Source organism: Amblyraja radiata, chromosome 5, assembly GCF_010909765.2.
Source record: "Amblyraja radiata isolate CabotCenter1 chromosome 5, sAmbRad1.1.pri, whole genome shotgun sequence".
In the NCBI taxonomy this organism is placed as follows: Eukaryota; Metazoa; Chordata; class Chondrichthyes; order Rajiformes; family Rajidae; genus Amblyraja; species Amblyraja radiata.
In genome coordinates, this window is record NC_045960.1 from 76,329,703 (window position 1) to 76,401,791 (window position 72,089).

Below are 72,089 nucleotides of genomic sequence, written 5' to 3' on the forward strand. Positions count from 1 at the left end.
ATTGAAAAGACCTGTAAAATCTCAGGTGGTTTTATAAATGAATGATTATTTCATCAATCTCAAGCACTTTTGTTCAGACTTAATCATTTCTACTAATTCATTTCATTTCAATGAATTATTTTTCCCAGTTAAAAGGAATATTTAAAATAAGAGCAGAATAATTGAAGTACTTTATGGATAAGTACTGCAGTGTTTTAAAAATGTATACATTATGTGAAATGTCTTTAAAATTTAATTGACTCCCAAAGCCTCTAGTAATTCATCTTCATGCAACGAGACCAAGAATGTACTGTCTCTTTTTGGTAGTTAAGACCTGTTTAGGATATATCTGACAGGTCCAGGTAATATAATGTGACAGTAATATCTTTAAATGGCTATATTGATTATCCAGATACCTGGATTTCCAAAACAAGAAATGTAAGTTCAAATTCCATCACGGCTGTTTGAAATATTTGGAGTAAAAACTTGGTGACTAAGGTTAGTAGGGGAAAAAAACTGCTGTCCTCACTCTATCAGGACAATGTTAGACTCATGGAAAGAAGTTTAAAGTGGACCAGGGGTGGATGACATCCAAGACATTCCCCAAGAGAAAGGCACTGTTTAACCTATGTCGACATGAGTGGATTTTTTTTTAACATGCGCATTCATTCTTGGTGGTCATGTCACTGGTAATTGGTAGGTCCCATGAGAAATGTAGGTAATTAACACCACTGGAGAACACTACTGCTCCATTGAGTAAACCATTTCTAAAAAACCTCTCCAGCCCAGTCGCACCTCCCAACACTAGGTCCATAACTCCTCAGATGCATATCCAAATACATGTTAAATGCAATGAGGGTTTCTATTTTTACCACCAATCCAGATGGTGTGTTTCAGGCCCTCATCACCTTCAGGATAAGAAATCTCTTCCATATCTTCCTAATTAATTCTACATTAACTTCAAATTTATGCTTCTTGGTTTTTGGCATGTCCACCTGAAGAAATAGAGTAAGCCAGAAGGATCTAAAAAAGCTTTTCATCATCTCATATAATCAATGATAAAGATGTACAGCTTCCTTATTCTCCTCTGATATAAACAACCCAACCCTAGTTGGATCTGTCTTTCCTCATTGGATGATGTTCCTCGTTAAATGTTTTGTAGGGATTGCTCCTTTTGTAACGACCTTGTCTACTCTGCAATCCTACCAACTACTTCCCGTCTCATGGCACTTCCTAATGCAACTGCAGGAGATGCAGCACCTGTCAATTTACCTTTTCCCTTCTACCATCCAGGGATACTAACAGTCTCTCACAGTGAAGTAGTGTTTCACTTGCACTTCTTCCAATGCAGTGCACTACATTTGATGCTCACAACTTGGCTTCTTCAGCACTGGTGAAATCATATACCGATTGTCCGATTGCTATGCTGACCAACTGCACCCAGTCAACAGGAATTGATGCTGAACTTCCAGTTGCCTACTCCCACTCTGACCTTTCTGCCTGTGGTCTTCTACTCTGTTGCAAGGATCCATGTAGGCTTGGGGGAAAACACCGTCTTCTCTCTGGGCTTTTGTTCTCAATATTGAATTCTCCAATTTTAGATAATTAATTTTCTCTCTTTATCAGAATTGGCTCAGTTTTCTTTTTCTGTTGCATTAGTATAGTTGGGTCATAATTGGGCATGTCCCACAACCTTGTTATTACCAACACACGACACAGCCAAACAAACGTAATGGACTTCCAAGTACCACATTATGTAATTTGGTCTCGCCCCATCAGAGATATTCTTTTTGTTTCCACTCATCCCTTCCCACCTTTTCTGCCACTGAAAATGAACTTGTTTTTCTTATTTTCCAGTCTGACAAAGGTTCTTCAGCTGAAAATGTTAACTGTTTCTCTTTCCACAGATGCTACTTACGCTAGACACAAAGTGCTGGGGTAATTCAGCGGGTCGGGCAGCATTTCTGGAGACAAAGGATGGGTGATGTTTCGGGTCGGGACCCTCCTCCAGTCTGAAGAAGGGTCTTGACCGATAAAACATCACCCATCGTTTTTCTTCCAGAGATGCTGCCTGAACCGCTGCATTACTCCATCACTGTGTCTATCTTTGCTATAAACCAGCATCTGTAGTTCCTTGTTTCTACATGCTGCCTAAGCTGCTGAGTGCTTCCAGCATTTTCTGGTCATGCCTTGGGTTTCCAATATCTGCATTTTGTATTGATTTTTGTTTTCTGTAACAGATTATAACAGTGTGAAACACAAATCTCCTCCCTTCACCTGATTCTTTCTCCAGTTATCTTATACCTTCCCCATTAGATTAATGACCCACTTGCTGCTGGAGTGTTTGTCCATACCTATTCTGATAACATCTCTCACTATTTTGGATACCTCCATTAAATTTTCCTCAACCGACTCTCCTATTAACATAACAATGTTAAACTCTCTGGTTTCCTCACATAACATCCCTGCCCTCATTTTCATAAATATTTTCTGCACTCTTTCCAAGGCCTAATTCTGAAGCGTAATGTCTTTACTGGATGCATAATCCATTTTGACCTAAACTATGAATTGCAAATGTTAGCATTTAGCCTATTCTGCACATTGTGCCTCTGTTTATAAAGCAAAGGGCTGCTTATGCTTTTTAACAACCTACTCAGTTGTCCTGACACCTTCAAAAGATTTCTGTAGCTTCACCCTTCACACAATTTAATTTTTATCACCACTTCTCCTTCTACTAAAATATATCACTTCACACTTCACTGCATTCATTTGTATCTGTTGTGCGTCTGCTAGTTCACTAGTCAGTCTATGTCTGAAATCTAGTGTTATCCTTCTTGCTGCCAACATCATAAAGTCAGAGGTGAATCTTTCAGAGGATTGGCACAATGTTTTCTTCAGCAAATGATCCAGTCCTTGCCTGCATGGAGCAAGAGCCAGACAGTAGGATCAGAATTAGCAAGTAATATCTGTGTCCCTAAGGTGCCATGTAATGATTTCCATCTAAAGAAGAGAGTCTGCCCACTTACCTTCAATATTCAATGACATTATCATTCTGACTTCCCTTTCACAAACATCCAGGGGATAAACGTAACTGCAGAGGTGAGTTCCTGGTGATAAATCCTATTGATAGCTAGCTGGTGGGAAGTGACTCCCCTCCTGACTCCCATGTGCCTGAATGAGTGCATCTCCGACAACACTCACAAAACATGACACCATCCAAGACATTCTCTCCACCATTGGGGCACAGTGGCTGCAGTGTATGCAGTTTACAAATACACTTGCTATTAAAGTACAGTAGGCTATTTTCAAGCCACCTGGATTACACTTCTTCCCACCCTGCTTCCTGTAAGGACTCCATCTCCTACTCCCAATTCCTCCATCTACGCCGCATCTTCACCCAGGATGAGGTGTTCCAAACCAGGGCATCGGTGATGGCCTCATTCTTTAGGGAACGGGGGTTCCACTCTTCGACTATAGATGAGGCTCTCACCAGGGTCTCCTCTATATACCGTAGCTCTGCTCTCATTCCCCGTCCCCCCACTTGTAACAAGGACAGAGTCCCCCTTGTCCTCACCTTCCACCCTACCAGCCGTCACATACAACAGATAATCCTCCGACATTTTCGCCACCTCCAACGGGATCCTACCACTGGCCACATCTTCCTCCCCTTTTGGCTTTCCGCGGAGACCACTCCCTCCGCAACTCCCTGGTCAATTCGTCCCTTCCCACCCAAACCACCCCCTCCCCTGGTACTTTCCCTTGCAACCGCAGGAAATGCTACACTTGTCGCTTTACCTACCCCCACAACTCCATCCAAGGACCCAAGTAGTCTTTCCTGGTGAGGCAGAGGTTCACCTGCACCTCCTCCAACCTCATCTATTGCATCCGCTGCTCTAGGTGTCAGCTGCTCTACATTGGTGAGACCAAGCGCAGGCTTGACGATCGTTTCGCCCAACACCTCCGCTCAGTTTGCAATAACCAACTTGATCACCTGGTGGCTCAGCACTTCAACTCCCCCTCCCATTCGGAATCCGACCTTTATGTCCTGGGCCTCCTCCATGGCCAGAGTGAGTCCCACGGCAAATTGGAGGAGCAGCACCTAATATTTCGCTTGGGTAGTTTACACCCCAGCGGTATCAACATTGACCTCTAATTTCAGGTAGTCCTTGCTTTCTCCCTCCTTTCCCTCCAATTCTCAGCTCTCCCACAGCCTACTGTCTCCACCTCTTCCTTTCTTCTTCCCACCCCCCACACCCCCCCACCCCCACATCAGTCTGAAGAAGTGTCTCGACCCGAAACGTCACCTATTCCTTCGCTCCATAGATGCTGCCTCACCCACTGAGTTTCTCCAGCATTTTTGTCTACCTTCATCCTTAGGTCTATGTTCTTAAATTCCTTCCCAAAAGTATACCGGTGGTACCTTCATCAGAAGAATGGCAGTGGTTCAAGAAGGAATCTTTGAATCATAGATTCACACGGCACAACAACAGGCCCTTCAGCCAACCTGAGCTGGTACATTTGCCCATATTGAACTGATATTCCTTTACACTTTTCTTATCCATATACCTGTCCAAATATATATTTTTTATGTTGTTATTGCACCTGCCTCAACTACTTCCTCTGGCCACTCATTCCATATACCCACCGCCCTCCATGAGAAAACGTTGCACCTCAGTTTCTGATTAAATCTTTCCCCTCTCACCTTAAGCCTATGACCTCTAGTACTTGATTCCCCAACACTGGGGAAAAACTGTGCACTCACCCAGTCTATAAACATACACCTCAATAGGACCACCCCTCAATCTCCTATACTCCTAGGAATAAAGTTCTAGCCTGCCCAACCCGTCCCTGTAGCTAAGCCCCTTGAATCTCTAGGCAACATTCTCGTACTGTAAATCTTTTATGCACTCTTTCCAGCGTAATGGCATAAACCATTACCATAGCTTCTCAAGGGAAATTCTAAGGGAAAGCATTTCACTGTACCTCACTCAGTACACATGACAATAAACTAAACTGACCTGAAACTGAACTGAAATTAGAGATGTGCAATAAATGCCTCACCAACAACACTCAGATCTTGAAATATGAATATAAAAGTAAATTTCTGAGTTTCTTGTGGGGGAAACACTGTGAGCATGTTGTCTATACACAATCTTAGTGTATCCTCAATTGAGCATAAAATCCTAGCATACTTTGCTCGCCTCTGCTTTTCATGTCTGAGCAAGATTTGAACCTGAGGTGCTAGTAGGTCTCTAATGCCATAAAACTCCTTCACTAAGCACAGAGTCTCTTGTGCCTGGTGAAGTGGTCCAGAGACCTAATGGTGGTATCACCATCTCGGTGGGTCAGAAAAGAATAGACAACAAAATTAATACAAATCTGCAAGGCTGTTTTTGTCTCCTGCAGATTTGACAGATTAATGATTTGAAATCTGATCTAGCTGTTGCTGTAGATTTCTGGGTCATGCTACCTTCTGCTGTGCACAATTGATGCTTGATATATTCCACACTAATGACTCCCCTTCTTTAAGTTGCTGCAAGTTCCCTACAAACAGCTGGAATAAAGTCATAGTGAGACACAACATGGAAACAGGTCCCTTGGGCCAGCGAGTCCACGCTGACCACTAATACCCATTTGCACTAATCCTACACTAAACTAATCCAACTTCATTCACTCCATATTGTCATCAATTCCCACTGATTCTACCACTCACTTACACACAATGGACATTCACCTACTCACTTAGAGTCCACCTACTTCACCTAATTAGTCCAATTACCCTACCAACTGACACGTCTTTGGGATGTGTGGGAAATCCGAGCACCCAGAGGAAATCCACGCAGTCACAGACAAATCTTGCGAACTCCACACAGATAGGACCTGAAGTTGGGATTTAACCCAGGTCTCTGGCATTACAAGGCAGTGACTCAACAAACTGTGCCACTGTGCTGCCCTATGCTATACACTATATATGCTATCCGCCAAGGCTATATTTTCACCATATAGATCTTCATTTAGACTTCCAATTTTGTCAGTAGCATTTCTCTGGGAATTATCCGTGAAAATGACCTGGATCCCATCCTGAATCCCCCACAGTTACTTCACAAATCTCGCCCACGGTATTCCCTTGCAAAATGTCAATATCCGTGAGATTGACTATAATGAGGGTAGAGGAGGGGAATTGCATGAAAACTGGCAATTTAACGACAAAAGAAAGACCAACAGAATGATAACATTTATGGCAAATCAGATTCAATGCAATTACACGCAGATTGATTAGAGAAAGGTCAAATATTCAACCCTGATGCCACCGTCCAATTACTACTTCAGCCCAACTCCTTTCCTTTAGCTGGTCCTCAGATCACAGTTTGAGAGTTTCCAGGAAGCTTCCTGATATCAAAGAAACTTGTGGATGGTCTTACGTGTACTGCCCGGAGAGTTCCACTGAAAATCTTGTTGTAGCACATGGCACAGGGCAGTTTCAATGAGCCCCCTGGTCCTGTTGAAGAGCCTGACTAAAAAGGGGGAAGGGGCAGATACAAATAAGCCAGTCACCATTTACATTTTAATTTTCTATTTTAGAATCATCACCAGCTATGTTCCAAGTGGTCACAAATGATCTCTTTATATTAACTACACCGTCACATTACAATGGGTTCCCCAAATTATCAAATATCCATCAACTATCAATCTACATTTGATATTTTCAGTAAATTAGAGTTCTTCTTCTTTTATCTTTACCGGCCATCTTTTATATCACGTCTTTCCGGTCGGTCAGTGACGGTTGATTGTCGGTGGTTGCAGAATTGGCTATCTCAGTCAGTCACTGTGGTACAGTTTCTGTCGTCAGCATTGCCCGGGATGAGCCACGTGGAGGCTTCTGCTTGCATCCCGTAAATTAGAGTTACCTCTGTTGCTTGCACAATGTGGCTTTTGTACAATGACAATGGATTGTTCTGGTATCATTCTTTTAACATGATACGATGCTTCAAAGAAGTGAGATTAATGTTATGCAAAGCAATGGACAAGGAAGAATTGCATGAGTAAATATAAAAGTCTTTCTCGGGGGCTTTGAGGAGTGGTGGCATTCAATGTATTTGGAGGAGGGGAACATGTTGGGGGGACATCAGACAAAGTTGTTAAGATGGCCAAAGATGGTTTGACTGAAGCTGAAGAATGCAAAGTAGAATGCATAGGCTGCCTGAGTTGGAGGAATACAAGTAGGAAATCAATCTGAATGAGTGCAGGGAAAGGGGAAGTGATGGCATGAAGAACTGGCAGAGCAGAAAATGGATTCTGACATTAATCCATGGATCTTTTAAAATCATGGAATCGTCTGGCCAAATCAACAGTGTTTAATTGTTATATGTACCTGCAACAGAACAATGACATTCTTACCAGTTGCAGTTTAATGTCCATTAATATAATAATAGAAAATAAAGTTATCAATGATACAATAAATTAATAACAGGAACATTAGATAACTATAATAGTGCAAAAGTGAAGTCCACAGTGCATCCAAAACCACATTCCACTGATGGTAGTAGCAAAATGAGAATGTGATCAAGAAGATATGGGTCTTTGATGATAACGGCTGCCTTTTTGAGGCAGTGTCTCCGATAGATCTCTTCAATATCAATCAATGAATGCGGAATTCTTTATTATCACATGTTTCGAGGTACAGTGAAATTCTTTTTTACCTACAGTTCAGTAAATTATTACTACACATAAGCACATCCCAGATTAAGTACAAAATGTGTAGAAATAGCCCACTGAGAAATATCAAGAGTGGGCAGGTTTAGCCACCATTTTCAATGTCGAAGCTGCAGCTGGCCATAAAGGCCCATTGCAGTCATTGTTGCAATCTGGATCGTCCAGCGAACCATCGTCCCTCTCCTGGCCCGGCCACCATTCCGCCTTTGTGCCCAATGTTGCCTCCCGCAGCCTACCTTGAAGGTGCAAAAGGTAAAGGGCCTGTCCCACGGGCATGCGACTCCATGCGGCAAGCGTGACCTAAAGGGCCTGTCCCACCAGCATGCGCCTGCATGCGGCAAGCACAACCTAACGTGGTCGCTTGGGTCGTACGGCCTCGCGGGTCCGGTCCCACTTCGATCGCCGGAGCCGTGTGGAGTTGTGCGGAGCTGGTCCCGACATCGAGCGGGGCTCCGAAAAACTGACCGTGTTAAAAAATTCTATGCGGCAACGGCCCGCCGGCCCGCAGCCACCTCAACGTCGTATGTCACGCGCGAGCTTCCCGCGGACTTCGCTCGCACTTCATGTCACTCACTCGACCTCCGCGCGGCCCCCGCTTCTGGTTTGGTCGCGCTTGCTGCATGCAGGCGCGTGCTGGTGGGACCGGCCCTTTAGGTCGCGCTTGCCGCATGGAGTCGCATGCCCGTGGGACAGGCCCTTTAGACCCCAGTTCTTCTTAATGACCCTTTGTTCTTGCGGCCAACATCGCCGACTCCCTCCACCCTCCTCTCCGGTTCTCTGGCCCTCAGGGGTGAGCTCATGAATTCCCTCTTTGGGCTCGGCGGCTACTGTCTTCAGGAAAGTTTCCCAGTTCCACAGCAGGAGAGCGAGGTCCTCGTGTCGTGTATGATGCCTGATGATCCTTGCGATACACCGGGCAATGTGAATCACTCTCTGTAGCCTCGTTCATTACTGGGCAATTGAGTTACTGAACCAGCCTTTGATGCAATCAATCAATATTCTCCCTGTAGACATGTAGAAGCCTGATACAATATTCAGTGAATACAGAATCTCCACAATCTTCTAAAGAAGTAGAGGCACCGATGAGTTTTCTTTGTGATGTGCTGGCCCCAGGACATTCAGAGATTTGCACACCCAAGAACTTGAAGTTGTTAACTCTCTCTCTGCTGTCCAGTCGATGAGGACAGGTTCACGGATAGCTGGTTTTCACTTCCTGAAGTCAACAATCAGCTATTTGGTCTTGGTAACATTTAGAGCAAATTGTTGTTCTGGGATCATTCAATCAGATTATGAATCTCCCTCCCGTACTCTGTCTCATCATTATCCATTATTTCAAATACGCAAAGGGAACATGGAAGAAGGATAATTTTGTAAATCAAATACCTGGACAACAAGAATGCTGTTTTTATGTCGGCGGGTTAAGGTGAGAGGGCAAACTGGGAGAAGGTGAGGGGTTAAGGTGAGAGGGGCAAACTGGGTGAAGGTGAGTAGGCAAAGGTGAGAGGGCAAACTGGGCGAAGGTGAGGGGGCAAAGCTCAGAGGGGAAAACTTGGCGAAGGTGAGGGGCAAACTGGGCGAAGGTGATAGGTCAAAGGTGATATGGGCAAACCGGCAAAGGTGAGGGGTTAAGGTGAGAGAGACAAACAGGGCGAAGGTCAGTGGGCAAAGGTTACAGGAAATGTATGATTTTTACACAGAAAGTGCTGAGTACCTGGAACGCACTGCCGGGGTGGTAGTTGAGGCAGATATGATTGTGGCATTTAAGAGACTTTTGGATAGGCATATGGATATGCAGAGAATGGATGGCTATGGATTATGTGCACGTAGATAAGAGTTTGACTTGGCATTAGGTGCGGCGCAGAAATTGTGGGCTGAAGGGGTGTTCAGCTTTCAGTTTTAGTTTAGTTTATTGTCACATCTACCGAGATACAGTGAAAAGCATGTTCATGTATTGTAGTTTGTATGTTCTATCTAAAAAATGTTCTATTGTGTGATTTTGTCATTTGTTAATACATTACCATAGAATCATCTTTTAATTGACTCCTCAAATTTGTTTCAAAGAGACACAATGAAACAATTTTTCTCCAATTCAATAAGCCACAAGAAAGATAAACTTATCAGAATACATTGGCGCCATACAATGGCTGCCTCGCCAGCAGTCTGTCTCATCCCTTTCTCTCTGTGTTGTTTGTTCGTCTGTAGTTAAATATTGTTTTAGTGTATCTTTAGTTATGTGGGGGGACGGGGGGGAAACTTTTTTAAATCTCTTTCCTCGACGGAGATGCGACGTTTTCCTTATCATATCTCCGTCTGCACTGCAGCTTAACATAGAAACATAGAAACATAGAAATTAGGTGCAGGAGTAGGCCATTCGACCCTTCGAGCCTGCACCGCCATTCAATATGATCATGGCTGATCATCCAACTCAGTATCCCGTACCTGCCTTCGCTCCATACCCTCTGATCCCCTTAGCCACAAGGGCCACATCTAACTCCCTCTTAAATATAGCCAATGAACTGGCCTCGACTACCCTCTGTGGCAGAGAGTTCCAGAGATTCACCACTCTCTGTGTGAAAAAAGTTCTTCTCATCTCGGTTTTAAAGGATTTCCCCCTTATCCTTAAGCATGGTGCTGCGTGCCTCTTGCTGGGGTTCGACCTTGGGTGCTCCAACCACAGGAGCCTGTGGACTTATCATCATGGAGCTTGCGATTGCTTTGCCAGGGATCGACCTCGGAAGCTCCAACCGCGGGAGCCTGCGGACTATAATATTGTGGAGCTCGTGGTCCCTGGTTAGGAACCACCTTCGGGAGCTCCAAGCTGTAGGAGCTTCAACCGCCCGATCATGGGAGCTTCGATTGCCGGCTGCGGGAGCTTCAATCGCCCCAACTGCGGGTGGTTCGACTTCCCTGACCGCGGGAGAAAAAGGAGAGGAAAAGATAAGACTTCATTGCCTTCCATCACAGTGAGGAATGTGGAGGAGCCACTGTGATGGATGTTTATGTTACATTCTTATGTGGTTGCATGATTTGTTGCTTTTTTGGTATGACTGTATGGCAAATTCCTCGTATGATTTACATACTTGTTTTGTTTTCATACTTGGCTAATGAAAATCAATTACAATTACAATTACAATTACCACAGCTCTGAAATTTCCACCTTGCAAAAGCTCTCTGTAGCTGGTTTGCTTGCAACCCCCTTAGCATATCTATTTATTTGTGCTTGTCATAATTCTACTCCCTCCGAGCACGACTAGATCTTTTTTTATTTGCATTTTGACGAATGGAGCCTTTTAGCAATGAGATTTGCACCTGAATTACTGCTGATTGTACTCTGAGCATTGTTGAACTAAGAAAAAAAACTAAAGCTTATAAGCAGGACACAGAGTGTCATCATGCCTTAGTCAACTTTTTGAAAGAGCCAACCATTTAGTCCTACTTTAATAAAAAGGAACTGCAGATGGTGGTTAATGCCAAAGATAGAAGAAAGTTTGAAGATGGATCCTGACCTGAAACATCACCTATCCATTTTCTTCAGAGATACTATCTGACCTGCTGAGTTACTCCAGCATTGTGTGTCTATGTTTAGTCCTACTTTCTTATTCTTTCAATATTGCCTCAAAACTTATCTCCCTTCAAGTTTTGATCCAATTCCCTTCCTTTTGCATAGGCAATCCAGATCGCATAAAGATTCAATAGATTCAAGAGAGTTTATTGTCATGTGTCCCAGATAGGACAATGAAATTCTTGCTTTGCTTCAGCACAACAGAATATAGTAGGCATAAATAAATACATAAATACATACATATATAAATACATAAATAAATACATACATACATAAATAGAGACATAAATACATAAACGCATACATACATACAGAAACACAAAGTGCTGGAGTAACTCAGTGGGTCAGGCAGCATCCCTGGAAAACATGGATAGGCACGTTTCGGATCGGGACCCTTCTTCAGACCCAACCTGAAACATTGTATATTCATGTTATCCTGAAATGCTGCCTGGTCCACTGAGTTACTCCAGTGATCAGAGCATCATGGCTGAACGCTGCAGAAATGTACCAAATGGCTGCAGCATTTGTAATTGGCTAAATGTACCGCACTTTAAATGTGATCAGTACCTATAGTAGAATTTTAACTAAGGCATTGTAAACTATAAATAATACCATTTAAAAAACGGATTTACAGTATCTGATGCTAATTAAAATCTGTAAATCAATATAAATGAAACAAATTAGCTCAATTTACCTTTTACATGAAAGTCAGGGATCCCATTCAAGTGAATGAGGCCACACGGGGTCCATCAACCATGGCCGGTGTTAAGCTGACAGGCCTGTAATGTGCAGACTTAGAAGTCATGAACGTTCTGTGATATGAGAAGAAATTAGCCAGCAATTCTCTTCTGAACTTCTGGGAAAGAGTAAATAGTTCCTGTCCAACATTTTCTGAACATAGAGCATAAAAACATAGAAAAGTACAGCACAGGAACAGGCCGTTCAGCACACAATGTCTGTGTCAAGTATGATGCCAAGATAAACTTATCTCATCTGTCAGCACATGATCTATATCGCTCCATTCCCTGCAGTTCTATTTTTATTTGACATTTGCAATTTTACTGCATAAAGTTAATCAGCTGAAAGGATTAAACACAACATGCTACTTCTTATTTTTCTACCTTTCAATGGGTGGTCTGCAGTTCATTAATGTTAATGAATAAATAATTAGTCCAACTAATAATTATTTCACAGCATGGGGTAAAAGGGAATGCAGTACTAATTTTGTCCACTATTCTAAGAATATCACCTGCAACTTGCCAGGGATTTTGCTCAAACAAACTGCAGAGCCCACCTGTACACCCAGAGCTGAGGAGTATTCAGGCGCATGCAGATGTGATAAGCATCCTGCTGTTTGGCCATCTTGCCCATCAATGTACCAAGTTGTAATAGTACATGAGGAGGAGAGAGGTTCTGTAGATGGAGACTGAAGACCAGAATGGAGAAGAGGATATATTTCTTGAGGCAGAGGGTGCTGAATCTGTGGAATTCATTGTCCCCAGACAGTGGTAGAGGCATTTATAAAGCGGAGGTTGATAGATTCTTCAGGGTCAGGGTATCAAAGGTTATGGGGAGAAGGCACGAGAATGGGGTTGAGAGGGAAAGGTAGATCAGCCATGATCAACCAAAGACAACTTTGAAATTAGTACAACAACTTGGGTGGGGAGGGACAGAGAGAGAGGGGATTCAAGGGTTACTTGAAGTTAGATAAATCAATATTCATACCTGGGTTGGAAGCTGTATCATACCATGTTTGCTAAAGAAGGTTAATTGGTTCCATAGTTCCATGACTGTCTTTTGGGGCCAATTCCATCTGAAGTTCAAAAGGAATGTGGGAGGTTTGTTAAGCCATGTGCTAGTGTAAGACACAGAACCAAAATGTTCTCCAGATTGCAGCCTCCAATTGGGTCATGGCCAAAGACCAAACGCTGTGGCTGTCTTCACTTTCAGAGCTCTTTAACACTTTTAACTAATATGACAGAGACCTTGTAATGCTGCTGCAAGATTCCACGGAATTCCCTCAATTGTAGCAATGTGCGTCCTCGTCATGGTGGAAATTCCTCCACCCTTTCCCTCATTCTATCGGGAATAATGGGATAATCTCAGGTGGAGTGTGAGAGACAGAAGAATCTCTGCCTCATAGAACATAGAACAGCACAGCACCTGATCTGCCCTTCAGCCCACAACGTCCATGCCTAACTTAAATTAAACTAATCTCCTTTGGCTGCACATGATCCATATCCTGTAATTCATTACATATCTATGTGCTTCTGAAATAGCCTCTTAAATGTTTGGTGTGCTGGCCTTTATAAATCAGAGCATTGAGTATAGAAGTTGGGATGTAATGTTAAAATTGTACAAGGCATTGGTGAGGCCAATTCTGGAGTATGGTGTACAATTTTGGTCGCCTAATTATAGGAAGGATGTCAACAAAATAGAGAGAGTACAGAGGAGATTTACTAGAATGTTGCCTGGGTTTCAGCAACTAAGTTACAGAGAAAGGTTGAACAAGTTAGGGCTTTATTCTTTGGAGCGCAGAAGGTTAAGGGGGGACTTGATAGAGGTCTTTAAAATGATGAGAGGGATAGACAGAGTTGACGTGGATAAGCTTTTCCCACTGTACGTTATTGGGGCAAACCCGGACTTGGATAAGGACATGGATATTTTAAAAGACAGATTTGCTGGCTGCAAGGGAAACCCCCCCCCCCCCCCCCCCCAATCCACAGAAAGAATCAATTTCAAGTTTCAAACCCATCTGGCCTGTGGACTTGGACATCACACAACGGTGTGAACAGGAAAGGCTGAGACGGAGATAACGAGATTCTCTTGGATACACAAAGGAAGGAACCAAGCCTCAGCAGACGCTGGTAAACAGGCCAGCAGAAGCACAATCACCATCGGGGATGATAACGATCAGGCTGAGGGATCATGACATCAGCAAACCCCTTATCATCGGAAGCCTATTGTTCATGCCAGATCGAAACTGGGAAACATCAAAAGAACCCCTTTTATCCAGAGGACCACCTGGGGGTTTCAAAGGAAGCTCAGGTATAAAAGCCGAAGTCAAGCCAGAACTCTTTCTCTCTTCCTGCTCTTCCTGCTCTGCTGGACAGCTCGTGGGCCTGCATCGACTTAGCTGTGAGTATCCTGGTGACCTGGTGAACTTCCCGAAATAGGATAGAGGTCGAGGGGGAGTAAAATTGTGTTAAAAGTAAGTTTTACGACGTGCCCGATAGTCTTCTGTCCATAGTCTTAGTTTAAAGCATAAGTTTAGCCACGTATTGTGTAGTGTTGGTGAGATTCGATTTCTCATTGTTTAATAAAGCCTGTAAATTTTAGACTTGCTTTGAGTCCATCTTGGTTTCTGTTTTCTCTCATCGGCACACTCTGGTCAATTCAACCTTTTATCATATCCCACCATAATTCCGAGGTCTAGAACCTAGGGGAATCTCTTTTGTGGAGTAAAGGGAAACGCAAAACCCCTACACCACTGAGAGTAGGGAAGATTCAAACAAGGGGACATGACTTGAGAATTAAGGGACAGAAGTTTAGGGGTAACATGAGGGGGAACTTCTTTACTCAGAGAGTGGTGGCTATGTGGAATGAGCTTCCAGGGAAGGTGGTGGAGGCAGGTTCATTTTTATCATTTAAAAATAAATTGGATAGTTATATGGATGGGAAAGGAATGGAGGGTTATGGTCTGAGCGCAGGTATATGGGACTAGGGGAGAATACGTGTTCGGCACGGACTAGAAGGGTCGAGATGGCCTGTTCCGTGCTGTAATTGTTATATGGTTATATGGTTATATGTCATTATCGCATCAGCCTCAGCCGCCACTCCTGGCAGCATGTTCCTGGCACTCAATGCACTCAGTTTAAAACACTTGCCCCTCCCAGCTTAAAGCTATGCCATCTAGTCTTTGACATTTCCATCATGGGAAAATGGTTCTGACTATCTACCCTATCAACGTCTCTCATTTTATATACTTGTATCAAGACTCCCCTCAACCTCCGACCTTCCAAAGAAAACAATTCAGCTTGCTTCAAAAAAAGACACTAAATGCTGAAATAACTCAGCTAGTCAGGCAGCATCCCTGGAGAATATGGAACGGCGACATTTCTGGTCGGAAACCCTTCTTCAGTCTGATTGCAGAGGTGCAGGAAAGAAAGCTGGGAGTCTTTCTTTGGCAGAAACCAGCATCTGCATTTCCTTGTTATTACATTCAAGTTTGTCCAACTCTCCTTATAGTTAATACCCTCTAATCCAGGCAGCATTCTAGTAAACCTCTTCTGCACCCTGTCGAAAACCTCCACTTCCTTCCTGTAATGGGGACACCAGAACTGTACACGACTCCCAATATTGTGTTGGAAGGAGCTGCAGATGCTGGTTTACTGCAAAGATAGACACAAAATGCTTGAATAACTCAACGGGTCAGCCAGCCTCTTTGGAGAAAAAGAAAAGGTGATTTTTCGGGTCGAGACCCTTCATCAGACGGAGAAGGCCTAAAGTCCCTGTCCCACGATGTGAGTTCACCCAAGAGCTCTCAAGAGTTAAAATAAAAATCAAACTTGTGGTAAGTACGTAGAATGTACGTAGGACCTCGTGGATGTCCCGTAGCGGCTCATAATGCGAACGGCAGATACTCAGGGAAGGCGCTAACTAACGGCAGGTACTCGGGAAACTCGTGGACATTTTTCACAGTGTTGAAAAAACTTCACGAGTTACCGTGTTTCCAGAGTACCTGCCGTTCGCATTACGAGCCGCTACGGGACATCCACGAGGTCCTACATACTTACCACGAGTTTGTTTGTTTTTTTAACTCGGGAGAGTTCTTGGGTGAACTTGAATTGTGGGCCAGCGGCTTAAGTCTGAAAATGGGACTCGACCCAAAACAGCTCCCATTCCTTTTCTTCAGAGCTGCTGCCTGACCCACTGAATTATTCCCAATATTGTGAGCTGGAATCTCTCACGGGGTAGAGAGATGCCTGATCTGCAATTTGTTTCTTCAAATGTGAAACAATGAGGTGCAATGGGTTGTCCAAATGTTTATTAAATGCTGGTTAGATATGAATGATATTGACCTGTTTCTATTATTGTTCATTGAACTTGCAGTTTAGCAAAGAGGGTATATAATCTCTTGACTAATTGAGGACACCATTGTCAAAAAGCAGCCAATTGTATTGTGAAGGAATGGTTCATGTGTTAATATGATTTGTTCTGTGATTGATGGATGGCACTTGTATTTTGAAGATATTTAATTTCAAAATAATTGGCACAGATTGAATCACTTCTCGATACCCTCTGTTCATGTTCATAAGTGATTGGAGCAGATTTAGGCCATTCGGCCCATCAGGTCTACACTGCCATTCAGTCATGGCTGATCTATCTCTCCCTCCTCACCCCATTCTCCTGCCTTCTCCTCGTAACCCCGACACCTGTGTAGTCACCGATCTATACTTTCTTGCTGTACAACAGTGTAGAGATATTTCCTATCAATGTTCGTCTGCTTTTTATTCCTGAGAATAAAAGGCATGGGTTATGCTACGAAAGGTGGTCCCGGTGTGACGGTTCATTTTGTGCCCCAGCTTGGGGGGTCTTTGTAGGTGACTGTGGGTCACTGCAAACCCTAATGAGAAATAGCTCAGGTGTCAGGGTAGGTTTCCTGTTATGATCAGAGTTAGTGATCTTTTTTCCTTTTGTTGCTTTAGTCCCTGAGGAAATACTGTATTCTTTCAGTAAACCTTTTTAGTTTCCAAGTGAACTGAATATCAAAGTCTGCAGGCTCATGATCTCCCAGGGGCTTTTCCCTGCGAGCGGTGATAACCTGCTTGGAATCACGATTAGGAAATGAGCCCTCGTGAGACCTTCCTATTTATTTACCAATTGAGTCGTGGCAGCAGCCGCTGCATTTTGTTCTAATTTGAATGGCTTTATTATTTGACAGTGTGTTCTTCACTGCTTTTACCTGTTGGGCAAATAGGACACAGAACATTACAGCGCAGGAACAGGCCCTCTGGCCTACATGTCTGTGCTGAACATGATGCTGAGATAAACATGGAAATGTAAAAACATAGAAACATAGAAAATAGGTGCAGGAGTAGGCCATTCAGCCCTTCGAGCCTGCACCGCCATTCAGTATGATCATGGCTGATCATCCAACTCAGTATCCTGTACCTGCCTTCTCTCCATACCCCCTGATCCCTTTAGCCACAAGGACAACATCTAACTCCCTCTTAAATATAGCCAATGAACTGGCCTCAACTACCTTCTGTGGCAGAGAATTCCACAGATTCACCACTCTCTGTGTGAAAAATGTTTTTCTCATCTCGGTCCTAAAAGACTTCCCCCTTATCCTTAAACTGTGACCCCTTGTTCTGAACTTCCCCAACATCGGGAACAATCTTCCTGCATCTAGCCTGTCCAACCCCTTATGAATTTTGTACGTTTCTATAAGATCCCCCCTCAATCTTCTAAATTCTAGCGAGTGCAAGCCGACTCATCTACAAGTACAAACTAATCTCATCTGCCTGCACACCACCGTATTCCTAACCAATGAAGGCTAGCCTATCATATGCCTTCTTTACCAATATATCTACCACTTGTGTTGCAACTTTCAGGGAGCTATATACCTGACCTCAAAATCCTTCTGCACATATATTCCGTTAAGAGTCTTGCTTTCAACCGTATGGCTTTGAACCTCCGAGTAAAGCCCCTGTCCCACTTAGGAAACCTGAACGGAGACCTCTGGAGACCTTGCGCCCCACCCAAGGTTTCCGTGAGGTTCCCGGAGGTTTTGGTCACTTTCCCTAATGGTCGAAAGTGGTTTCCGCGTGTTCGAGGCTTCTTCTATGTTCCTGCGATTATTTCAACAAATTCAAAACCGGCCTCAACTAAAAATAGGTTGCCGTTTGGTCGAAGACAGTGGAGTGGGGTTGCTATTTACTCACAGGCAGTCAAAGGCAATCTCCTTCGCTGCCCGGCCATTTTGATTGGCTGATTGGAGTTTTCAGCAAAGATCCTTTTGGTTTTCAGGACCTAGAAGATCTGCCGGAAGGTAAAATGGCCGCTAACTTTATTGAACTTCTTAAAACTGTCTCCACTCCTTCTCCCCCTCCTTCTCTCCCCTTCTCCCCCTTCTCTCCCTTTCTTTCTCCTCTTCTCTCTCCTCCCCCCTTCTCTCTCCCCTTCTCTTCCCCATCTCCCTCCCCTTCTCTCTCCCCTTCTCTGTCCTTCTCTCCCCTTCTTACCACTTCTCTCCCTCCCTCCCGCGCTCTCTAAAGGACTGTGGCAGCCGTTTACCTTCCTCTTCATCGTGCAGACAGCGCTCCTCCGCTGTCCCTGGCCCCCAAATTCGCGATGTGTGTGTGTGTGTGTGTGTGTGTGCGGTCGGTAGCAAAGATCCTGTAGGATCTTTGGTCAGTAGATGCAGCTCACGCTTCGGTCGAGGCTTTCCAGGTGATTGACCAAAACCTCTGGTGACTCATGGAAACCTTGGGTGGGACGCAAGGTCACCAGAGGTTTCCGTTCAGGTTTCCTAAGTGGGACAGGGGCTTAAGAGGCCTTCAGTTTTGCTGTCCTCTACTTGATATTTTACGTAGACCGGTGGTAATAGCATTGAACTTCGCTCTAAATGTTAGATACCTACTCCAACACCTGGGAGGGCTAGAACCCTCTGAGACAGAGAAAGGCTATTATTATGCTCACAAATAGGTTATTACTCACTCTGCAAGCTTAATTATCATTCTACCGTGATGATCTTGCCCTGAGAAGTATGTTTGCCTCCTTTTATTATTTTCCCCTTGCACAGTGGTGTCATTTGTTTTGTTCAGTTTGCTTAAACCACTTTGGTTATTTCCCATTTGTTATGCATGTGTTAATATTAGAATTATTCCCCTCAGACGGACCACTTATGGCTGGTGCTTCCTGTAAATACGCGCAAGTGGGGAATCCTGGTAGGAGAGTGATAATTACTGCTGAATTGCCAGCAGGGGCTTTGGGCCCCAGGCAAGAAGCCTCAGCTCGAGTGTCGAGCTCCTTCTTCTGGGGAGACCAAGTCTTGCATTCATCGTGTGTGGAAGGATTCAACATAAGCTGCCACACCACTTATTTTTGTTTCCAGGCAGTTGTGTCAAGGGCATGACAAGGGACATGACAGCAAGGAAGGCAGAAGCCTCAGTAGTCCATGTGGTACCTTGAGTCTCTGCTGTCCAACAAAAGCACATTGGATCCTGCTATTCAAGTCCATTCGCCCGGCCAATCCTTATTTCCTGACCTTACACTCAGAATCAAAAAAATGCATCTGTATCAATCTCAAATACACTCAATGATTGGGCACCTGTAATTCACTGGAATACAGAATGTTAAAGACTTAGGACCCACTGAATGAAGATGTTTCTCAACTCAGGCTAAATTCACCATAATCAAGGACAAGTCTCACCCCTGTCACTCCTTCTTCTCCCCTCTCCCATCAGGCAAGAGGTATAGAAGTGTGAAAACTGAACCATGCTATCACCAACTAGAGAGAGGTCCTGACTTACTATCTACCTCATTGGAGACCCTCATACTATCTTAGATTTTATCTTGCATTAAACATTATTCCCTTTATCCTGTATCTGTCCACTGTGGATGGCTTGATAGTAATCATGTATTTCCGCTGACTGGATAGCACGTAACACACAGCTTTGCACTGTACCTTGCTACATGTGACAATAAACTAAACTAAACTAAATACACCATTCTCTATATTGATACCATACTCCTAGTTTTCCAGCTTCCTTCCAAAGGAAGCATGTCTCAGAATCTGTCCTGTCGATCATCACACAAAATGTTGCATGGCTCAATGAGACTATTTTTCATTCTTCTAAATACAGTTATTATTCGACCAATCTCACTCCTATAGAAGAGCTCATTCTTCCCAAGAGTCAATACAATGAATCTACATTGAATTGTCTCCATGGCAGTGAACTCTTTGGATTAGGGAGACCAAAACATTGAATCCTCACGCAGGTTTAGCATGCAGGCCCGACCACAAGGAGCTCAAATCCTGGACAGCAGTGGGCAGACTTCAGACTATATCCTTCCTCTGCTCGCTCGTACCTGGAGATCCCTGCCGAATCATTGATCCTCCTAATGTCCTGAGATATAAAGCCAAGAAAGTTTTTAAATTTTATCTCTGCCTTGCCAACAACAAATTGTTAGATGTCTGGAATATTCTTGGGATTAAAAAACAGTAAGTGCTGGAGTAACTCAGCAGGTCAGACAGCATCTCTGGAGGACCTGGATAGGTGACGCTTTGGGTCGGGACTGAAAAAGAGTCCTGACTCACAGTGTCACCAAACCATTCCCTCCAGAGATGCTGCCTGACCCGCTGAGTTCAAAGGGTTCAAAGGGGTTTATTTATTTCTCACATACACCTAGGTGTAGTGAAATGCTTTTTGCCAATGCAGCACATAAAAAAGAATACAAACATAACAATAATAAAGAATTTAACATAAAAATCATCCCCCCACAATGGTTTCCATTATGAGGAAAGGCACAAGGCCCAGTCCCATCCCCATGTCCACCCATAGTCGGGCCTATTGAGGCCGCCGCAGTCGCCGCTAAGGAGGCCCGATGTTCCAGGCCAGTCTCGCCGGGGGATGGTGCTCCGGTGTCGGGAGAACCCTCTCAGCGGCTTGGGACACCTGGAATGGCCGCCTCCTTACTCGAGACCGCGGCTTCCGAAGCCAACAAGGCCGCGCCGGATGGAGCTCCACCACTAGCGATCTCGGCGAGAGATCCCAGGCTCCCGATGTTAAAGTTCAGCGTCGCCGCCCGCAGCTGGCCGCTCCACAGTCCCGCAGCTCCGCAGTCCCGCAGCTCCGCAGTCCCGCAGCTTTGCGATGTTCATCAGCGGTCTTCAGCTCACCGGAGCTCCAGCGCAGCGACCCAGGCAAGGCATCGCCCGCTCCGCGATAGCGCTCCAGCACTGTGCCGCCGCCGAAGCCGAGGTTCTGGCCGGTCCCCTCAAGAAACACCGCTCCAGGCCCGCTGGTAGGCCGCGAGGACGGGTCGACGGTGCAGCCCAGAGAAAAGCTGCCTCTCCGACCAGGTAGGGATCCTGAAAAGTAGTTTCCCCCTTCCCTCCCCCCACCCCCCACATAAAAAAGACTAGAACTCCAGAACAAAAACACTTTAACTAACTAAAAATTAAAAAAAGAGATGAAAAAACGAACAGCTGCAGGCTGGGCAGCCATACCATACAGGACGTTCTCCAGCACTTTGTGTTTTTTGCTCAAGATTCCAGCAGCTGAAGTTCCTTGTGTCTTGGGATTGCCTCCTTCTCCATCACAGGCCTGTTGAGCAGAAGCAGAGTATTCACATTGAATTTAAAGAAGTCCCAAAGACAGATTTGTTTTGGGCATTAGGCCGATACAAACCGCCAAAGTGAAAGCATCAGCTTGTTTGGCGATCACTTTACGGACAACTGTGGGGGTCACAGTTCACTGGAAAGTTTAATGCACAGGCCAGTGTGGGTTCTCCAGCTGTGTTATGTACCAAAAGCTACAGCTGTCTCAGAGTATCCGTGCTATCACCTGTCCCTGTGCTCAAACTTCAACAGAGCAGTCTAGTGACTAATAACCTGCAGAAATGAAGTGGATAAATGAGGTGCCTGAAGAAAGGTCCTTACCTGAAAAGTCACCTATCTGTTCTCCAGATATTCTAACTGACCCGCTGAATTACTCCAGCACTTTGTGTCTTTTTACATGGTGCCACATTACCTTGAGATGCCACAAAGCGCTTTGAAGTACAGAGTTGTACATTTTGTCAGTGGCTAGACATGAATCTGTATTTACACAATCCCATAAGCTGCTCTGCATTGGAAGAACTGTGCCCATGTCAGTCCACTGAATAATAACCTGAGGATCCCTTGCCATCAGCAGGGCAAATGCTCGGAAGTAGATGAATGCAAATATGCCACAGGTTACATTGCAAAATATCAAAAAAGAGCATGCCTACCAAACATACTCTAGCACCGAAGAAAATAGATGTACTTTTAGTTCACCTTGCAGTCTTTCATTCCGTCATTGTGTCAGGATGCTGCACAGGGGAGGGCAAGTGCTGGCTGAGCGGGGAAATTATCCCCCATCTCCCTAGTCATATGCTCGTTAATTATTAGTGAAAGTGTGTTGGCATTTAACATGCTCCTCAAATTTTGCTTGCAACACACACCCCTGCATTGCTGAAGGGAATCTCAGCACAATGGATTGGCATGACAGTAGCGGTCCAAAATGGGGTAGTTGGCGATTGACCATTCTGTCTTGGCGCAATCTGGTGGAAGATATGCAACAATCCCAGAAAAAGCTATTTGAATGGCTAATCCCACAAGGGTTTCTGTTGATCCTCTACTGATAGTCTGGAGATTATAACCCGGGGGGGACATTGCCATCTCTGTTCAAGTCACACATCATTCCAACTGGTAAATATATTGCTTTTCCTTCGAGGGACAAGATGCTGGAATCTTGAGCAAAACGCGAAGTGCTGCAGTAACTTAGCGGCTCAATGGATGACTTGAATGTCAATGGGTCAGTGGAGGGAATGGATAGGGGATGCTCCTGGTCAAGACTCTTCTTCAGACTGAAGTCTACTCTATTGGTTTTCCTTCATTGACCTTGGATCAGGATCTTGGAAATCAGAATTTCCACGTGGATACTCCAGTTCTCCACGTGCGCTAATACTAACCTGGTTGATTTTCGTCAAGTGATGGTGTGGGCTAAGTCATCAATGATGCAGTTGTGATCAGAGGGTCACAGGACGACAGTCCGCAGAGGGAGGCTTGTATCACACTGTGCCTCAGACAGCTCTTGGAAGGAAGCATCCAATTAGTCCCTGTAATCACGCACATTTTACAGTTCAAATATTTAGATAACCTGCTACTAAATCTGCTTTTGCAACTTTTATGTGTCAGCGGTGGCTGTAGATTTGACATTTACAGATAACCCTCGTTGTACCAGACTGTTGGGGGGAGGGGGGTGAAAATGGTGTCCATATTTGCCGATAGAGTCTGCTGCAATAAACTCTATTATAGTCTGTGATATTAAAATGAGGTAAAAAAACAAACTGCTGAAGAACTCAGTGGGGCGACAAGCACAGAGTAGCAAGGAACTGTTAATATTTTGGGTTGAGATCCCATATCAGGATTGAGAGTGGAGAGGGAAGAGAGCCTGTATAAACTAAAGAGGGGAAGGTATAGAAACATAGAAACATAGAAATTAGGTGCAGGAGTAGGCCATTCGGCCCTTCGAGCCTGCACCGCCATTCAATATGATCATGGCTGATTATCAAACTCAGTATCCCGTACCTGCCTTCTCTCCATACCCTCTGATCCCCTTAGCCACAAGGGCCACATCTAACTCCCTCTTAAATATAGCCAATGAACTGGCCTCGACTACCCTCTGTGGCAGGGAGTTCCAGAGATTCACCACTCTCTGTGTGAAAAAAGTTCTTCTCATCTCGGTTTTAAAGGATTTCCCCCTTATCCTTAAGCTGTGACCCCTTGTCCTGGACTTCCCCAACATCGGGAGCAATCTTCCTGCATCTAGCCTGTCCAACCCCTTAAGAATTTTGTAAGTTTCTATAAGATCCCCTCTCAATCTCCTGTATGATACAGGTAATGGGTGGACTGAGAAGTGGTGAAATATGATGGGCAGATTGAGCCAGGTAGGGGAGGGGAAGGGTTGGACTTGAGAGTCAAAGGCAGGTGGGTGACAGGGCAAAGGAGACAAAGAGGTAAAAATGGTAGGGAGCCAGTTTGGGAGGGTTGGGGGAGGTGAAGGTGGAGATGGGGACAGCACCTGGAGGTTGATGTGGGGACACAAAGGCTGCAAGTGTTGGAATCTGATGTAAAGAAAGTGATAACGGGAGCCATTTGGGCAGAGGTGACGGGGCAAACGGAGTCAGGAAGGGGGAGGGGATCCGCTGCAGTAGATGCGTGGATAGTCAGTGAATAGAACCAGGGAGGGGGAGTGCTATGAAGATGGGTAATGGGGGAACTGGAATAGAGAGAGAAAGGGGTACACAGGAGGGGAACACCTGAAATGAGAAAATTCAATGTTCATATCTTGGGTGGTAGACTACCCAGGTAGAATATGGAGGAACAACTAGAGTACTGTAGACATAGAAGCTACTGTACAGATGCTGGAATCTTGCATATACACTGTGCTGGAGTAGCTCAGCAGGTCAGGCAGCATCTCTGGGAGACATGGATAGACAATGTTTCGGGTTGAGACCCTTCTTCAAACAGTATGAAAAAAGTCCGATCTGAAACAACACCTATCCATGTCCTCCATATTCTGGTCAACATTTAATAAAACTGTATGTGTAGAAAGGAACTGCAGATGCTGGTTTAAATCGAAGTTAGACACAAAATGCTGGAGTAACTCAACTGGACAGACAACATCTCTGGAGAAAATGAATGGGTGACGGCAGGGTCTCGACCTGAAACATCACCCATTCCTTCTCTCCAGAGATGCTGCCGGTACCGCTGAGTTACTCCAGCATTTTGTGTCTATCTTCGTAATAAAACAGTAACCTTCTGTCATTTATATTAATCGATTTGCCCTGTTATCTATATTATGTTATCTATATCCACGCACGGGGTCGAGATGGCCTGTTTCCGTGCTGTAATTGTTATATGGTTATATGGTTATATGGTTATGTGGCCTTCTGTGCAATTATAGACAAAACTGTGAAAGAAACCAAGTCATATTCAGAAAGAAAGCAAAATAACAAACTTGCTGGAGTTATTTAGTGGGTCGAGCAGCAACTGTGCAGGGAAAGTAACTGTTGACAATTTAAGTCAAGACTCCTCCACCCCACCCCAATCCCCTCCTGATGCAGCTCGACCCAGGGAGTTCCTCCCGCAATTTGTGATTTACTTCAGAAACAAGCATCTGCAGTCTCACATGTCTCCAATATTCAGAAAAATATCATATTCAGATCAAAATACTGCCTGCCAATCAACATGCCTGCCATTCTTAGGAGCAAAAGCTTCTCCTCAGGATTTCTTAACCAATGTCAAGACATTGCCTCTGGTGGAGATAATTGCAGATCGTGTTATTGTTTTGTATTTTCCTCTGTTGCACCTTCCGTGAAACATTGGCACACACTGCTGTCCAGTTCTGGTATTGCAGTCTATCAGAAAGATCACAGGAGGTAGACACAAAATGCTGGAGTAACTCAGTGGGGACAGGCAGCATCTCTGGAGAGAAGGAATGGGTGACGTCTCGGGTCAAGACCCTTCTTCAGACTGGGATCACAGGTTTTCTTTGGGTGAAACACAAAGGACAACTGATTGCCTTCAAGCGGTAACAGCTGCAGTAAAACTACATTGGGGACGGTGTTTTGTAGTTCATGCTGCAACAGCCTGGAGAGAGGGAATAGAATGAACAAATTAATTCTCACAAGTAGTGAGATTTCAGAAGGCGATAAGCAAGACATTTCTAGTTGTAAAGATAGAGAGGCTATATTAAGGTAGGGTCATGAAACAAAAATGACTGAGGAGAGATTTAATTGGTGTGTCCAAAATTATGAGAGGCCCAGGCAGAATGAGCAGGAAGGACATAATTCGATTTGCACAGAGGTCAATTAATAGAAGTCGTAGATTTATTTTGCAGAAGGTAGTCTGCAACTCCCAGCTTGAAAAGCGAGTGAAAGCAGAACCCTTTGTAACATTGCAGAGAGTAACCACTTGAAGGGGAAAACTAGCGACAGAGAGATAGGAAATGTGAGATCCTTAGCAGCTCTGGTTTTGGCCAACGTTCTGTCATGTTTTTATGGTTGCCATGGTAAGCATTCTAAATTTGTAATGCTGTATTTATGTGCATCTTAGAGCACCGGAGGGGTATAAAGGTCACTAACCTTTACGTCCAAAGGCTTTGCTGTAGGTTTCCATTCATTCAGTGTAATGACAATGATAAATAGGGCCAGATATAAACAAAAATAAAACAGTGTACTTCCATGCTCACTGTATCATCATCTAGAGCAGGCCTCAGATTTGTATCTATAATTGGCTCTATGAGGTAGCACCTCATCTCATCTTTTTAGTTTAGTTTAGTTTAGAGCGGAAACAGGCCCTTCAGCCCACCGGGTCTGCGCCGACCAGCGATCCCCGCATACTAACACTATCCAACACACACGAGGGACATTTTTTTAAAACATTTATACCGTCAATTAACCTCCACTTACATAATCGCCATGAGATTGATTGATTGATCCCTGGGATGGCGGGACTGTCATATGAGGAAAGATTGAAAAGACTAGGCTTGTATTCACTGGAGTTTAGAAGGATGAGGGGATATCTTATAGAAACATCTAAAATTATAAAAGGACTGGACAAGCTAGATGCAGGAAAATTTTTCCCAATGTTGGGCGAGTCCAGAACCAGGGGCCACAATCTTAGACTAAGGTGAGAAAAAACCTTTTCACCCAGAGAGTTGTGAATTTATGGAATTCCCTTCCACAGAGGGCAGTGTAGTCCAAATCACTGGATGGATTTAAGAGAGAGTTAGATAGAGCTCAAGGGGCTAGTGGAGTCAAGGGATATGGGGAGAAGGCAGGCACAGGTTATTGATAGGAGACGATCAGCCATGATCACAATGAATGGCGGTGCTGGCTCGAAGGGCCGAATGGCCTCCTCCTGCACCTATTTTCTATCTTTCTATGAGATTAATTAGATGGGCCATCTCTGTAACCTAGACTTCCATTGTTACTGTTGGTTTGCGACTACGATCAATGAATATAGAAGAATTGTATAGAGTTAACTAAGGCAATCCAGAACTTCAGTTATCTTGAATTACACAAAGCAGATGGGATTGATTTGCAAAACAATGCAAATTGTTGGAGGAGTGTGATGAAAGTGTGATTCTTTTTTACTTTGTTTCTTGTTCACAGGAAATGGAAAGATGGTTTTGTTTCACTTCTGGGAAGATATTGGGAGAACGACACCCTGATCACTGAAGCGAATGATTTCTGCATGTATCTGGGACTGGATATTGCTACCCTATTTGAATAGTGTACTACAATTTAGACTCAATCTACCATGTTATAATGCTATCCCACTAGCTCATCCACTCCCTGCACATTAAGGGCAATTTACAGAGGCTAATTAATCTACAAACCAACACATTTCGGAATGTGAGAGGAAAATGGAGCACCAAATGGAAACGCACACGGTCACAGGCAGAACATGCAAACTCCACGCAGAAAGCACCTAAGGACGGATCAAAATCAGGTCTCTGGTGCTGGGAGGCAGAGAATATTTTGCCGCATTGAGAATATTTAATCATGGGTTTAAAGTAAGCATCTTTGCTTTGATAATGCCAAATATTTCATATAGAATAAAGAATATTTAAAAATCAAAATGTGACAGTGTGATATTTGTTTCATCTTCATCCATATTCAGTGCACAACTTTGTTAGTTGGATGTTAAGATTCAAAGAAAAGCAGTGGAAAGAGTAAAACCATCTTCCAGTATTAATAGGATGGGGCAGGAACGGAAAACTGCTCACATACCTGCCATTTCTTTCAACTACTGACCAGTATCAGCTCCCCTTGACCACAAGTGGTAACCTCTCTGTCAGAGAATTGCTACAAATCCTACGTTCCACAATGAGGAATTCCCACCCTTCCACAATCAGGATCTCAAACAATTATCCAGGACTCCCTTTGAAATGGAGACATGGGCATGATCCAGATTGTCTCAGCTTTCTGTGTGTCAAGATATGATCTCTGTCCTATGGGTTAGACTCCCCTCTCACAAACAAAATTCTCTCAGAGGCTTCAGCCTGAGAGGGTGTGAATCCCACTTACCGATGGTCTGCAGTTAAATTTTACAGGATCTGCAATAGACTCAAGAACTAGTATTTTGGTGATGGCTGGTCGGCATGCACTCAGCGGGCCGAAGAGCCTGTTTCCATGCTGTATCTCTAAACTACACTAAACCCAGTTCTTATGGTTTGGCAGGTACGGGATACTGAGTTGGATGATCAGCCATGATCATATTGAATGGCGGTGCAGGCTCGAAGGGCCGAATGGCCTACTCCTGCACCTAATTTCTATGTTTCTATGTTATGGGTGTAGTATTCCATCATTCCCTTTTCATCAGCACCCACATACCCTACTTCTGCCAATCCCACACACCTCCAGGACTCAGCTGGGCACTTGGCTGGGCATCACACAGATCTGAACCAGGGGCACTTAAACTGAATTGTAAGTAGTCACCATTTGTTTAAACTGTGATTTTCAGATCCTACAACTCTTTGTGTTTGATTCAATATGAAGTTTCCAGCAACCTGTGTACTGTTCTTGTCCATCCACTGCTTGGCATCTTTGGGTGATTGACTTTGTGGATCAGTAACTGGGAATGGATTTAGTTCAGTTTAGTTTAGAGATACAGCGTGGAAACAGGACCTTCGGCTCACTGAGTCTGCACCAACCAGTGACACCCATATGCTAACACTATGCTCCACACACTAGGGGCAATTTACAATTTTATCAAGACAATTAACCTACAAACCTGTACTTCTTTGGAGTGTGGGAGGAAACCAGAGCTCACGGAGAAAACCCGCGCAGGTCATGGGGAGAACGTGCAAACCCTACACCATACAGACAGCACCGGTAGTCAGAATCGAACCAGGGTCTCTGACATCGTAAGGCAGAAACACAACCACTGCACCACAGTGCCAATAGTTTAGTCAAAGGAAAAATCGCCACTTCTACCCCTGCATTTCTGTTACTTCAGCAGAGACACAGTGCTCCCACTGGAGCTACAGCAATGCGGACGGAAAGGTCTGGAACAATTTTACTGCGATGGTTCTCCAGATCGGAGGAAATACACTTCCCCTCTGCAACCACACTGCCCCCACCAGGATGGAACAACAAACTGCAGGTGCTGGAAATCCAAAACAAAAGCAAGTTTTCGTGTTAGTTTTATTAATGTCATGTGTACCAAGGTACAATGAAAAGCTTTGTTTTGCATGCTATCCAAGCAGTTCCGCTATACCATACATAAATACAATCGTCAAACTCAAGTAAAATATAAGGAGGAAAGGGAGAAGATACAGAGTGCAGAATATAGTTCTCCACAGTGTAGCACTTCAGTACCATAAACAAAGTCCAATGTCCACAATGGGGAAGAGGTGAATCGGACGGTATCCTAGCTAATGGAAGGACCGTTCAGAAGCGTGATAACAGAGAGGAAGAAGCTGTTTCTGAGTCTGGTGGTGCGCACTTTCATGCTTCTGTACCTTCTGCCAAACAGGAGCAGGGAGAAGAAGGAATGATCGGGACAAGTCTATGATTATGTTGTCTGCTTTTCCTGAGACAGCATGAGGTGTAGATGGAATGAATGGTGGGCACTCTTGTCTGTGTGATGGACTGGGCTACATCTAGAACTCTCTGCAATTTCTTGTGGTCTTGGGCGGAGTTGTTCCCAGAACATGGTGGAACATCTTAGTAGGTCAGGCAACCTTCATGGAGAAAGAAAGGTGATCAACTTTTTTTTAACATTTCTTACAAAACTCCATCCGACATTCTCGGAGGCTATACACATATTCAATACTGCCTACACAAATGACACAAATTCTTTCCCCACTCTTGCCACATATGTCACCCACTGGCAGGGAATCCCTTCCCTTATTTTTGAGGGGTGTCTCCACCACACCCTGCCCTCCATGTCCAGCAGCAAAAGGACCCTAGACTGTGGTCCTCCCCCAAAGAGCCTTTGACTTGTGGTCAAAAGTGTTGGTCCGGAAGAACCTTTCCATGAACAACAGATGGTGCGGCAATGTCCAGATGACTGGCACATTGCGTGGCATCTGCGCCAGGCCCATCCTTCGCAACACCAGGGACGGGTAGAACCTCAGCAGGTAGTGACACTTGGTGCCCATGTGCCTTGGCTCTACGCTCCTCCTGATGCAGCCACACATGAAGGTGGCCATCACGGTGAGGGCGACGTTGGGCACGCTTTTACCCCCGTTGTCTGCCGACTTGTGCATTGTGTCCCGTTGCACCTGGTCCATCCTCGACCCCCAGATTAAATGGAAAACAGCCCAGGTGATCCCCGTGGCGTAGGAGGAAAGAACAGGCCACACTTGCGCCAAGTACAGCAGCCCAGAGAGCACCTCACACCTGATGACCAAATCTTTCTCCATTATAGAGAGGGAGCGCTGCTTCCACAGCTCCAGTTTCTTCCACACCTTGGCTATCCGCTTCAGCTAATTCCTGTCACATGCCTCAGCCCTCCCCCGAACCAGATCCCCAGCACCTTCAAGAAGTCAGGCTTGATTGCAGGAAGATTGTTCCCGATGTTGGGGAAGTCCAGAACAAGGGGTCACAGTTTAAGGATCAGGGGGAAATCTTTTAGGACCGAGATGAGGAAAACTTTTTTCACACAGAGAGTGGTGAATCTCTGGAATTCTCTCCCGCAGAAGGTAGTTGAGGCCAGTTCATTGGCTATATTTAATAGGGAGTTAGATGTGGCCCTTGTGGCTAAAGGGATCGGGGGTATGGAGAGAAGGCAGGTACATGATACTGAGTTGGATGATCAGCCATGATCATATTGAATGGCGGTGCAGGCTCGAAGGGCCGAATGGCCTACTCCTGCACCTATTTTCTATGTTTCTATGTTGATGGTGAAGGGACGGAATATCGGTCGGGCCAGTTGCCAAAGAGCGTGGCCTCACTCTTCCTGCGGTTCACCCTGGCTCCCGTGGCCGACTCAAACTGGTCGCAGACGCTGATCAATCTGTGGACCGAACCTGGATCCGAGCAGAAGACGGCGACATCGTCCATGTACAGGGAGGTTTTGACATGAGTGCCCCCACTGCCTGGCAATGTCACTCCTCTTATGCTCGCGTCCTTCCCGATGGATTCGGCAAAAGGTTCAATACAACAGATGAACAAGACAGGGAGAGAGGGCAACCCTGCCTGACTCCAGACCTGACAGGGAAGCTGTCTGATTCCCACCCATTGATTTGGACTGCACTACAGATATCGGTGTAGAATTTAGGAGAGCACATCATCCGAGGATGCACACACCTTTGAGGATAAATGGGGATACTGTGAATAGGGTGAGCTGGTTTAAATATCTGGGAGTCCACATCTCTGAGGATATGACGTGGACATCACACGCTGCAGCACTCGTGAGTAAGGCAAGGCAGCGCCTTTACCACCTCAGGCAATTGAGGAAATTCAGAGTGTCTCCGAGGATCCTCCAGTGCTTCTACTCAGCGGCTGTGGAAAGCATCTTGTCCGGAAATATTACAATCTGGTTTGGGAATTGCTCTGCTCAGGACAAGAAGGCTCTGCAGAGAGTAGTGCGTTCGGCCGAACGCACTATGGGAACTTCACTCGCCCCCCTGCAGGAACTATACATCAGGAGGTGCAACTCCAGAGCCAATAAAATCATGGGAGACCCCTTCCACCCCTGCAACGGACTGTTCCAGCTGCTACGGTCAGGCAAACGCCTCAGTTGCCATGCTGTGAGAACGGAGAGGTTGAGAAGGAGTTTCTTCCCAGAGGCCATAAGGACTGTAAACTCCTATCTCACCAGGGACTAACTTTTCCTGTACCACTCTACTGCTTTTTTTTTAATTGCTGTTTTTTTCCCTTTTTCCTTCTGCCCACAATATTTAATATGTAAAATAATGTGTGATTCTGTTCCATTCTGTTTGTAGTTTGTTTGGTTGTTTGTTTGTTTGTCCTTTTGCACAAAGTCCACGAGCATTGCTACTTTTCATTTCACTGCACATCTCGTATGTGTATGTGACGAATAAACTTGACTTGACTTGACTTGAGCAGTTGAATCCAATTTCTGATTCCCTCCCCAAAGCCCATTTTGGAGAGACCTTCTCCTGGTCAAGTTGACTAGGCAGGCATCCATCCGTCTGTCCTGCACGTTAGCAATAGTATCTCTCAGCAGTGCCAGGCTGTCTGAGATTTTGTTGCCAAGTACAGCGTAGGTTTGGTCCGGGTGGATCACCAGTCCCAGAGCAGACTTGACCCGGTTGGCGATGGCCTTAGACAGGATCTTGTAATCAACATTCAACAATGTGCTGGGTCTCCAATTCCTTATATCATTCATCTTCCCCTCCTGCTTGTAGATTAGGGTAATGCTGCACTTCCTCATAGAGTCTGACATGCTGCCAGCTCGCAGCATGTCATTGTTGCCTCATCCTCCGACGAGTCTGTCTGGGAGTCGGCCTGGGAGAGGACTCTTTTCTTGGACTTTCCCGTTCCCTCCAGCCTTGGCTTTTTGGGCAGAGCCCTCTGGTGTTTCCTACTTTTTAACTACCTGCCATACCTCCTCCTGTTCCCCCTCTACCATCGACTCTCCCTCCTGGACAGGGGGCTGCGGTCTCTGTCTGGCGGTCGGGGGCTCGAGGTGGTTGGGATGTCCTCATCCCTGTTTTCTCTTTTTGCAGAGGTCTTGTCAGTCTCGCTCTCCCTGGGGGTGTTGGCCACTGCCCCTCTTATCGCCTGTGCATAGGTGCAGGCTCTTTTAGGGCATGCCCTGTAGAGGTGGCCTGCCTTCCCGCACAGATTGCAGTTCTTGCTCACTCGGCAGTCCTTTGTCTCGTGGCCTTCCAGCTTGCAGTTCTTGCAGACAACTGCACTGCATTGTGCTGCCATGTGCCCAGGTTTGTTGCATTTCCTGCACACCATGGGTTGCCCTGCGTAGGTCATGTAGCCTGGGTTCCCTCCGATAGCGAACACCGAGGGAGGGTGGATGTTGGCTCCCTTCCCGTCCACCCTCAGCTTCATCTTCACTTGCTGCTTGCTCGTTCAGATCCCAAACAAGCCCTTCACATCCGCACAGTTCCCTGCTCCCTCGACATAACGAGCAAGGAAGGTGAGGACATCCACGATGGGCACATGTGGGTTAAACATGTGCACCGTGATCATCCGTTCCGTCTGGGTGAGGAGGGTGAAGAGCGGCTGCACCTTCAGCAGCGACAGCGTAGCCTCGTTCCCCTTCTCCCGGAAGTCTTCCATCAGCTTCTGCCATCCCGTTGGATACTTGAAAGTGACATCAAAATATCCGTTACCAGGTCCTGGAGACAGTAAATCTCCTTGGCCTCAAATTTGCAGGCCTCCAGCAAGACCTTCCTGATGAACAGGTCCCGTGAGAAGGGAGTCGCCTCACTGAGGTCCTTCATGCTCACTCGCAGGGTATTGCGGATACCCTGCCCTCCCGCTCCATTTGCTGCTGCCATTCTGACTGGATGAGGTGTTAGGTTGTTTCACCAACCAGCGTGGATCCACCTCTAAGCCAGCGACTGACAGACTCCTGGCCACCAACGTGACCTCCAATTTCAATCCGTCCGAGATCCGCCAGAACTGTTCTGATAAGAACACGGTCTCTCCCCTTTGCCTTTTTGATCACAGTCTACACTTAATCTTAGCCAAAAGGTATTTTTGATCACGGTCTCACCCCTCCAGCAGCAATTAATGTCAGTCTCTGAATGCATCCCGAAAACCACTGGGGCATTTGTTAAATATCTTTGCAGCTATGTGAGCTTCAGTGTACATTTGTTCCAGGGTGGTCTATGCAAGTCTCAAGGTACCATAAACTAGGATTTGTTTTGGGCTCCTGGGAACCTTGGTCTCCTACAAACTACTTATGCAGTCTGCTTTCTTTTTAAAACAGGATGACATTGCAGCTTAAGCAGAGAGGCACTGATCCGGAAGTGGCGGCGCTGCCTTGCAGCTGCGGCTCGCCTGCAGTCCGTTTGTCTTTTCTGTTTTTTGTTTTCTCGTGTCCCGTTGTTGCAGTTTATTTCAGTTTATTTAGTTGTGTATGTGTGGGGGGGTGGGTGTAACATGTTTTTGACTCTTCCTTCGGGGGGGATGCGACCTTTCCTGCCGTATCCCCCGTCTCCGTGTCCGTCTGCGCTGAGGCCTATCGTGGAGCTGGCGGCCTCCAACTGCGACCGACCTGGAGGCTGTGGAGGCAGAGCCTGGACTTACCAACGCGAGGCTGGCCGACTTCGGGGCTGTGGTTACGGTGCGACCCAACATCCGACCCGACTTTGGAGCCTCGGAGGCTCTGCCGCGGGTCAGTGGACGACATCATCGGGAGCTCGCAGGTCACAGGTGGTGACCTGTTTTCCGGAGCTCCCGAAACTACAGCTGCGTCCGCTGGACTGGAGGGCGGCAGCTTCGGCAGCTTCGACCGCCATGGAAAAAAGCGGAGTTTGAACCGGCCCGTTTGTGGAGCACGGATTCAGCCGCGGGATTTACTTACCATCACCCGGCGGGGTCACAACCTCGGAGGCTTGGATTGCCTCAGCGCAGAGGGAGAGCAAGGAGGGAAGAGACAATGACTTTGGGACTTTAAACTGTGTTGAGTGTTTGTTATTTATTCTATGTATGACTGCAGGCTAAACCATTTTGTTGCACTGAAAAGTGCAATGACAATAAATTGAATAAATAAAAGAAATAAATAAAATCTGCCTCATCACCGGTTACTGGCCAGTGGCCCACCGAGACACTGAGGGAGCAGAACATGTAAATTAATGAGGGAGTTCTGCAACACCCTCTCTCGCTGCTCAATCACTGTGATTTCTCCCGCTCTCTGGCTCTGCAACCATGTTTTAACCTGGATTTGCTGCTACAGCCATGTGAGTTTCTTCTTGGGGCTACGTGAGGATGCTGTTCATAGACTACAGTTCAGCCGTCAACACGATAGTCCCCACCAGACTGGCCGGGAAGCTAATGGAATTGGGGCTCAACACCTCCCTGTGTGCCTGGGTCCTGGACTTTCTCACCGCCAGGCCCCAGGTAGTCAAGATGGGAGGGAATACATCGAAGTCCCTCACCCTGAGCACAGGATCGCCCCAGGGTTGCGTCCTCAGCCCCCTATTGTACTCCCTGTACACACATGACTGTGTGGCTAGGTTCAGCTCCAACTCAATAATTAAGTTTGCTGATGACACTGTGGTGGTGGGCCTGATCTCAGACAACGACGAGAAGGCCTACCGGGAGGAGGTGGTTGATCTAGCACTCTGGTGCCAGGATAACAGCCTCCTCTTGAACATCAAAAAAACGAAGGAGCTGATCATGGACTTTAGGAGGGCACATCATCCGAGGACGTACACTCCATTGAGGATAAATGGGGATCCTGTGGATAGGGTGAACTGTTTTAAATATCTGGGAGTCCACATCTCCGAGGATATGACATGGGCATCACACGCCTCAGCACTCGTGAGTAAGGCAAGGCAGCGCCTTTACCACCTCAGGCAATTGAGGAAATTCAGAGTGTCTCCGAGGATCCTCCAGTGCTTCTACGCAGCGGCGGTGGAAAGCATCTTGTCCGGGAACATTACCATCTGGTTTGGGAATTGCTCTGCCAAGGACAAGAAGGCTCTGCAGAGAGTAGTGCGTTCGGCCGAACGCACTATGGGAACTTCACTTGCCCCCCTGCAGGAACTATACATCAGGAGGTGCAACTCCAGAGCCAACAATATCATGAGAGACCCCTTCCACCCCTGCAACGGACTGTTCCAGCTGCTACGGTCAGGCAAACGCCTCCGTTGCCATGCGGTGAGAACGGAGAGGTTGAGAAGGAGTTTCTTCCCAGAGGCCATTCGGACTGTAAACGCCTATTTCACCAGGGACTAACTCTACTGAACGTTTTTCCTTCCATTATTTATTATGTAAAAGAATATGTGTGTTATGATTGTGTTTATAGTTTGTTTGGTTGTTTGGTTGTTTGTCTTATGCACAAAAGTCCGCGAGCATTGCCACTTTCATTTCACTGCACATCTCGTATGTGTATGTGACAAATAAACTTGACTTGACTTGACTTGCATTGCCTGCTCCTCCATCTTTGTCCCTGAGCTTCCATCTCTGGTTCCAGACCTCCCAATTCAGACCCAACCCGGATTACAGGTACCGACAGACAATCCACCTGTCTGAAGAAGGGTCTCGACCCGAAACGTCACCTATTCCCCTTTCTCCAGAATTGCTGCCTGACCCACTGAGTTACTCCAGCATTTTGTGTCTATCTTCGGTGTAAACCAGCATCTGTAGTTCCTTCCTACACAGTTAATGAAGGATGTTAACCTATGATTAGATGGTCACAGGGATGCCATCAGCAATGCTGAGACCTATGCTATCAGCTGTGTACAAATTAAGAACTGTGGTTTGTACTCACATCAATTTTTGAGGGGGGAAGAGAGAAAATAATGAGAGTTTTCACTGGAAGATAAAATCCTGGTGGCATGTCAATGCAGCTGATTAACTGAAACAAGGTCCAGTCTCCTGTGGTAGCTCATAATGGCTCCTGAAGCGTACATATTCCCTCTGAGAGAATCCGCCCCCAGATGTTACTTACAATACCGTCACACTGTCTCTCTGTAGAAGCAGAGCTGGTGAAGTCTCCTCTTTGAACAGTCCCTTGGTTTTTAGATGCAACAGCATGTCTAAGGAAAGAGATAAGCTTTTACTGCAATTGACCCAGCCTGTAACCCTCCCTTCAAGGTTCTATTTAACTTAGAGATTTTTGGTTCTTTATGAAAAACATTTGACATCTCTATTCCCAAAATGGTCATTTGCCAATCTTCCTCGACATCAACCAGTGTGGGTGGGCAAGTACGGCTGAAGGGCCTGTTTCTACACTGTTTCATTCTATCACTCTAACCAATATCTTGCACATCCAGTATATGCTCCTCACGGTAATCTGTCATTAGAGAAATGGAATCTACATATTTTCTGTTTATTACAACTCAATGTGACATTTTTAAAGTTGTCCGTATATTGCTGTCTGTATTATGTTAGCAATCTTCTGACTATAAACATCAATTTCATTATATGTGACTGTCTTAGTTCCTGCGGTAATACTGTAAAATAGAAAGCAAAATATTGCTGACACTTTAAAACCTGAAATGAAAAATAGAAGACACTCCAAACACACAGCTGGCGAGGAAGCTTCTACAGAGACAGGGTCAAGAAGTGTAAAAACGCACACCTCCAGATTCAGGGACAGTTTCTTCCCAGCTGTTATCAGGCAACTGAACCACTCTACCGCAACCAGAAAGCAGTTCTGAACTGTCACCGGACTATCTTTGATCGGACTTTAGTCAAAGTCAAAGTATCCTTTATTATCCTTTACTGGCTTTACCTCGCAATAAACGTTATTCCCTTATCATGTACCTGTACACTGCGAATGGTTCGATTGTAATCATTGTATCTCCCCAGTCTGGTTAGCACGCAACAAAAGCTTTTCACTCTACCTCAGTACACGTGGCAATAAACTAAACCAAACAATCAACACCTTGGACCAGTTGCCTTTTTTTTTGCCCATATTGTCTACTATTCCTTTTCTGCACTCTTTGTAAGTACATTTGTGTCTGACCAATTGCAAGTTTCCCTCAGCGCACGCTTTCTCATAGTAAAAAATCTCTTTTTGATCCTGAATGTTTCGTTCTTTTCCAGACTCTTGGACACTAGCAGGTTTCTGATGTCTCGCCCAGAGGGACATTCTTACATGAACCGGATTTTAAAAAGGCAAATTGTTTTAAACGCGTTACAGCTTCCATTCTTAACTTTGCTTTCCTGCAGCCAACAGTGAATCCTTATCATTATTTCAATGATTAACTTATGACATCCTCAGGGAATAAATGTAGAATTCCTCTATTTTTCCATCATACTGGCTCAGGCTCTGACCCATCAATTTCCATCATAGATGACAGGATGAGTAAATAATTGACCTGCATATAAATCAGATGCAAGCGCAGAATCACAACATGCTAAACTGATGCATTGCAATCATTTTCCAGCATAATTGTTGTAATCCTAGTGTGGTCATATGTCTGAAAAACAGATCTGCACATATTATTTTTCAATCTACAGCCCACATTTCCTCCAGCAGTGCATTTCGAAAGTCAATTAGTTTAAAGAAGAATGCATGTCATTTTTCACAAGTTAAATTGCCCAATAAATTATTAATTTAACACCAGCAAAAAGACATAAGTAGGATATTTGTATCTTCAGCATGCTTCAATGTTAATCCATATATTAGCATGCTAGCTGAACATAATTATACTGGACGTTAATATAATTGAACAGGATGAGTAGAATTTATATTTTTCAAAAGATAAAAAATGATTGTCTTATAGAGTTACACACTGCAAAGTTGTGTAAATAACAGCTTCCAAAATGAAAGAATAATTATTTTTAAAATACATAATATGCTGGAGTAACTCAGCAGGTCTGGAGAACATGGTTAGGTGATGTTGCGGGTCAGGATCCTACTTCAGACTAATTATGGTGGTGGTGTGGGACAGAAGAAAGCTGGAAGTGAGGAGAAGCAGGTCAAAACCTGGTAAGTAATACATGGATACAGGAGAAAAGGTTTTTCAATTCACAGATCGCTGGGCAAAAGGCCCGAGATTCAAAGACAGAAGGTGTGAGACAAAAGGATTGAAGAGTTGCCAATTGTGAAGTTCGAGAAAGGGGAGGGGAAGTGGAGCAATGGGTGCAAGTCTATGTGGAACGCAGGGGAGAGGGGGATGGGGGGTGGGAGGGGTTGGTAATTACCTAAAATTGGAGACTTTAATGTTCATTGTATTGTAAATTACCCAAGCAGAATATGAGGAGCTGTTCCTCCAGTGTGCATGTGCCCTCACTCTGGCAAAGGGGAGGCCCAGTCCAAAAAGGTCAGTTCCCAAAAAGGGAATGGAAAGGAGGGTTAAAATGGTTAGCAAACGGAAAATCCAATATGCGTTGGCGGACCGAGTTCAAGTGTTAGGTGAAACAGTCACTGTGTCAACGCTTGGTCTCTCCGATGTACTGGTGACTACATTGGGACACTGGATGCAGCAAATGAAGTTAGAGGAGATGCCTGTGAACCTATGCTTCACCCAAGGACTGATGGGGTCCCTGGATGCAGGTGAAGGAGGAGATATTGGAACAGGTGTTACATCTCCTGTGGTTGCAGGGGAAAGTACTTGTGGTTTCTCCCCTGCTGCTATAGATTGGTAACTGTTCCAACCACAGAACTTCACAGCGCCCCCCAGGGGCTTTGACCTCGACTTCGGGAGAGGAATGGAGAGCAGGGGAGAGACAAGTTTTGCCTTCCATCACAGTGAGGAGGACTCACTGTGATGGATGTTTATGTGAATTGAATTGTGTTGGTGTGTGTCTTGGTTCTTTTTTTGTATGGCTGCAGAAACCAAATTTCGTTTGAACCTCATGTGAGGTTCAAATGACAAATAAAAGGTATTGTATTGTATTGTATTGTATTGTATTGTATTGTATTGTATTGTATTGTATTGTATTGTATTGTATTGTATTGTATTGTATTGTATTGTATTGTATTGTATTGTATTGTATTGTATTGTATTGTATTGTATTGTATTGTAACTTCATCTGACTTTCTCCGGGATAAAGACTTCACTTTTATCTGAATTCTGTGGAATAATTATGTTATACAAAACTCTCTCACCACAACACTGCATTTATTGCAATCACTTAAAAATATTTTTTGAAGACATTTTTGCAAGATAACAGCTTTCAACTGAGTATTTTCTTCTTTATGTTCAGTCAGATGCAAGCACTTACAAAATGTTCTAGTTATAATTTGCATGTGAATGTAGCTACAGAAAGCTTCCTGACTGAAATAGAAACCTTGTACAACAGCGCCTTCTATTACAAAATGTCTCCTTTTGTTTCTTCCAATAAATAAAACAATTTAAAAGCCATATTCATGGCATTTGCTGAATCTATCACAATTCTGTAGCTGGTAAACCAAAGCCAAGATAGTGGAACTCTGTAAAGCAGCTGAATCTAGTAAAACGGAAACAAGTGCAGCCGATAAGATTCATCAAAGCACCAAAACTACTGAGTTCTAATCTCTTTCATAATACGTTAATACTCCTGTGCCTATCATGGCTGACATTATGAGGAAAATGCTGATGATTTGATATATATTTTTGTAAAACAGCACTTGTGCTAAGAAGTGAAGATACAAGGAGTTGCAGAATCCTGGAATCCTGGAATATTTTCCAGCTTCCTTCCCCCTACTACAATCAGTCCGAAGAAGGATTCCAACCCGAAACGCCGCCTATTCATGTCCTACAGAGATGCTGACTGACCCGCTGAGTTAATACAGCACTTTATATTCCACTTTAATAAGTGGCATAGCATCGGGTATGGCCCTTGAAGATGCCCCAGTTCTCAGCCAGTGAGCTGCTAGAAAGTCAAGCTACTACAGTTCTGATGAAAGGTCATCAACTTGCAACAATCACCCTGTTTCTCTCTCTGCAGATGCTGCTTGACCCATTGAGTATTTCAAGCATTTTAAGTTTTTACTTCCACTGCTGTATAATACTGGCATTTTGATGGCTCAATGTTTCAATGGTTCTTTACTGTCACGTATGCACAGCACAGTGAAATTCTTTTGCACAACCACAAATGCACAGTTGCCATAATTCTGGTGCTGTTTTGGCCATTCAAGCCTATTCAATTAGTTGAAAGCATAAAAGCAACCGATCACACAAATTGATCTTTTACACAACATAATCTTAATCCATTCTATTCTACTTACTCCATATTAGAATAGAATTTACCCTATCTATGCCTTTCATAATTTTATACTTCATTTAGGTCACCCCTCAGCCTCGTACAGGTGACACAGGCAGAATTACATGTGTTTGTTCATAAGCCCAACAAAGTAAACCCTGACAATCCGGTATTATTGAGACTTTGTAGTACATGACTGGCAGATTTTCCAGACCACATACACTGCTCTTATTGCTACTAGAAACAACATTTAATTCATTATTTCTTTAAATGTGACACAGTCATATAATAAAGTTAAAGAGTTTAAAAGGCATGCAAGAAATAGAGCCCAGTATATACAGGTAACTGGGAACAGGGCCCAATGAGTTTAAAATGAGAATAGGAACAGATTAGTTTATAAGGTGTGTGGAATATAGTCCCAGTAAGTATAAAGGGAATGTGAGAAACCAGGTGCCAAACCAACAGGACTTCCAAACAATTGGATAGTAGTTTCTTGGAGCTTTACTGTATTTAATTTTGTTGAACTCCATGGTCTGAAATAGTTTCACTTTAAGTGTAAGGAATCTTTGACTTCTTAAAACACCTTCAGCTCCACTCTTCGGTGAGTCAGCACCCAACTTTTCATAATATTCACCAGCTTTTGGCACTCTGCTCCTTGACATGCAATAGAGCATCTCTTTGCAGGATAGAGGATGTGGAACCATATCCCAAGTGAGGAATTTTGTAGAAGCTGAGAGCCACCTGTATTGTAATCCCAAGGAGATCAGTTGAAAGCCCCATGGCACAATTGTCAGTCATTCTGGTCCTATTGTGAGCATTGTTGCATCTAAACACTGATTCTGTCTATAATTGGCACCTGAATATTATCAACCATGAGCAACGACCTTGTCATATCTCAGGTGTCTTTATCACACTTTCATTAAACATAATATCCACTGACGTCCTATGAAAGAAAACACTGCCAACGATTTTATGCATGATGAACTGCCTCATTTTGCAATGCTGACAACATTATCTGTGAGTTTTTGAGAGATTAACCTTCCTATGCATCGGTATAGAACACCTGCACCTAATTCTAATTTGGCATTGTGCATGTGTCCAGATGGCAATCATCACCTCTGGACACTGGTGAAGTCAATAGACCCACAAAATGTAGTCAACTGTTCACATTGCTGTTGTTGACATTTTTACTGCTCGCTTGTATAATCAATCTGTGCTTCCAATGCACAGTAAACTGGGCCACATCTTATGTTAGTTCTGAAGATTCAAGCATGTAAACATTTTTGATTGCATTGATGACTAATGACACAGGCGTTTGTCATAAAGAACTAGAGGTATAGGTGCATCGGTCCTTGAAAATGGCGGCACAAGTAGACAAGTAGGTGGTGATGAAGGCATTTAACACGCTGGCCTTCATCAGTCATGGTACTGAGCACAGGAGTTGGGCCATCATGCTGCAGCTGTGCAAGATAATGCTAAGGCCACATTAGTACTGTATACAGTTCTGGTTGCCCTGCTATGAAGATGGCTTTAAACTAGAAAGGGTCAACAAAGGGTATAAGAAGTTGTTACCAGAACTGAAGGATTTGTGTTGTAAGGAGAGGCTTGATGGAGTGGAGCATAGGAAGGCTGAGGGGTGACCTTAAAGAGATTTTTAACATCATGAGGGATAGATAAAAGTTCTATAGCCCCTTTCTTTTCCCTTGGGTAGATGAGTCTAAAACTAGAGGGTATAGGCTAAAGGTGAGAGTGGAAAGATTTATAAGTGACCTGAGGGTCGACATTTTCATACACAGAACGGTTGTTGCAAAATATACTTGGCTAATCAAGTATGATTATGATTATGACATACATCGAACTTGAAACTTGAAGGGTACAGATGGTGCTGGAATTGTGATGATTTTTTTGTGTACTGCCTCATTGAAATCTACTATTTTTACTGTACAATCATTGCACTTGTACTTATGCATGATTGTGCTTATTATGTACTGTATGATTTTACTGGATTGTATGTACAGCAAATAATGTCACTGTATCTAGGTACATGTGACTATAAAGAACCATTGTACCATTAAAGCAAGGCAACATGATATCAGTTTGATTGGCAACTCATTTAAAATATGCTGAGACAGGTACATGGTTAGGAAATGTTTGGTGGGGTATGGACCGGGTGCAGGCAAGTGGTACTAGCTCAGTTAGGCAACGTTGTTGGCATGGACTAGTTGGCCTGAAGGGCCTGTTTCTGTGCTGTACAGCTCCATGACTATGACAGTGGTTTATACATTTGTGTGGAAGTTTTCCTGAAAAAGATGGAAATAATGGATTCTGTGCAGTAGCTTTAAGCTCCTTCTTAACTGCTGTTCCCGAGAAACTATGCTCCATGCTGGAGCCACAGCACTCCATGCTGCACTGTCCCACCTGGAGCAGCGGGGGAGCTACGTGCGGATGCTCTTTGTGGACTACAGCTCTGCCTTTAATACCATCCTTCCCCACAAACTGGTGGACAAACTGGGGGACTTGGGACTTCCACACTCCACCTGCATGTGGATAAATAGCTTCCTGTCGGGTCGCAGCCAGAGAGTTAGAGTGGGCCATCACACATCCACGGCCCTCAGCCTCAGTACCGGCTCTCCACAGGGCTGCGTGCTGAGCCCCCTGCTCTACACCATCTACACACATGACTGCACCCCCGCCCACCACAGCAACACCATTGTCAAATTTGCGGATGACACTACGGTGGTGGGACTCATCTCCGGGGGGGACGAGTACGCCTACCGGGATGAGGCGGAGCAGCTGACAGTGTGGTGTGGAGAAAATAACCTGCTCCTCAACACCTTAAAGACAAAGGAAATAATAATAGACTTCAGAAAGAATAAAACGGACATGGTACCATTAATTATCAGAGGGGACTGTGTGGAGAGGGTGGCGGATTTCCGCTTCCTGGGAATCCATATTGAGGAGGACCTGACGTGGAGCGTGAACACCTCTGCGCTGCTGAAAAAGGTCCAGCAGAGACTGCACTTCCTGAGGGTGCTCAGGAAGAATAACATCACTCAGAGACTGCTGCTGTCCTTTTATCGGTGCTCCATTGAGAGCATCCTAACATACTGTGTATGCGTATGGTACACCAGCTGCACAGCGGCTCAGAGGAAAGCGCTCCAGAGGGCCATTGACAACGCCCAGAGGATTGTCGGCTGCCCTCTCCTTACCTTGGAGGACTTACACAGTTCCCGCTGCATCAAAAAATCCCAGAGTATTATAAAGGACATTTCCCACCCCGGACACTCCCTGCTTGAACTGTTACCGTCAGGCAGATGGTACAGATCTACAAGGACAAGGACAAACAGACTTAAAAACAGTTTTTACCCCACTGCTATAAAGGCACTAAATGTAGCCGCCAAGGAACGCAGGGGCGATACATACTAAGAGACTGTGAAATCGACAGAAGGATGTAGGGCTGGGTGTTTATGCGTGCTATTTTCATGATATTTATTTTAGTTGTTTATCTTTTTTAAAATATTTTACCTTGTATGTATCGTTAGCTTTTAGAAATGTTTGAATGGTGCACTGACTGGCTGACATTTTACAATTTCGTTGTACATGGTTCATGTTACAATGACAATAAAGAAACTATTCTATTCTATTCTATTCTATTCTATTCTATTCTATTCTATTCTACATGGTTTGGTATTGTAAAAATAAGACCCAAGTGCTAGAGTAACTCGTTCAAAAGGGAACTGCAGATGCTGGAATATCGAAGGTACACAAAATTGCTGGGGAAACTCAGCGGGTGCAGCAGCATCTATGGAGCGAAGGAAATAGGCGACGTTTCGGGCCGAAACCCTTCTTCAGACTCTAGAAGGGTTTCGGCCCGAAACGTCGCCTATTTCCTTCGCTCCATAGATGCTGCTGCACCCGCTGAGTTTCCCCAGCAATTTTGTGTACCTTTGCTAGAGTAACTCAATGGTTCAAGCAGCAACTGTGGAGAACATGGACAGGTGACATTTCAAGTCAGGCCCTTCTTCAAACTCATTAGTATTGTGTTGCATGGGTGGGACTTGCAACATTTTTCACTGATGTACCAACTGGACTATATTGGAAATCCAATGCAATATATTGTAAGAAAGTGTAGGGTTCAGCAGAAGCACAGACCATGTCAGCTTTCAGTTAATGGTCAATCTTGCAATGTAAAGTTTCTGCAAAAGTACCAGATTAACAACAGCTGTCAACATGCAAATGAACAAGTCAGTTTTAAAGGTTAGGACATTTTACATTTAGTGGTCTTGCTTGGCAGTATTAGCCATCTTATTATACAACAAAAGTTTGTCAGTTTATGAAAGATCTGTGGGAAAGTGTGCATTTTCACCAAAATTACAGGGCACCTTCAATGTTTAGGCTTTGGGGATTAAAACTGACAGCAATCTCCAGGCTATGAAGAGTGTATTTGGATGAGATGGAGAATGGAGATGAGGAGGAATTTCTTCAGCCAGAGGGTGGTGAATCTGTGGAATTCATTGCCACAGATGCTTATGGAGTATTTTTAACGAGGAGATTGATAGGTTCTTGATTAGTAAGGACATCAAAGGTTACAGGAGAAGGCAGGATAATGAGGTTGAGAGGTAAAAATAGAACAGCCATGATCAAATGGCAAAGCAGACTTGATGGACCAAATTGCCTAAATCTTCTACTATGTCTTATGGTCTTATAAATGGAAATGGATTTATTTTAAAACCCAGAATGCATGGCTGAGAAGTAAATTACTTCACAACTCCTGTTCAACTCCTGCTTGTGAAATTTCATAACAGGTCATTATTAGAATATCTTTAGCCCTTTCATGCCTTTGAGAAAATGCAATGCTTTCTACCTGTTCTACTACTTTCCAGCCTTTGATTATAGTCAGTAACTTCTAATTTCAAAAGTATACCTTAGTTATTAAAAAAGTCAATTGTATGCAATACAATACACATTCAAGTCTATAGTTTCCATTATATGTTAATGCATTTTATCAGAAGTATTGCCACCCATCAGTTCAGTTCAGGGCTACGGGACAGATTCTGGCTCCTGAGAGTGGAATTATTGAGGTCTCTAAAATGTGGTCCCTGCAGTGATTGCACCAGTCATCAGCATGCCCTGAACACATACTCCAGGATGGTATGTTGCCTCCCTGGTGCCAGGGTCCGGGACGTCTCGGAGCAGCTGCATGGCACCCTCAAGAGTGAGGGGGGGCAGCCGGAGGTTGTTGTGCATGTTGGCACAAATGATATAGGTCGGAAGAGGAAGGAGGTTCTGCAACAAGAATTTACGGAATTGGGCAGAAGACTGAAAAGCAGGACCTGCAGGGTAGTGGTCTCAGGATTGCTTCCAGTACTTCGTGTTTGTGAAGGTAAGAAAAGGAAGATAGAGGAAATGAATGTGTGGCTGAGGAGTTAGTGCAGGAGGCAGGGATTCATTGGGATCTCTTCCGGGGCAGGAGTAACCTGTATAAAAGGGACGGGTTTCACCTAAACTGGAGGGGGACCAACATCCTAGCGGGAAGGTTTGCTAATGCTACACGGGAGGGTTTAAACTACATTGGCAGGGGGGTGGGATCTCGTGCAGGACAGAGGCACGTGAGAGGCTGGAAGTTGGTATGGAAGGTGGTGTGGGAAAGTTTAGTGGACAGAATAAGCAGGTGAAAGGCAGAGAGCGAGGAAGGAGTGCTGGTTTAAACTGCAGGTATTTTAATGCACGGGTGGGTAAGGCAGATGAGTTTAGGGCATGAATAGGTACGAGAGACTGGGAAGTTGTAGCCGTGACTGAAACTTGGTTAAGGGAGGGGCAGGACTGGCAGCTCAATGTTCCGTGGTACAGGAGCTTCAGGAGAGACAGGGGTGAGGGAAAAATAGGAGGGGAAGATTGCATTGTTGGTTAGGGAGGATGTCACGGCTGTGTTCTGAGGTGGCATTACAGACGGTTCGTCTAGTGAGGCTCTATGGGTGGAGCTGTGGAACAAAAAAGGGATGGTCACCTTGTTGGGGGTGTATTACAGACCCCCGAATACTCAAAGGGAATTAGAAGACCAAATGTGCCGGGAGATTGCAGACAGCTGCAGGTCAAATAAGGTTGTAGTAGGGGATTTTAACTTTCGCAATATAGACTGGGAAAGTCATAGCATGAAGGGTTTAAATGGGGTGCAATTCCTCAAAAGTGTTCAGGAGAGTTGTCTTTAGCAGCATGTGAGAGGGCAATGCTGGATCTAGTATTTGGAAATTGGGAAGGGCAAGTTAATGAAGTGTTTGTGGAGGAGCCTTTTGAGACCAGTGACCACAGTTCAATTAGGTTTAAGATATTTATGGATAGGGACGGAGAGGGTCCACATGTTAAAATGCTCAACTGGGGTAAGGCCAACTTTGAGGGTATGAGAGAAGGTCTCGCCAAAGTTGAATGCAGCAGGTTATTTGAGGGGTAAGGAACATTGGCCAAATGGGATGTTTTTAAATGTGTACTGAAGAAAGCTCAGGATGTGGACGTCCCCGTTAGAGTGAAGGGCAAAACAGGCAATAGTAAGAAGCTTGGCAGACGAGGGAAATTGAGACATTAGTCAAAAACAAAAAGGATGCATGGGACAGGTATAGGCAGCTGGGATCAAGTGCATACCTGGAGGGTGAGGGGGATTTTTAATTTTCCTTCGCCGGTTTTGGACTGCCAAAGATCATACAGCGGGGTTTGAGAGGCTGGAATCTCTCTCTCTCCCTCTCCCTCTCCCTCTCCCTCTCCCTCTCCCTCTCCCTCTCCCTCTCCCTCTCCCTCTCCCTCTCCCTCTCCCTCTCCCTCTCCCTCTCTCTCCCTCTCATGAGAGGAAACCAAAGCATCTGGAGAAAAGGAGGTCACAGGGAGAAGGTGCAAACTCTGCACAGACAGCATCCGAGGTCAGGGTCGAACCCAGGTCTCTGGCGCTGTGAGTCAGCAACTCTACCAGCTGCATGACCATGCCGCCCCAATAATTTTTGTGAATAATGTAATAAACAATACAGCAACAAAAAACAAAATATATACATCCGATCCAATGGGTCGCTCTTTAAATATTCAGATCAATGAAGCCCACTTAAAAAAAGCAGATTAGGGACTGATCTGCCCTCCTTTTGTTTAACTCAAGACTTTCAACAAAGGAGCAGAGATGGGGTCTCTATCAGGGCAAAGCTTCCAAGAACTTGGACAGAGGAGAAGCGGCCAAGACAAATAGGTTTTATTATTTTAAATGTTGGAGAGATTGGAGTGCTGTTCCAATCATTGAATGGAAACCTTGGTATTTCTTGATTCATGATTGTGCTTGCATTCCCAGTCCCTTCCCCAGCATTTACACTGCTCACAATCATACAGCATTAACAATGGGCTTTTACTCACATGGAATTGCGAACTTCAATTGATCCGAAGTATAGCAGAACCCATAATGTAAGAAGAAAGAAAGATTTGCAGATAGAAACTTACTACCCTTGCAATTACACATTGCACCTTTCTCACTGTAATGTCTCCTTATCTCAGGAAGGATATCTGCATCTTGGAGACAGTCACTACAATAAGAATGCAGCATTAAAATAAGCCCTTCATCCCGCCACCAAGTACCTATCTACGCTAATCCCATTTACCAGCACTTGGTTTGAAGTCTACCATGCCTAGGATGTTCAAGAGGTTATCCTCATGAAACAATGTACAACAATAATTTACCAAAGTGCTGGAGTAACTCAGCAGGTGAGGCAACATTTGGGGAGGGAGCGGATAGGTGATTTTTCAGGTTAAGTCCCTTCTTCAGACCAATTGATTCTACTGAATTTACTAGATGCACTAGATGGACAAAATGTACTAAATTGATTCTTAGAATCACAAGGACTGTCCTTTGAAGAAAGATTGTGGAATAAGCCTATATTGACTGGAGTTCAAAAAAAAGAGAAGTTATTTATTTGACAGAGAAAAGTTTGAGGATGCATGATGGGGTTGATGCTCAATCATTATTCCCATTTGCATAACAATTTAAACTGAGGAATTTCACTTTAGGACACGGGTTAGATATTGAAGATTGAGGTCAGATGGAATTTCTTCATTTGGAGCTTATGAATCTTAGGAATCATCTATCCCAAAGCTCCAGTTTCTCAGTTGTTGTTGTTTAGAGTTCAGTTAGGGGATAGGAAATGCGGACGGTCACTGTTTATTCACCAGATTCAAGAAATCTAAAACTTTCGAGGACATAACCTCAAGTTGAAAGGAGGAAGATTTAAAAGAGACATGAGGGGCACATTTTTCACACAGAGCATGGTGTTATGGAATGAGCTGCCAGAGGAAGTGGTAGAGGCATCTACAATTACGACTTTAAAATGACATTTAGACAGGACAGGTTAATGGATAGGAAAGCCCAGAGAGACAACTTGGTCGGCATGGATGAGTTGGGCTGAAGGGCCTGTTTCTGTACTATATAACTCTACCAATCTAAAGCAATGACCATGGGGTTGGACATGAAAATAAGTTGTAATGGTGTGATATTTTCAAATGGCACGACAGGCTCCATGGGCCATCTGGCTCATTCTTTATTCTTAAGGTCACAATAACTTCTCAACCAACAAATCAATGACCTGATCATTTCATAAAATGAAATATTATCTAATGAATGTTATGCTCATATTTGCAGCATACATCAATACTTCCCTTTATTGTATCACAATGATAAGCTGATTCAATATTTCTTGCACATCTAGTTCCAATCACAGGATTGATACAACATTAATATTTCAAGCTTTCTGAAGATGCTCAAATTATTTTAGAAACACTGGCATAATAAAATCCATCTTTATTAAAGTTAGGATATTGAATTTGTTAGAAAAAACTACATCAATGAGATATTAATATATTATATTTGATTTTGTATTGGTTTATTATTTTTTCAACATGTACCAAGATATAGCAAAAATCTTTTGTTGGTGTGCTATTCAATCAAGGGGCGCTGTCCTGTGCACGGCTGCCCAGCCAGCAGCTGTCTGTCCCTTCATCTTTTTATTTTTATTTTAAGTTAGTTAAAGTGTTTTGTTGGAGGTCTAGACTTTTTTTATGTGGGGGGTGGGGGGGGGGGAAGGGGGAAACTACCTTTCAGGGTCCCTACCTGGTCAGAGAGGCGGCTTTTCTCCGGGCTGCAGCTTTGACCCGTCCTCGCGGCCTACCAGCGGGCCTGGAGCGGCGTTTCCTGTCGGGGACCGCGCAGAACCACGGCTTTCGACGTCTGTACAGCGCTGGAGCACTATCGCGGAGCCGAGCGGGCGGTGCCTTGCCCGGATCGCCGCGCTGGAGCTCCGGTGAGCTGAGACCGCCGGGAACAACATCGCGGAGCTGCGGGTCTGAGGAGCGGCCAGCTGCGGGTGGCGGCGCTGAACTTTACACCGGGAGCCTGGGATCTCGCGACGAGATCGCCAGTTGTGGAGCTTCAACCGGCGCGGCCTTGTCGGCTTCGGAAGCCGCGGCCTCCATTGCGAAAGCGGCCGTTCCAGGGTTCCCAGGCCGCTGGGAGGACTCTCCCGACGCCGGAGCAACATCACCCGGCGAGAACGGCCAGGAACATCGGGCCTCCGTAGAGGCAACTGTGGAGGCCTCAATGGGCCCGACTATGGGTGAACTGGGGTTGGGGACTGGACTTTGTACCTTCCCTCATGGTGGGAGCCATTATGGGGGGATGTTCTATGTTTAAGACTCTCATTGGTGTTATGTCTGTATTCTTTATTTGTGTGCTGCAAAATGGCAAAAAGCATTTCACTTCACTGCACCTAGGTGTATGTGAATGTGACTAATAAAATACCTTTGATACCTTTGATACCTTTGAATTAAATCAAATAATACTATACATGAATAAAATCAAGCCATACACAATTACAACAGGTAGTGCTGAGAGAAAAATACCAGAGTACAGAATTTAGTTTTTAGCATTGAAGTGTTACAGTTCCAAAAAAAACGTCCAATGTCCACAATGAGATAGGTTGAAGGATTGGGACTGCACCCTAGTTTATGGGAGAACCATTCAGAATTTTGTTAACAGAGAGGAAGCGGCTGTTCCTGAATCTGTTCAGCATTTGTTTCTTCAGCCCTTCACTATGTTGGCTGCCCTCTGAGGCAATGTAGATGGAGTCAATGTTTGGGAGTTTTGTTTGTGTGATGGACTGGGCTATATCCACAACTCTCTGCATTGTCGTACAGTCTTGCGCACAGCTGTGTTCCCAAACCATGCAACTTAATAATATGATTTCTATGGTGCATCTGTAGAAGTTTGTAAGGTTTGTTGGAGAAATGCCAAATTCCTTTAATCTCCTGAGGAAGTAGAGGTGTGCTGTGTTTTTTTGGCCATAGCTTCAATGTAGTTGGTCCAGGATAGATTGTTGGTGACATTTACGCCAAGGAACTTGAAGCATTCCCCCATTTCTTCTTCAACACCACAGATAAGTTGATTGGGTATCCATCAAGCTTCCTGAAATCAATAACTAATTTTTTTGTCTTGCTGACACTGAGGGAGAGGTTGTTGTCCTGACACAACGTTACTCAATTCTCCTTCCCTTTCCTGTACTCCGTCGCATCATTGTTTGATATTTGGCCCATTGCAGATGACACATCTAGTCATCTGCAAACTTGTAGATGTAGTTACATCCAAATTTGGCTGCAAAGTCATAAGTGTATAAGGAGTATAGTAAGGGGCTGAGAAGACATCTTTGCAAGACACCGATGTTAAGAATTATTATGGAAGATGTACTGTCTCCAACCCTACAGATTACGGTCTGTGGGTCAGATGGTCAAGGATCCAGTGACTGAGGGGGGTTCTGACTCCTGGGTCCAAGAGTTGGTAGATGAGCTTGATGGGAGTACGGTGTTAAAGATGGAGCTGTAGTGAAAAAATGGGAGTCTGGTATACATGTTGTTATGTACATATTCCAGAGATGAGTATAGTAATACTGCCAAACTCTCTGGCCAGCGCCTCAGTATTACAACCATTCAAGAAGCCACTTGTGGGGGTGGTGTTTACTTGTAATTAGTGATTCTGTTATAAGATAGTAATGGAGAGGGGCTGAGAGAATTGTTGTTGAGGGATGATGCTTGGGGGAAAAAGGTAATGATCTAGTTGGAGATGGCATGGTGAAAGGGGAAAAGATGATCAGAAAGCTCTCATGAGGATAATAATGGAGAGGTTCCAAGGAATAAAGTGATCAGGAGAGAGATCAACTGATGATAGAGCCTCGGTGGCCATATGTTTCTTTGAGGAGCTTGGTTCCTGCTGGTGTAGGAGTGGCGAAAGAGGCACTTACTTGGCAGACTGCTCATTCTTGGACCAGCTGCTAGGATTCCCATTGCGTGGGCAGCCTCTTCAACTGCTATTAATTTTAAATCACAGTGCCAAAGATATCACTATTTGCTATGTTAATTATGCCCTCTGTGCTTTCTGACATACCATCATCTGTAGCCAATCCCTTTAACGTTAACATTTTAAATAATGGAGATTACCCAATCCTGTAATTTTAATGCCTGGCCCTAGTCCCATTCCTGGTGGGAGAGTATGGAAGTGTGGTTAATATCAAGTTGAACACTGTTCTCACCGTTTTCTAATTGCAACTCTGCTTGTCACAACATGGGATGGCAGTGCACTGAACCCCAATTAATTGAAAGAAATTTCAATGCACTGATCCTTTCCTTATGACTCATAATATTCAGACCATTTAAATGAAGTAGTTAACACATTAAAGTGGGTTGCTATTTTAATCGCTGCAAATGGGTTGAGTCATTGGACATTGAATGCTCCAAATCTAAGTAACCCCCCCTCATTCCTCATTCTCTTTTTTGTCTTCACCCCCCCCCCCCCCCCCGTCCCCACACCCTCACTACAGTACCCATTTCTCCCAATACTCTTTTCCCACTCCCATTCCTCTTCCACCTACATCCCTCCCTCCAGCTTTACATTTCACTACACTCTCTCCTTATCTCATACTCTTATCTCTTTTTCATTTCTCGCCTTTGTCACTTACTCCACCCATTTGCCAATTGTCCCCTTTTCATGTCCTGCCTTTATCCATCCAACCTGCCCTCATTTGCATCCACCTATCACTTGTGTACAAAGTAACTGCAGATGCTGGTATGTAAGTGGTGGACTCAGCAGGTCAGGCAGCATCTCTGGAGAAAAGGACAGGTGACATTTCGGGTCGGGACCCTTCTTCAAACTGTGTCTATCTTCCACCTATCACTTGTCAGGCTTTGTGCTGCCTCCATCTCTTTGCCAACTTTCTTTGCCCTGCTACAATCAGGTGTGTTGAAAAACAAATTGATTTACTAAAGATGTCTTTCACCCATCTCCTGAAGGAACATTGCAAGGATCAACAATACCTGATACACAGAGTGTGCACAGCACATGCTCCACATTTTAGTAGCTGCAATTGCTGTAACATACCATGTTTGTCAGTCCCAATTAATTTATCAATAATTGATTTCCCTTATGAAACAAATTAATTTCAAAATAACACATGGTAGCACCTGTAACAAAATAGCAGTATGTTGGAATAGAGGGGAAAGCAAAGTAGTACATAATATAAGGATGCTACTCCCCATTTACACACATCTGAAAGCACCCAAATACCACACAGCTGTATTTCTAGGCCAAACAAATGTATTTAGCTTCATGCCAAAATGCAATGGAATGTAGTCTTGGTACACATGGTAAACCAAACCAAATGTCATTAAATATTGATTGGGGTGAGGGAGGAAGGTCACATTCCACACAGAAATGAAATTAATAATCTATGGGACATTGCAGCTCTAATTCTTCAGAATCAGTGTTTTGGGCCAAACCAATTTCAGCGACTGATGTTTACACAATGTCCAATACCATCCACTGCACCGCAGAAGACAATAGAGTCCTTGCCTGCATATAGCAATGTTACAAAATTTTGAGATTTTAAAAATCAAGTCTGTAATTTATCCCATCAGATAAAGCATAAAAATAAGTTTAATTTGACACCTAATTCACTTTCATATCTCAAGTATTTAAAAAGTTATGGCCATTTTCATACTCGGAAATGAGCATCTTGTTCCCTATTGATTTTCTATGGACATAACAAAAAAGCTGTGATCATGAACAGTCAAAAGCCCATAACTTTCTTAAAAATTAAGAGAACTGAATGAAATTTTCAGTTATCATAGATTGAAGCATTCTGAAACAAATATAAAATAATCTTACTTGGATGACCTGAAATTAAAGCATATAATTAGTTAGTTACCTAATTGTAGCTAATTTCAGACTTCAATTACTAGATCTAAACATCTATCCATTTCTTAATAAATGATTAACATTTTTAAATAGCCTAAATGTCCAAATAATATTCACAAATAATTCACAATAAAACATGATTTTTAAATCTCATTTACATTAATTTATAGGCCAAATGGAAGGAATTTAGTGTTCAATTGCTGTAAATAAATGCCCATTTAAATCAGCTTTCCAGTGGGTCCCTGTGGAACGCGCTGGTTTAGAACGTTCACATTGCGGTAGATTTGTGCCCCAAATGCCCAGAAAAATGCTGCGGGATATAATGGGCCCAAAATGAGCTACTCGCAATATTAAACTTTGTATAAAGGGATCTTAAGAAGCCCTTTTTAATGTAAAAATATACAGCCTACCTTCAATTATTTGCGCTATGAGACCCTGCGGTTGCTGGCGGTCGCGGGTTTAGAGATTGATTTTTAAACTACTATAACTATCATACGAGGCCTTTAAAACTAATAATAGCTTTTGCGACGGAATCTTCCAGCGATTTTTCGTTAATAATTAACTAGGCTCAGGAAGGCCCTCAGCATCCATAAGGACTCATCACACCCCTGCCACGGTCTGTTTCAACTTCTTCCCTCCGGCAGACGTTACAAGGCCTTCTACGCCCGAACCTCCAGACTCAGGAACAGTTTCATCCCAAGAGCTATAGCGGCTCTGAACCGGCCCTAATGAGTGCCCCCCACCCACCCCCTTTGGACAGTCTCCCTCAGATGGTCACGTCAATCAATTCAGCTTGCTTATTTATGTATTGTATTTATTTACCTTTCTTGGACATCAGTGGAGCTGCACACTAAATCTCGTTGCACTGACGTGCAATGACAATAAAAGATATATTATTATTATTATTATTATTATTATCTTCGATTTGAACAGCCTAGAGAAAATCGCGTTTTAAACCCGCCCCCCTCTAAACGGCGCCAAAATCGCGCACACCCGCAGCGGCAGATTTTCAGCGACGCTTCAGGTAGGCTTTGCAACATACCTACTGCATATGGCATGATTGAATGGGCTGATCTCTGGGATGTAAGATTCATACCAAGGTAATGGCCATCTATCCTTGTTAATCAATGGCAGTACTCTAAATGAGTTCCCCACCATGAAATTTCTGGGGTCACCAATGACCAAGAGCTGAACGAGATCTTATTGAAACATATAAGATTGTTAAGGGTTTGGACATGCTAGAGGCAGGAAACATGTTCCCGATGTTGGGGGAGTCCAGAACCAAGGGCCGCAGTTTATGAATAAGGGGTAAGCCATTTAGAACAGAGATGAGGAAACACTTTTTCTCACAGAGAGTTGTGAGTCTGTGGAATTCTCTGCCTCAGAGGATGGTGGAGGCAGGTTCTCTTGATGCTTTCAAGAGAGAGCTAGATAGGGCTCTTAAAGATAGTGGAGTCAGGGGATATGGGGAGAAGGCAGGTACGGGGTACTGATTGGGGATGATCAGCCATGATCACATTGAATGGCGGTGTTGGCTCGAAGTGCTGAATGACCTACTCCTGTACCTATTGTCTATTGTCTATTGTCTATTGTCTATCAGTCAGATCAATGCCATGGCTGCAGGAACAGCTCAGAGGTTGCAGGTGATTAGTTAAAACAAATGTAGGTCCCTTGCAGTCAGAAACGGGTGAGTTGATCATGGGGAACAAGGATATGGCGGACCAATTGAATAACTACTTTGGTTCCGTCTTCACTAAGGAAGACATAATTAATCTGCCGGAAATAGCAGGGGACCGCGGGTCAAAGGAGTTGGAGGAATTGAGTGAAATCCAGGTTAGCCGGGAAGTGGTGTTGGGTAAATTAAATGGATTAAAGGCTGATAAATCCCCAGGGCCAGATAGGCTGCATCCCAGAGTACTTAAGGAAGTAGCTCCAGAAATAGTGGATGCATTAGTAATAATCTTTCAAAACTCTTTAGATTCTGGATTAGTTCCTGAGGATTGGCGGGTAGCAAACGTAACCCCACTTTTTAAGAAGGGAGGGAGAGAGAAAACGGGGAATTACAGACCAGTTAGTCTAACATCGGTAGTGGGGAAACTGCTAGAGTCAATTATTAAAGATGGGATAGCAGCACATTTGGAAAGTGCTGAAATCATTGGACAAAGTCAGCATGGATTTACAAAAGGTAAATCATGTCTGACGAATCTTATAGAATTTTTCGAGTATGTAACTAGTAGCGTGGATAGGGGAGAAGCAGTGGATTTGGTGTATCTGGACTTCCAGAAGGCTTTCGACAAGGTCCCACATAAGAGATTAGTTTACAAACTTAAAGCACACGGCATTGGGGGTTCAGTATTGATGTGGATAGAGAACTGGCTGGCAAACAGGAAGCAAAGAGTAGGAGTAAACGGGTCCTTTTCACAATGGCAGGCAGTGACTAGTGGGGTACCGCAAGGCTCAGTGCTGGGACCCCAGCTATTTACAATATATATTAATGATCTGGATGAGGGAATTGAAGGCAATATCTCCAAGTTTGCGGATGACACTAAGCTGGGGGGCAGTGTTAGCTGTGAGGAGGATGCTAGGAGACTGCAAGGTGACTTGGATAGGCTGGGTGAGTGGGCAAATGTTTGGCAGATGCAGTATAATGTGGATAAATGTGAGGTTATCCATTTTGGTGGCAAAAACATGAAAGCAGACTATTATCTAAATGGTGGCCGACTAGGAAAAGGGGAGATGCAGCGAGACCTGGGTGTCATGGTACACCAGTCATTGAAAGTGGGCATGCAGGTGCAGCAGGCAGTGAAGAAAGCGAATGGTATGTTAGCTTTCATAGCAAAAGGATTTGAGTATAGGAGCAGGGAGGTTCTACTGCAGTTGTACAGGGTCTTGGTGAGACCACACCTGGAGTATTGCGTACAGTTTTGGTCTCCAAATCTGAGGAAGGACATTATTGCCATAGAGGGAGTGCAGAGAAGGTTCACCAGACTGATTCCTGGGATGTCAGGACTGTCTTATGAAGAAAGACTGGATAGACTTGGTTTATACTCTCTAGAATTTAGGAGATTGAGAGGGGATCTTATAGAAACTTACAAAATTCTTAAGGGGTTGGACAGGCTAGATGCAGGAAGATTGCTCCCGATGTTGGGGAAGTCCAGGACAAGGGGTCACAGCTTAAGGATAAGGGGGAAATCCTTTAAAACCGAGATGAGAAGAACTTTTTTCACACAGAGAGTGGTGAATCTCTGAACTCCCTGCCACAGAGGGTAGTCGAGGCCAGTTCATTGGCTATATTTAAGAGGGAGTTAGATGTGGCCCTTGTGGCTAAGGGGATCAGAGGGTATGGAGAGAAGGCAGGTACGGGATACTGAGTTGGATGATCAGCCATGATCATATTGAATGGCGGTGCAGGCTCGAAGGGCCGAATGGCCTACTCCTGCACCTAATTTCTATGTTTCTATGTTTCTATCTCTTAACATCCCAAAATCTTTCCACAAGGCACAATTCAGGAGCTTCATGCAATTTTCCGATTGCCTGCATGTGCACTTCCAGCAACTCTCAAAAAGCCAACACCATCAGAACAAACAAAAGGACACAATGTGCTGGAGTAATTTAGCAGGTCAGGCAGCACCTCTGGAGGACAAGGATAGGTGACATTTTGGGTTGGGACCCTTGTTCAGACTCCGACCTGACCCAAAATATCACCTGCCCATGTCCTCCAGAGATGCTGCCTGACTTTTGTTTTTGTAAACCAGTATCTGCAGTTCCTTGTGTCACTATTGACAGCTTGATTTGTAGTCCATTAATCACTTTAAACATTAATTTCCTTCACCACTTCACAGTGTGCCAGCTACAATATTTATTACAGTTATTTATCTGCATTTCTGCAGCACAACCCAAACATAGAAACATAGAAACATAGAAATTAGGTGCAGGAGTAGGCCATTCGGCCCTTCGAGCCTGCACCGCCATTCAATATGATCATGGCTGATCATCCAACTCAGTATCCCGTACCTGCCTTCTCTCCATACCCTCTGGTCCCCTTAGCCACAAGGGCCACATCTAACTCCCTCTTAAATATAGCCAATTTCAGCGACTGTGGAAACTGTAACTTCCAGTCAAGAAGGTCAAATGCAGCTTAATGTAGACTGCTTCTCACACATACACTATCATGACCTTCAGATTTATCAATGATTCTAAATCCTGGATCTCCTTGCCTCATTGCACTATAGGAGAACCTTCATCAGCAAGTCAGAAAGGTGACCCACCATTACTTTCTCAAGGACTATTAGGGATGGGCAACAAATATAAGTCTTACCAGAGATGTTAAGCACAGGTACAAGTTAAAAGTGAATTAAGTTTAGTTTAGTTTAGAGATACATTTCGGATGTCTGAGTCCGCACCAACCAGTGATCCCCGCATATTAATACTATTCTACACACACTAGGGACAATTTTATACCATGTAATTAACCCACAAAACTGTACATCTTTAGAGTGTATGAGGAAACCGAAGATCTCGGAGAAAACCCACAGAGTCACGGGGGAGACATACATACTCCGTACCGACAGTAACCGTAGTTGGGATCGAACCCGGATCTCCGGTGCTGTAAGCGTTGTAAGGCAGCAACTCTACTGCTGTGCCACTGTGCTGCCCTGTCTCTATTCAAACAAGACACAAGAGACTACCACCTACCCCAAGCATCTCCTCCCTTCCACCTGACTCAATTTTCCTTCTTTATTCTTCTCTCCTCATCTATCTGGGCATATCACTTTCCAATCTTCAGATAGTTTTCTGCCCCAGTAAACAACATTTGAAGTTGTTTGTGTCTCCAAACACAGTCGCTGCCCATTAAGAGATTTGACTTGGAAACTGACAAGGCAATCCCCACTGTGAGCCAGCAACTGCAGCACTGTTAAGAGAAAACTACGCCGTCACAATGCTTATATAATGGAATCCCACGGGAAATACGGTTTTGCATTACGGAAAATCACAACATGGACAGTTTTTCTATAAATGCAACCCCACTGTAACACCAGGGTCACCTGCAAAGTTTTTGTCTTATTTATGCCAGATAAATATATTTCCACTACATTCATTGTTTTAATTGTCTGAAAATAGTATTTTGTAGATTATAGAAATACCTTTCAACCTGTTGTCATTGTTCAAAAATGTATCGATAATATCGTTTGTTAGCCCTCCAAATACAAACATAATGTGCCCAGGTTTTTTAATCGAAAGATTGAAAGATATAGCATGGAAACAAGGCTCTTCAACCTATAGAGTCCACGCCGACCATCGATCACCCACTCACAGTAGATCTATGTTCCCACTTTTTCATCCATTCCCGGCACTCTAGGGGCAATTTACAGAAACCAATTAACCTACAAACCTACATGTCATTGGGATGGGGGAGGAAACCAGAGCATGCAGATGAAACCCATGCAGTTACAGAGAGAATATAGAAACTCCACATAGACAGCACTCTATGATTTAGGATTGAAACTGGGTCTCGGCGCTACAAGGCAGCAACTCTACCAGCCGTGCCATTGTGCCACCCTACCACTGTGGACCAAAAATATGGCAACCTGGATGTCTGAAGAAGGGTTTCGGCCCGAAACGTTGCCTATCCCCTTCGCTCCATAGATGCTGCTGCACCCGCTGAGTTTCTCCAGCATTTTTGTGTACCTTGCATAAATTTACCAATGGATACAAGCAGATGGAGAAGACTGCACTGTTGGACCACAGAGCACGTATAAACTGGAAAGTTCAACGAAGATGGTTGTAGAAAAGGATCAGGAAACATCTAGCCAGAGAGCCAACACACACCCTTCCTTAGATGTAGAATTCTGGTGCTGTTCCTCAGAAAGTAAGCATTAAAAAGAATACCAGATTCAGCAGTTTATCGTGAACGGAAACAGAAGAATCAATCATTCAGATAACTGTCACACTGTCCGAAGCACAATATTTAATAACATTATAAACTATAAGTGTGAGGCGTCCATAACACAGAGGAAAATCTCATATGTGTGATACTTATGTCATAGTGCCATTATCTTCCAGTAACCAAACTTGAACAAGAAATAAAATGGAAGAATGGGAAGATTAAAAGACAAGTCCTATTTCCCAGGGATTTATCTGCATGTTGCATGATAGATCTGGTCCCAGAGGTTCATGAGCTATACAGTGGAATGTACAATAAGTGCGGTCAGAATTGTTTGGGAATGTGTTACTAAAGGGCCTGTCCCACTTATGTGTCCTTGGCACACAAATTACGCGACCTCGTGGTCGCGTTGAGGCGTACGGGCATCGTATGGCCACGCAAGGCCGGTCCCACTTAGAAGCGCGGAGGGGTATGTAGTTGTGCGCGACATCGCGCGGGGCTCCGAAGGTTTTGTAGTGAACATAATCTTCCCGCACCAACGGCCTGTCGCAGAACTGACGGCCAAAGTGGGACAGGCCCAAGACCCTGGCGCGACACAACGTCTCACCTTCAACAGCAGCAGAAGCAGGCAATCGATCGCCAAACTCAGCCTGGGGCTCACGGCCGTTGTGGTCCGGATCCGCCCCCACCTACTCCCAGAGTGGGGCCAAGTAAATTGAAGATAGACACAAAATGCCGGAGTTACTCAGCGGGACCGGCAGCATCTCTGGAGAGAAACAATGGGTGACGTTTCGGGTCAAGACCCTTCTTTTCAGACTGAAGAAGAGTCTCGACACGAAACGTCATCCATTGCTTCTCTCCAGAGATGCTGCCGGTCCCGCTGAGTTACTCCAGCTTTGTGCCCATCTTCAAATGACGTCACGCGCTCTAGACGGCTGTGCGTACGCATGTAATCGCGCCCGACCTTTGCGGGACCGTCGCGGCTCAACACGACCACGAGGTCATGTAATTTGCGTGCCAAGGACACGTAAGTGGGACAGGCCCTTAACACAAGATATTGGACTTCAAAGGCAATCTGGTCCTGAAGCAGAATGACATTAAATCTTCTGTTTTTAGCTCATTGAAATAGCATTAAAAAGATTGACAAAACTGCTTTAATGCCAGAAATGCAGTGCAGACTTTGCCAAGGCTATATATTCTTACTTTTTTGGGGAGTCTTTTTTTTAAATGACTTTTGGATTAGAACATAAGTGCTAACCATGAATGTTAACTTTAAATAACTATAAATCCTTCATTGATCCTATCTGCTAAACTGCAAAATCTATAAGAATCTTATCCATGTTAACGGACATCAGGCGAGATCTGGTGACTGTTGCCGTGGTTACAACAGAAATACATTTTTTCAGATCACAAAATGTTATTCAGCCAGAATATTAATTTATAATGCCCATGATGTCTGTGCCAAATATTTTCACACTACCTCCCAGCTTTGTGTCATCTGAAAATGTTCTAGTGTTACTTTTAATCCCTTCATCTAAATCATTAATGTATATTGTAAATAGCTGCGGTCCCAGCACTGAGCCTTGCGGTTCCCCACTAGTCACTGCCTGCCATTGTGAAAGGGACCCGTTAATCCCTACTCTTTGTTTTCTATCCATGTCAGTACTCTACCCCCAATACCATGTGCTCTAATTTTGCCCACTAATCTCCTATGTGGGACCTTATCAAAAGCTTTCTGAAAGTCCAGATACACTACATCCACTGGTTCTCCATTGTCCATTTTCCTAGTTACATCCTCAAAAAATTCCAGAAGATTAGTCAAGCATTATTTTCCCTTCGTAAATCCATGCTGACTCGGGCCGATCTTGTTACTGCTATCCAAATGCGCCGCTATTTCATCTTTTAAAATTGACTCCAGTATCTTCTCCACCACCGATGTCAGCATAACTGGTCTATAATTCAGTTTTATCTCCCCTTCCTTTCTTAAAAAGTGGGATAACATTAGGGCCCTAGTGAGATCTGACAGTCATTGGAAAAAAAATTGTGATTTATGTTCTCAAATCTTTTGTAAATATGAGCTTGCTATTGCTTCAATCCTTTTATCCCCTAGTGAACGCAAAGCTCCCATCATAACTATATCCTTTTTGTTCTTCACTAAACTAATGCATTTACATTATGCCATTTCAGTAGCTACAATTCCCTTTAATGTCATTGGGTTTTACTGACAATAATGATTATGATAAGTGACTCTCGTAAGTCTAAATGCATGACACTTCCAAATGAGCATTAAAAGTACAGAGATTGCAAAAGGGAACAATAGCAGTGAGGGAGGTTATGAGAATCCACAGCAATGAACATAAAAAGGTTCAGTAGCCTTCTGCAAACATACAAAGAGTAAAATGGCAGTCGAAGGCTCCAATTTTTTAAGACACAAAAAGAGATCTGCTAGTTTCCGAGGCACCCAGTGAATTTCTCCAACCAAGTATTGGCCCATGTTTATGAGACCAGAGTGAAATTTGCAGCATCACGTGTGCACAACATTACAAGTATTCTGTGGTACATAGCTCGATGGAGGATGAAATTAGTCGTATTGTGAAGAGTAGACTTCATTCCAATAAGATGCTGGGGAAGCACAGGGGACTGTCTGCACAAATCATTTATATATTATCTTCAAGGTTCCTTGTCCCCTTTCCATCAAGCCTAATGAGTGAAGGTATTAAGTTGCACGCAATTTAAACATAGTACAGCATAAGATCAGACACCTTTGACCCACAATGTTTGAGGAGGTTTTGAGGAGGTGATAAAGGAGATTAATGAGGGTAGGGTGGTGGACATTGTATATATCGATTTTAGTAAGGCTTTTGATAAGGTCCCTTATGGTAGCCCGATTCAGAAGATGCAGATGAATGGGATACACTGTCTTTGTCATACGGATTCAGAAGTTCAAGTTCAAGTTCGTGAGTTTATTGTCATGTGTCCCTGTATAGGACAATGGAATTCTTGCTTTGCTTCAGCACACAGAACATAGTAGGCATTTACTACAAAACAGATAAGTGTGTCCATATACCATAATATATATATATATACACACATGAATAAATAAACTGATAAAGTGCAAATAACAGATAATGGGTTATTAATAATCAGAGTTTTGTCCGAGCCAGGTTTAATAGCCTGATGGCTGTGGGGAAGTAACTAGGTTGTTGCAGTCTTCAGGCTCCTGTACCTTCTACCTGAAGGTAGCAGGGAGATGAGTGTGTGGCCAGGATGGTGTGGGTCTTTGATCATACTGCCAGCCTTTTTGAGGCAGCGACTTCGATAAATCCCGTCGATGGAAGGAAGGTCAGAGCCGATGATGGACTGGGCAGTGTTTACTACTTTTGTCATTGGCATTGCCATTTGTCAACTGGCATTGTCATAGAAGACAAGAGGGTTGTGGTGGACAATAGATATACTGGCTGGAGATCTAGGACCAGTGGAGTTCCTCAGGGATCTGTGCTGGGACCTCTGGTGTTTGTGATATATATCAATGAATTAGATGGGTTGGTGAGTAAGACAACACCAAAATTGGTTGGGTTACAGTGAGGCAGGCTGTCAGAAACAAGATATAGATCAGCTGCAGAAATGTGCAAGAAATGGCAGATGGAGTTTAACCCGAGCAAGTGCAAGATGTTGCACTTTGATAGGTTGAATGTAAGGTGAGAGTATACAGTTAATGACAAGACCCTTAACAGAATTTATGAACAGAAGGATATTGGCGTCCAAGTTCATAACTCACCAAAGGTGGCACCTTAGTAGAGTGAAACTACATGAAACTCCGGCAATCCACTCTCTGGCTGTTGGGAAATCCCAATGGTTCTACTCACCTGATAATGTTTACCATGTTCCCTTCCCACTCACCCGGCCCGAGGTTCCCACACTACCTTTGAACATGGTTCACTGAGATATTTATGTGCATCTAAAATAAAATTAATTAGAAGTATGTTTGGGTATTAATAGAAAATAACATCCAATCATTGGGAAGATCTGCCAGTCCACTCCACCAATGTCCCACTGGATACACATTATCACTTCACAGGGTACTTCTTCTTGCCCACCACACAAGTCATCCAGAAAACACCAATGGAGCATGTTAAGTAAACACATTTGGATTTAACCCACTGTAAAATGTACGTTCTAAAATAGTTGATTTTAATATAATCGCTGGTGGCTTATATGCAAATAATGAAACTGTATTTCCTGATGCTGCCTTTGATGGTGCAGTGTACCAGTGTCGGGAGGATGTGTATCGCTGAATCATTACCCCATCTCATACATCAGTTCCCACCACCCTAGTCTCTGTGTCATCAGCATATGGATCAGTCTTGCATATATGATGCATCGAAAGTGTCTGCTCTGCAAAAGAGCTATCCACATATTCCCACTCCCAACCACTTCACCCAGTTCTGCCATTTTACTCTTTCAAGTACTCATCTTGTTCTCCTTTGTAAGTTATTATTGAACTGGCTTCCGCTAACCTTTTATGCACTGCTTTCCAGATTATAAGGAATCACGACATTGAAAATAAAAACACTTCCCATATCTGGCTCTTCTGCCTTTTGCATTGATTGCTGTTGCCTGAAGGTGTGAGGTACAGATTTGGCACTTCTATACAGTAATGCGCTTTCAGATAGTTGCTGGCTCTTAGAATTACATGAGCAACTGTTTGCTTCCAAATCTGCTTAAAAATAAGAACCGCCTATGATAAGAACAGAAAATGGTGGAAATATTCAGCAGGTCAGATTACTATGAAGAGAGAAACACAGGTCGCATTTCATGCTGGTAACTTTTTATCTATCAGTGATGCATGCAACTTGCACACTGCAGATTGGGAGTAAGTTAATGTATTTTAAGTCTGAGGTAATGATTTAACTTGGAATCTGCTCTGTACCTTTGGGTTTTAACAAACACTCCTTAAATTGTATTAGCTCCAATGAAATTATTTGAGAGGATACATCGGAAAAGTTGTACTAAAAGAGTACAAACAAAAATATTAAGGAGGCAGCCCTTGAATTTACCATGTTAACCTAATACCCTCAACGAGAAGCAGGAGATTGTGGATTAGACAGCTTTCTCTTGGTTTTTTAAGTTTAATAACTTAACTTCAATGTCGGCAGAGGAGCGGCAGTTGAAGGAGCAAGTACAGGGAATGGCTACAGAATCTAAATTAGCTAATTGGTTAGTTAATTAGTAAATTAGTTAATTGATTAGCAAATAAAGTAGGGCTCGGGTTTGGGGAGTTGCCTTGTTGAGGTGCAGTGCCTTGGGAAGTAATGTGTAAGTCTTTGGCGAGGGAGCTACTTTTATTCGGTTGCGTATTTAATTTAAATATTTTAACTTATTGGCGTAATGACAGGAATATTACTGCAGTGCATTTGTTGCAGGATGTGGGAAGTCAGGGGCACCACTGGTGTCACTGACCACTACACCTGTGGGAACTGTATCCAGATGCAGCTCCTCAAGGACTGAGTTAGAGAACTGGAGCAGCAACTGGATGACCTGTGGTCCATCTGGGAAGATAATAATAATAATAATAATAATAATGGATGGGATTTATATAGCGCCTTTCTAATACTCAAGGCGCTTTACATCGCATTATTCATTCACTCCTCAGTCACACTCGGTGGTGGTATGCTACTTCTGTAGCCACAGCTGCCCTGGGGCAGACTGACGGAAGCGTGGCTGCCAATCTGCGCCTACGGCCCCTCCGACCACCACCAATCATTCACACACAGGCAAAGGTGGGTGAAGTGTCTTGCCCAAGGACACAACGACAGTATGCACTCCAAGCGGGATTCGAACCGGCTACCTTCCGGTTGCCAGCCGAACACTTAGCCCATTGTGCCATCTGTCGTCCCAAATGACACTTCCTGGACAGGACCTACAATCAGATCGTCACTCCAAAAGTACAAGAGTGGTGATGGCTAGAGATGGAAAGGAAGGGGATGAAACTGGTGCAGGAGACCTTGGTGGAAGTACCGTATTTCCAAGCAATGATGACACACCTGTGTTGAAGACGCACCCCCATTTTGAGTTACTAAATTTTGAAAAAAGGCTGGTGGGCCAGGATCAAGGGTTTGGTTTAATCCAGAGGTCAGCAACCTTTTTTTGCGTAGGGGCCAGGGCCCATGTTTGTGAGCGGATGGTGATCTGCAGTTTCCAGATTGCCTGTGTGCCCCGGGACTGGCTGCTGTTCCCAGAACCCTCGCGTCCCCGGGACTGGCTGCTGTTCCCAGATCACTAGCATTCCTGGGACTAGCTGTAGTTCACAGGTTGCCTGCGTGCCCTGGGTCTAGCAGCAGTTCCAAGGTTGCCTGCCCTGGGACTGGCTGTAGCGCCCAGGGTGCCGGCAAGCCCCGGGATTAGCTGCAGTTCCCAGATCCCTCGCGTACCCGAGTCTAGCTGCAGTTTTGCTTTCCGGTCCCGGCGGCTGGTCGCAGACACCCGAGCTAGTGCGTGAGTTGCTGGCATGATCCCCGACCCCCTCCTTCTCAACGCTCCTGCCCTCCCTACAACTTTACCCCTGGCGGCCCAGCTGTGCTAACCTGGGCCAGACTCCCTCTCACCCCCCCCCCAGCAGTGCTGTCCTTTTTCACACAGAGAGTGGTGAATCTCTGGAACTCTCTGCCACAGAGGGTAGTTGAGGCCAGTTCATTGGCTATATTTAAGAGGGTTAGATGTGGCCCTTGTGGCTAAAGGGATCAGGGGGTATGGAGAGAAGGCAGGTACAGGATACTGAGTTGGATGATCAGCCATGATCATATTGAATGGCGGTGCAGACTCGAAGGGCCGAATGGCCTACTCCTGCACCTAATTTCTATGTTTCTATGTACTAACAATCTAACCTTCGGCCTCCAAAACGCAGGTAAATTTACGGGCCTTATTTTAGGGTAAAAAATAATATCTTCATGGCCGGGAAATATGGTACCTTTTGAAATATGGCACCCTCTTGGGAGCTGTCGGAGCAGATGATGCTTCCAGTCCGAGCGATGGACAGGTCTGTGACTCAACCTGCTGCTGAGGCTCGACCGGCAAGACCGACATCGGGCAGAGATATAGTGGTGGGTGACTCCAATGTCACAGGTGTGGACAGGAGATTCTGTGGTAACATGTGAGACTGGAGGAAGGTGTGTTGCCTCCCTGGTGCCATGGTCCAAGATGTCTCAGACCGACTTAAGGACATCCTCGTGAGGGAAGGTGAACTGCCGGAAGTATTGGTACATGTAGGCACAAATGACGTGGGTAAGGAGGTTCTGCAACATGAGTATAGAGAGGAGGTGAGTGCAGTGAGGAGGTGTTGGAGATTCACTGTGATGGATGTTTGTGTAAATTGTGTTAAGTTTTTTTTTGTAATTGTTAAGACTGTACAAAATGCAATTTTGTTCAAACCAAGCTGTTTGAATGACAATAAAAGGCATTCTATTCTATTCTAGGTAGGAGGCTGAAAAGCAGGACTTCTAGGGTGGTTATCTCTGGTTTGCTTCCAGTGCCTCATGCTAGTGAGGGTAGGAACAGGGAGATATGGGATCTGAATGTGTGGCTGAGGAGTTAGTGCAGGGGGCAGCAATATAAATCTCTGGATCATTGGGATCGTTTCTGGGGCAGGGGTGACCTGTACAAAAGGGATGGGTTGCACCTTAATTGGAGAGGGACCGACATTCTGGCAGGCAGGTTTGCTAGTGCTACATGGGTGGGTTTAAACTAAACTCACCCATGTAGCAATCATGTTTAGGGCGGTCACAGTGGCACAGAGGTAGAGTTGCTGCCTTACAGTGAATGCAGTGCCGGAGATGGGTGCTGTCTGTACAGAGTTTGTACTTTCGCCCCGTGACCTGCGTGGGTTTTCTCCGAGATCTTCGGTTTCCTCCCACACTCCAAAGACGTACAGGTTTGTAGGTTAATTGGCTTGGTAAATGAAAATATTGTCCCTAGTTAATATGCGAGGATCGCTGGCAGGCGCGAACCCGGTGGGACAAAGGGTCTGTTTCCTCACTGTATCTCTAAACAAAACTAAACTAAACGGTGTGGGGTGGTGGAGTCAACAACTTGGAAGCGTATGCGTGCAGTTAACGGTAAATAGAGTGTAGGAAAGGTCACGTTTAAACTAGCAGAGCAGGGGGATGGGAACCAATGCAAGGAGACAGGGACATAAAAGGAGGACAAAAGCAAAAGGTAGAACGAAGATAAGAAAAACAACCTGAAATCTTTGTGCCTTAATGCGAGGAGCATTTGTAATAAGATGGATGAATTGAATGTGCAGTTAGTAATTAAGGAATATGATATAGTTGGTATTATGGAGACATGGTTCCAGGGTAACCAAGGCTGGGAACTAAACATGCAGGGGTATTTGATATTCAGGAATGGTAGACAGATAGGAAGAGGAAGTGGGGTGGAATTACTGGTTAAAGAGGAGATTAATGCAATAGCAAGGAGAGACATTAGCTTGGATTCTGTAGAATCGGTATGGGTAGAACTGTGAAATATCCAAGGGCAGAAAACGCTTGTTGGAGTTGTATACACTACACCAAGCAACATTAGGGAGGTTGGGGATAGCATCAAGCAAGAAATTAGCGGTGCATTTAGCAAAGGTACAGCAGTTATCATGGGTGACTTTCATCTACATATAGATTGGGCCAACCCAATTGGTAGCAACGCTGAGGCGGAGGATTTCCTGGAATGTATACGGGATGGTTTTTTAATGTAGAAGAATCGACTAGAGGACAGGCCATCATAGACAGGGTATTGTATAATGAGGAAGGATTAGTTAGAGATCTTGCTGTGTTAAGCCCCTTGGCCAACAGTGACCATAATATGGTGGAATTCTGCATTAAGATGGAAAGTGACATGGCTAATTCAGAGATTAAGGTCCTGAACTTAAAGAAAGGAGACATTGAAGGGATGAGATGGGAATTGGCTAGGATAGACGGGCAAATTATACTTAAAGTGTTGACAGTGGAGACGCTTTGGAAAAGATTTAAGGACTGTATAGATTAACTACTAAATTTGTTCATCCCTGTCTGGTGAAAAAATAAAACTGGGAAGGCAGCTCAACATTGACTAATGGGGGAAATCAAGGACAGTGTTAAATCCAAGGCAAAGGCATATAAGTTGGCCAGAGGAAGCAGCAAAGGAGAGGACTGGGAGAAATTTGTAACTCAACAGAGGAGGACAAAGGAGTTAATTAAGACGTGGCAAAAAGAGCATGAAAGAAAACATACGGGGAATATAAAAACTGACTCTAAAAGCTTCTTTTGATATGTAAAAAGGAAACGAGTAGTGCAGACAAATGTAAGTCCTTTACAATCGGAGACAGGTGAATTTATAATGGGAAACAAGGAAATGGCAGAACAGTTAAACAAGTACTTTGGTGCTGTCTTCACTAAGGAAGACAGAAACAATCTCCCAGAAATACTAAGGGACGGAGGATTTAGTGGGAGGGAGGAATTGAAGGGAATCCACGTTAGTCAGGAAATGGTGTTAGGTAAACTGTGGGGACTGAAGGCAGATAAATCCTCGGGGCATATGGTCTGCATCCCAGAGTACTCAAGGAGGTGGCCCAAGAAATTGTGGATGCATTGGTGATTATTTTCCAATGTTCTCGCGACTCTGGATCCGTTCCTGTGGACTGGAGGGTAGCCAATGTAACTCCACTTTTTAAGAAATGAGGTAGAGTGAAACCAGGGAATTATAGATCCGTTAGCCTTACATCGGTGGTGGGGAAGATGTCCGAGTCGATTGTTAAAGATGTTATAGCAGCGCATTTGGAAAGCAGTGACAGGATCAGTCCGAGTCAGCATGGATTTACGAAGGGGAAATCATGCTTGACTAATCTTCTGGAATTTTTTGAGGATGTAACAAATAGTATGGATAAGGGAGAGCCAGTGGATGTGGTGTATCTGGACTTTCAAAAACCTTTGACAAGGTCCCACACAAGAGATTAGTGTGCAAAATTAGAACACATGGTATTGGGGGTAGGGTATTGACATGGATAGAGAACTGTTTGGCAGAATTAATGGGTCCTTTTCAGAATGGCAGGTAGTGACTAGTGGGGTGCCACAAGGCTGGGTGCTGGGACCCCAGTTATTTACAATATATATCAACGATTTAGAGGAGGGAATTAAATGTGACATCTCCAAGTTTGCGGATGACACAAAGCTGGGTGGCAGTGTGAGCTGCAATGAGGATGCTATGAGGCTGCAGGGTGAGTTAGATAGGTTGTGTGAGTGGGCAGATGCATGGCAGATGCAGTCTAATGTGGATAAATATGAGGTTATTCACTTTAGTGGCAAGAACAGGAAGGCAGATTATTATCTGAATGGTGTCAGATTAGGAAAAGGGGAGATGCAACGAGACCTGGGTGTGCTTGTACATCAATCACTGAAAGTAAGCATGCAGGTACAGCAGGCAATGAAGAAAGCTAATGGCATGTTGGCTTTCATTGCAAGAGATTTGAGTTTAGGAGCAAGGAGGTCCTACTGCAGTTGTACAGGGCCCTAGTGAGACCGCACCTGTAGTACTGTGTGCAATTTTGGTCCCCTAATTTAAGAAAGGACATTCTTGCTATTGAGGAAGTGCAGTGTAGGTTCACCAGGTTAATTCCCGGGATGGCAGAACTGACATGATGAAAGAATGGGTGGACTGGGCTTGTATTCACTGAAATTTAGAAGGATGAGAGGATATCTTATAGAAACATACAAAATTCTTAAATGATTGGACAGCCTAGATGCAGGAAAAAAATTCCTGATGTTAGGGGAGTCCAGAACCAGGGGGTCACAGTTTAAATATAAGGGGTAGGCTATTTAGGACTGAGATGAGGAAAAACATCTTCACCCAGTGAGTTGTGAATCTGTGCAATTGTCTGCCACAGAAGGCAGTGGGGGCCAATTCACTGGATGTTTTCAAGAGGGAGTTAGATTTAGCTCTTGGGCTAAAGGAATCAAGGGATATGGGGGAAAAAGCAGGAACGGAGTACTGATATTAGATGGTCGGCCATAATCATATTGAATGACGGTGCTGGCTCAAAGGGCTGAATGGCCTACTCCTGCACCTATTTTTCTATGTTTCGATTTTCTAATAGTGTATAATATTATTGTAGGATATGGAACAAGTAGTACTGTTATTTTGTGAGCCTGCATATGCTGTTGTGTTAAAATTTCAAACTGAGCTGATTAACCAGCTGTATTAACATTAAAAACAATATCTGAAAGAAATAAAGTACTTCATGTAATGGTACTCTAATTATTTATCTAGAACTTGGCAGTTCCCCAGAAAAATAAATTATTTACTGCTGTCCAAAGCAATTTTGATTAGACTGAGGAAGTGATATTAATGCTTAAGGTGTTTGATAAAGAATAAAAGTAACTGTTATTTATTTCTGGATTTTATTCCTGATGCTATTACTGGAATTAAATTAATGCATTGCATGGACCAGTCGACTTCTGAGACTGGCCTGGCACAAAGGATATCTCTGCTGTTACAATTTCTCAAGCCTGTCTTGCCATTGCTTGTTCAACACATATCGGGTTAACATTGCACAAAGACTGCCAGAGGAACTAATCTTCATTGCCATTTCACACATCATGCCGCCTTCGTTAAATTAACACCCAGACACTCACTTTAGCGCACAGGATATAATGTGTAATAGTACCTCACAGGGCATCTCTTGATGAATGTGTCTGCAAAAGTGATTAGAGTTAATGAAAGCCACTGAATATCTGTAACTTAATCGTTTAGAAATATTAGTACTCGCTTTGAGTCATAATGCTTATACATGAACATTAAACTACTGGAAACCAGCTCACATAGTTTTCGGATGCTAAATCTCACAAATTACGAATTTAATGAAAACCTATAAAGCTGCTGATATTTTCAGGATTTGGTTTGGGATACATTGAAAAATGTATATCGCTCTAATAAAACCTTGTATCGGGTTTAATGTAGTAGAAAATACTGACCAATTTATTTAAATCAGGATTTGCTGCTACTTTATGGTTCATTAAAAAATAAAGGAGGTTTCTAACCTGAAAAAACATTTTACAAATAAAATGTTCCTACCTTTAATCATTTGTTTTGAGTAATTATTATAAAAACATGTG

General features: G+C 44.2%; 1 long non-coding RNA gene across 1 annotated transcript; it reads right to left on the reverse strand.

Annotated features, from left to right (window-relative positions):
* Positions 1–6,419: 6,419 nt before the first annotated feature.
* LOC116972855 lies at positions 6,420–28,850 on the reverse strand. Its single transcript, XR_004411925.1, has 3 exons — positions 28,738–28,850; positions 23,683–23,686; positions 6,420–6,431 (listed from the first exon to the last, which is right to left on the reverse strand). It is a non-coding gene; the product is annotated as an uncharacterized LOC116972855 (long non-coding RNA).
* Between the last annotated feature and the right edge of the window lie 43,239 nt (positions 28,851–72,089).